This window comes from Anabrus simplex, chromosome 6 (genome assembly GCF_040414725.1).
Source record: "Anabrus simplex isolate iqAnaSimp1 chromosome 6, ASM4041472v1, whole genome shotgun sequence".
NCBI classification, from domain to species: Eukaryota; Metazoa; Arthropoda; class Insecta; order Orthoptera; family Tettigoniidae; genus Anabrus; species Anabrus simplex.
In genome coordinates this window covers 148392039-148464127 of record NC_090270.1, presented here as the reverse complement: position 1 = coordinate 148464127, position 72089 = coordinate 148392039, and positions in this window count along the sequence as shown.

Genomic DNA, 72089 nt, shown 5'->3' with positions numbered 1-72089 from the left:
AGGATAAATATGTACCCCTTTTCAGTTGTGAATCCTGTTGTTCTTGATATACAGTATATATATATAATGTTGGGGACTTCAAATAATATCCCTTGTTCAAGTGCAAAATTTTATTTTTATGTATTCGAGTGTTATTTCCTGGAATTTCTCAATTGATTCCATTTTTACGCTATCTCATTATATCATACAGCGTGTGTTGAATTTCAAAACCTGTGTGAGAAGAGCCTCATTCAGAAGCTTTCCTGGAAATCAATCCGTGGTTCTTCTTTAACAAAGTAATATGTTATGACCTATACCTTGAAAGAAACTTAAGTTAAAATTCACATAAAGGAGAGTATAATCTACGAATTCACATGCTGTTTGCAAGGTTTCCGTATTACTGGATTTATACTGCAAAGAAAGTTTCTGCTGTCTTCTACTCCTGCTTTTGTCTTTGTTAAAGGAATATGTTTGTGTTACTGTATTAGTAAGTCTGCGCTTGAAACGTGTTGTGGAGAAACTCCGGGGGTGAGGTAGGGGTTGAATGTAAAATAAAGATAGAACTCGCGAGTCAATAAAGAAGAAAAATAACCCAGGAGAAATTCTGCTTTACCTTGTCAAAAGAATGCGGAGAGCAGTCGCCTTCTTTTGTAATTATATAAACAAGTGCCTCGCCTCAGCATTGTGATTTTATTTTTCACATCATTTATTTTTCGACTCTCTTTCATTTCTTATGTTTCTTTTCAGTAATTCTTTACTTCCCTATCCTCTAGTCTATTATTCTCTGTTCCATTCTCCTCGACTCCTTCGATGGATTGAATAATTGCTTCTGTATTTGTAAATATCATCCTTCTCAAAGAAAAGTCTCGTATTTCTGGAAAGAAATGCGTCACAGCGTTCAAGATAGTTCAGAATTAGAATATTAAGTCTGAAAATTAAATGTGAAATAGCTTGGTCGTAGGTTGCCTGTGACATAACAGAGTTGACTAACTCGAAACTACAATAATTTCGTAGTCTGAAGAAGTTATCACTTTCGTGTGTGACTTAAATCTCGAGCTGTTAATGGGACATTGTCATCCTCTAAATTCTTCAGAAAAAATTGCTGAGCTTATAAAAGTGTCGTCACCATAGTTTCCGCTAGGTTGGCAAGGTTTGAATTCTCAATTCCCTTGTATATTTTGTATATTTCAAAAGAAATCAGTTCATAAAGCGTGAATAACTACAAGGATCCTGAATTTTTACAATTTAGGCTGTGTGAAGCACGACAAAATCTCAACTTTTTAAAGAAAACAACGATAATAAAAACTTGAATATGCACCTGTGTTATAAATTCAGAATAGCTCTAAACGCGATGGAACGGTAGTGGTAGACTTGTAGCAAATTCAAAAGTGTAGAAATAGCAATCCTACCGTAGCTAAATCGTAGTTTTAGGTCCCACTGGTGTCCAGCAGGCCATTTTGCTCTATATTCAACATTCCTTTGAAATGTATTCTACGTGCTCGACAAAACCTAACAGTTGAAATCTTGTGGCCTTTCTTCCTAATTCTGTAGGATCGTCACCGATGTGAATTAAGCTTAGTTTTATTGATGGATGCCACTCCTTTTTAAAATTTGTTTGACGTCACACCGACACAGATAGGTCTTTTGGCGACGATGATATAGCAAATGGCTGTAATTGGAAGAGAGTCAACAGGCCCATCAATTATCTGTTGTGAAAATGGAAAACTATGGAAAACCATCTTCAGTGCTTCCGATTGCGGGGTTCGAACCAAAGATCTCCCGAATGCAGGCTGACGTCTACGCGACCAAAGCCGCTTCATACCATTACAGACGCCAACCCTAGATAGACGAATGTATTCAGTGTGGCCTTTTTCTGTGGTAGTTCGTAGCGGGAAGTGTTCTTTGTAAACGAAGATATGTATTAAGACTATTAACACTCAGACTCCAAGCTACAGTATGAACCAAACGCGGCTAAAATCCCTGACACAGCCCTGAATCGAACCCAGATATGAAGGCTAGGCTACTACCGCTGACCACTCAACCAATGATATGGATGAAAAGATACGTCAATACCAAACATCAGATCCAGTGAACATTCAGATGCTGAGAAACATAATAGCAAGCACGGTTCTCGTATAAGATTCACTTTTAACCATGCAATGACAAGTTATAAACGAACGTGCACTTACACAGTATGTAAAACTATAACTAGAAAAGACATTCCCATTTCAAACAGCACCTGTTACATTGACCGAGATCCGAATTTATGAAACATTAGACATGGTTATGTTCTGTAACTGAAGACTTCTGTATTACAAGGAACATCCACCAATTCATTCGACCGATTGAACCTTAAAGATTACGCTGGCATTAATATTTAACGCTACTACGAAGAATTTGAATATTGGCGCAAGTGTTCTTAGTCCCTACCAGCCACGCCTGGCAATGGAAAACCTCCGCTATTGTTTGTACCTAAATCCAGAAGGGTGATAAATTCAGGCTAACAATTTGCAGTGTTGTAAATGAATCATCACTAAACGTCGCATGATGAAGTTTCCAGTCCTATCAAGAAGGTACAGACCTCCAGCTCCAAACGTTGTTAATTGTTTCAAGCGCTTTATATGGCTCTTGATGATTGAAATAGGGCTCGCATATCTGCACGATGTAAACTGAGGAGATGGCTTGTACGAAAGGTAACCTGGTCATAAAAGCCAACCATTAGGACAATAAATCATCACGTTGACCATGAGACACTTTAGTTTCCACAGGTCATCTATAGTAGAAATATGGGAAGATGCGTTCTGACAGTTCTTGGAGGAAGGTCCGTTTACCGCCTGCCTGGGTGGGGAGAAGGGAGTAGTGGGTATGGTTGCCATGGAAACGTGGGCGAAGCCACAGTGGTTGTCATGGAGATACGCCTGCTGACAGGCTCGTGTTGTTTGAAGTTGACAAACTTCTCACTTGTGTGTTAGGTACAACAGATCACAGTGGTGTGAACGAACGAACTAGTGAGTCGAAATCGAAGGGAAGGAGAAAGGAATGCAGGAATGTGTCAACAGCGTGATAGAACGTGCAATGATCCCCCCCCCTCCCGCAGCCCTAATATTAATATTACGGGTACAGTTGAGCAACTATAATTTTGACAGGCAAAGTCTTTTTAATAAGATGAGTGACGAATTTTGCTTCGTGATATACCTCTACAGTAGAAAATTCTCACTTTCAGCTCTAAATATATATTACGCCATGGGGAAATAGACTTTTAGTATTTCATTTAGAAACCTTATTCGTTCTTTGATAGTTGTATTTAATATTTAGAATTCTCCAAATACCAGAATCGTTAAATATTGACTTGGTGGGGAGCCTGCTTTCGATTAAAACACGGAAAGAGACCACCTGTTTCTACATAAAGAATCTCAGCCTAGGAAAGCTACTATTGAGGATTTGTTCAATGTAGCGAAATCTACAATATTGTGGGCAAGAATTTTATTCCGTTCTTGAAAATTGACAGTTTCAATTCATATCAGAGAATTAATGTTCTACACAGCATTCTAATTTTTGAAAAATCACGATCTTCAATATGTCAAGAAATTCATCTGTGTTAAAGGGGTGTATTACAGAAGGATTTCCCTGGTAACTATTGGAGCTTTTGAAAGTTATAATTTATTTTTCACACTGGAAATTGTTTGTATGTTGTTTTAAAGCATTTGGATTAAACTAAGCCACGTTGTAGAAAAACAGATACAGATACGTTGTATATTACATTCTAGTACGTTTTCAAGAATTCTGTGTTGATAACTGTAGGAATAGGGGCTGCATGGCCGAGGCGGTATGGGCATGCTCGATTCACCCGGAACGACATAGGTTTGATTCCACTTCAGGAAATCGGAAAATTTAAGAAACGAGATTCCCACTTCGGAAGATGCACATGGTCCTGAGGTTCATCCAGCCTACACCACAAATGAGTACGGGGATGACTCTGCTTTGCTTTGCTTTGATTTGCTTTAACTGTTGGAATGAACTTTTAAAATAATATCATCATAATGATGATTCGTCTGTCATCTGTTGTCTGGGAGCGGGTAAGAGTGCCTTCCAGCTCCATTCCTCGAACATAACACTGATATCATTTCCAGGTCCCGCTTTGTTTAAATGATCCATCTTTTCCTTGATTTCTTGCATTTCATTTCCCTTTCAAAGCCAATATCTTACTATTCTCTCTTGATCAGTTTCTATACCCGTCCAACAACCTTCATATTGCTGTGGATTAACAAAGTGATGGTTTCACTTCAATCTCTCGACGAATCTTTACATTTCGTTTCTTATCTCTTTCTTTTTGAAGCATTGCTCTCAGGAACATCATCTCTGTGGCGTGAAGTCTAATATAACATTCTGTGTTAATATACGTTTCGAGGACGTAAGTTGTTGGTATGCAGTAAAGAATTCCCTTGGATCTTACAGGAATGTAGTTGTTCCAGGGAAGATCCCTGCATTGATTATAAAACTGATCTTCCCTTTGAACCTTTTTTGTAATTTCAGCAGAAGATAAGCTACCTAGGATTACAACATTGGTGGTTATGTAAATTATGTCATAGACGCAAAAAGAGCACACAGTATGCAATTGCTATTTCGAATACCTTGCATAACTATTGCACAGCTTGGATGATATCATGTATGTATGAGCAGATATGTTCGTATATACAATATAGATTTATATACGGGCGTATGGGGATAGAGTTCTATGTTGCCATTCAACATTCCATATACTGTAGGTAGTGTATTCATATCTCGGTGACTTAAAATCGATACAAAGTTACAGATCCCCTATCAACATCACCACCAAGGGCACATGCTAACCAGTTAGCCACGCAGCCGGGCAGTATAATAATAATAATAATAATAATAATAATAATACTAATAATAATCATCATCATCATCATCATCATCATCATAAAAAGCCGAGGTGGACATCCCTGGGTGGTGGTCCTAGTAGATTTTCAGAAAGCTTATGACTCTGTGGACAGAGACACCCTTTTCTCCATACTATGGGAACTTGGTCTGGATTGGAAGACCCTACGATTGATTCAAGCCACTCTGAGGAACACGACGTCCAAGGTCAGGTTCAGAGGTGAACTATCTGAAAGCTTTCCAATCAGAACAGGAGTTAGACAGGGTGATGGTCTCTCCTGCATTCTCTTCAACTGTGTCCTGGGAAAGATCATTAAAAAATGGAGAACTATGCTACCATCGGGAGCTGGACTGAAGCTTGGGTACAAGAGAGACAACTTCATTGTCCCGTGCCTAGCCTTTGCCGATGACCTCATTCTACTGGCAAACAATATAGAGGAGGCTACCTACAACTTACAGACTCTTTGTTGTGTAGCAGTTAAGACTGGTCTGAAAATCAGCATCCAGAAGACTGAATTTATGACCAATATCAAGGAGGCCCCTTCTACAACTCCTCTAACAGACGCTACCATACGAAAAGTACCTGCGGTTAAGTACTTGGGAGAATGGATCTCTGCGAATCAGAGCGAGAACCCAGCCATATATGCCAGATGTACCAAGTTTGAAAGGGCTCATCACTCGTGTCGTAGTATCTATTCATCTAAGTGCCTCTCCAAGAACCTCAAGTTCAGACACTACAACTCGGTAGTCAAACCATCTGTTCTGTATGCTTTCGAGTGTCTTGTAATGGCTAGGAAGGGCCCATTCAGAAAGCTGGAGTTAAAAGAGAGGACGATCCTGAGGAGGATATTAGGACCAATCAGATAGGAAGGAGGCACTTACAGAATCCGCCATAATGATGAACTGTATGAACACCAGGAGGACATCGTCACGTCTATAAGGAAAAGGCGCCTGACCTTTTATGGACACTTGGCCCGTCTGGATTCCGAAAGACTCACCAACAGGATATTCACAGTAACAGGAAGAGGCAAGGCTTCTAAGAACAAATGGATCACGTCAGTTAAGTCAGATATGGAACAACTAGATATCCCACCGGGACAAACTCATGACCGACTACTGTTCCGTCAAGCCATCCGACACGGAGTTTTCCCAACATCCCTTACAAGTAAGAAGACTACAGGAACTAAGTGGACCGAGGAGAGAAAGCTGGCTCATAGTCAGCAAATGAAGGAGTATTGAAAGAAGAAGAAAGCAACAACTTTACCCAGGAGTAGATACGAGCCCCGTGGTCCTCAGTAGGCCTAAACGACAAAGAATAATAATAATAATAATAATAACAATAATAATAATAATAATAATAATACTTACCACTGGGTGGCAAGAGAGAAGGAAGAAAGGGCAGGGCCAGACACTGGACAAAGGCACCAAGAAAATTTACAATGTAATTCAATCTTTTGTTTTCTTTTGACTGTTCAGTTTCAACGAAACAATATTATAATAACAACAAAAAATGGTCTTTACAATATGGAAAACTGTAGAACGTAATCATCAGGGTGATAAGTAATTCCCGAAAGATCCAGAAAACACAGGAACCGACGCACATACTAGACGGCTCAGAAATGGATAAACAACAGGTTAATCTAAAGACGGAGAATAAAATTAAAGGGATGCTGAACTCATCAAGCAATCCCGTGACATGCCTTGTCATAAAACCTATTGGGACAGAAGGTACAGTGACACGGAGGATAAGCCATACTACAAGGCGACTAAGACCATAAGAAGTTAAAGTCCGAAACTCAAGATAGAAATTTAGAGTTAGAAAATTTAGTCACCAGAAAGCAAAGTCAATTAGGAAAACGAGGGTACACACTCGTACGTCCTTAAATTTACATAATACCCACAAGCGGGTTACACCTTGTCCATATACAGTCCATAAACCTACATGATACAACCTAGCTGAAAATAAGGAAATCCTGATATTAAAATTAAGGTAGTCGCAACACACCCTAACTGTAACATGCTATAGGGGACCGCTGGGATCTTTCCTTCACCACACGCAGATTTCACATGTTAGTTCAATTTACTGCGCACCTTACTGCTGCCCCAGCCTCATCATCGTCTCATGGGAGGAAAGCCTCATTTTACCTCGCACACTCCAAGATCACATCCTGATGGATACATAAGGTTCAAGCTCACAGTATGTATAGAGTCGAGCTAGGAGCTGATTGGTTGATGACATAACCAGGCAGTAGGCTGATTGGTTGATAATTTCATAATCAGGCAGGAGTGACAACTTAGAAACAGAAGACTCTAGCCCATCATGTACCAACCCAAAACAGAAGCAATTCTTAACTAAGTTGAGCACAATTCAAGACCCTTAGAACGACTGTAGTGACATTTTGTAATGAACCATAATTTATGTGAATATAGTTCAGTTCAGTGAGACTTCACTATATTCAGGCGTTTGAAGGGATGCCTATGACTAGAGTGAGGTCGTACTACTATAATAATAATAATAATAATAATAATAATAATAATAATAATAATAATAATAATAATATAACGGTAGTGTTTTGCACAATACTTGAATTGTATCACCAAGCTTGTGGCGGTTTGAACCAACGACAAAAGGGGGAGGCGGATTGTTCCTATACATTACCACCTATTTGTAGCCCACAGTTATTTCCAGACGAGCTTTAGGGACAGTGAAAACCTGAAGCTTATTTCCTGGTTGCATTATTTTCCTGATTATTCGGTATGTTTTCCTCAATAGCCCTTGGTTTCAAGAAATAAGTAACACTCTACAACTATGCAAGTTTCCTATCTTCTGCTGCCGCTTCTTTCTTTTGACTGCTGTGCCGCTGCCTTCACTACGTACTGTCTTGCTTGCCTGCTGCAACTTCCACCCATGGACATGTGACTGTGACGTCATTGTTCTAGAAAATGCTGTCTCTCTCTTACCTATGCTTCTAGATTTTCTCCATTGTGCTATATAACCCAGGCTCCACCTCTCACAAGTCAGTCTCGCAGCAAACTTGAAACAATGCACTGCAGGAAGAAAACTGACAACTCCGCTTCTTCCTCTTCCCATTCCACTCACTTCAGGACAGAAAACTGAGGTGTCTGTTGTTAACATATAGAGAAGTAATACCAACTCCCCTTGTGCAATGTTAGAATATCTAGCGAAAATATCTGTTTCTTTCCTATTCAGATGCTTTTATTAATCTTCTTCATCTTCCTCCGCTTTTCCCACATCTGTGGGGTCGCGGGTCCGAGCTGTGTCGCACATGAAGATTTGGCCATGCCCTTCCTGACGCCAACTCTATATGGAAGGAAAATGCTTTTATCAATATTATTCTTAAATAGCCTTTTGTGTAACAAGTAAACATACATCGATAAACAACAGCCCAAAATAATTGAAATGTTATAAACTGACGACCGATTTAGTGGTTATTATTTTAACTCTAACTGGACAACTCAGAAAAATATGGCGTCTAAACAAACCATGTTATTGTTCCTGTATCATACAACGAAATTTTATATTTTTAAATATATATACATATTTTCCCCCTTGTTGTGACAAATAATTGCTTAATTGTACTTCCAATGGAAGATAAGTTCGTCTGATAGCATGTTAATACTGTTCGCTGGTTCTGAGTTACTTAGAAAATTTTCTGATAAAAACACTTCGAGTAATAAAAATGATAAATTAGTTTTAAAGTCATTCAATTATAGTTACATATAATAATATATTACAATACTACAACAAAAATCTCATGCTACAACTGTAATCGGCCTTGACTCAGTAATCTACCGCTGCTCAGCTCGAAGTCATGCAAACTGCCAGTTGACACGTGCTCAGCCCTAAGAATTTTCTGAGATAGCTCCTCACAATATTCTACTCACATAGGCTGAGATGACCTCGACCCAGTCTCTCATATCCAGCTAAAGCGTAATACTAATAAAAATAATAAAAATTAAAATAATAATAATAATATATTTTTCTATAAGCCCAAATTTCTTCATTCTGAAAGATGCTGTCTTCCATTCTTCAATTGAAAACATCCTTCCATTACATCTTTTATTAACCTCGATCTGTAGCCAGGTGTGTATGTCTTGATGTATTTCAATTTTGTCTGTTTTGTTCTTAAGATCATCTATTATTATTCTTAGTTCTTTAATATCATCGTTAATTTCCGTAATCCATTTACCCTTGGTCTGACTATTCCATAATATTTTAATTATTCTTCTGAAAATTCTGGCATTGGATGGTCTGATAAGATGTCCAAACAATGATATACGCTTTTTCGTAATCGTGCTCAATACCGGTTCAATTTCCTTATAAACTGTTTTATTTGATGCTATTCTCCATTGTCCATTAACTTGATATTCTTTATGTATGAATCTTTTAATTATAATTCTTCTCTGTCGTAAATATTTTATTTCAGCTGCACTAGTAGTTTTTAAAGTGATTTCACTAGCCTATGTTATTTCAGACTGTTTTAAAATGTTTTAGTGTTATTGCTATCTATAATCCTTTTATGTTGCATGTAGTCTTTTTAATATAATTCCCTTTGTTCAATTTATGTATTCTATTATTCCAAGTAGGGGCTGCCTGGCCGAGGCGGTAAAGGCGTGCTCGGTTCGCCCGGAAGGACGTGGGTTCGAATCCCCATCAGGAAGTCGTAAAATTTAAGAAACAAGATTTTCACTCCCGGAGGTGCATATGGCCCTGCGGTTCACTCAGCCTACACCAAAAATGAGTACCAGGTTAATTCCTGGGGGCAAAGGCGGCCGGGCGTAGAGCTAACCACTCTACCCCGTCACGTGCCGCGGTTAACAATGGTGGAAGCCTTTACCTTCCACTCCTCCAAGGGCCTTCATGGCCTGTACGGAGGTCTGTTTGTCTTTGTTATTATTATAAGCAGATTTTTCATTATTATAAGTTATAATTTCTCTTAAATATATAAATTATCAACATGTTTTATTTTGTTGTCCATCAATTTTCATTTTATTTACCAGTGGTGGGTCAGTAAATATTATCTCAGTTTTCTCAAAGGATATTGTACGATCTATTTTTCGTGCTAATTCTTGTAGAGATTTAATTTAGTCTTGAATTGCCTGAATATTTTTGGACAATAGAGCAAGGTCATTAGCAAATCGTAAACGTTTAAACTTATATTTTGTTTGTAACTTCCAATGTTTATGTTCTTGAGGTTATGTTCTTGTGCCAATGAAACAGTACAGTGAGTAAACAGTCTCCTTGTCTTAAACCTGATTTAATCCGAAATGTTTCAGAAACTTACTCTCTGAACATTACTTTTGTTTTGGTATTAGTAAAAGTATATTCTACATTTAATTAATTTTGGATGGAGACAAAAATTCTTTAAAATTTGTAAAATTGTAGATATATGTACACAATCATATCCTTATGAAATTATCTCTTAGTTCTTCTTGGTGTTTTTCGGTCAGTAGCATTTTCTTCTGTTTTGCGGGTTTAGAACTTCTGCCGTGCCTGATGTCTCTTATTATTAATTTCGTCACATTCTATTGTCCAACAAGCATGTTTTTACGAGGGTTAAATGGAGCTAAATTTTCACTTTTTTGGAGTGGACTGGGATTCATTCTTCATGATCTGTCAATTTTATAGTTTGTGTGACTTCCTTAAATTATGATGATAGTAATAATAGTAATAATAATCATATAATCACACACATTTGCATATAACGTATAAACTGATTAATATTATTCAAGCTCACTCCGTAGATCAGAGGTGGAGTGTCGATCTCCAGATCGGAAAATCTTAGATTCGGACTGGACAGAGATAGTCATACTTTTGAAGAGGATAAAAGAATTCCAGTCGATACTCAATCCAGTAGTCCATCAACATCTAAAGAATCTCCCGTGACATGTCTGGTGCTTATTCAATAAAAATAATTAAAATAAAACGTGCAAGAGCTGTGTCGAACGCATGACCGCAGGCCATTTGAGCGTAAAATACTGCACATGGCTGATGGGTGGGTGTAAGAAATAAGTGAGTGCACAGAGTTTAGGTTCCAAGAGGACATTTTAATTGCAATCTGGCGAATGCTATGGAATTATGTTAACTTACTTCCAATCTTCATTGACATATTGTTGAGTGGTCTTCTGGGTATCTATATCGACGAGAACAGTAGACATACTCGGCTGCGGCTTATGACGTTCGATAGTTTCGGGTTTCTTACGTTTCTTACTTGTGCTCAGCATGGAATATTTTCTTGCTTTTCCTCATTCTTTGACATTGTTTTCGTTTGCAGTAGGCCTGACCCTACTTTAAATTAATATATTGAGACATTTTGGAAGATTTCACGGAATTCTGAAATATTTTACCATTTTCACCCTATTGTTCAATTTTCCTTACAAATATTCTTACGGATATCAATAGATTTAAGGTAGACAAAACTAATGACGTCTAGTGATACGTGCTGTCAAATTTTGGTCCCAAGATGTACTATTTTTTCACATTTACATTTTTTACCACAAAATGGTGGATAAACACCTCCCTCACTATCTGATCTTGAAAGCTACTTAAGTAGAATCTCTAACCTTCTTCTTTTCAAACTCAGTTATTATTTTTCATAGCTTTTTGTAGTTTTGTAGTTATGGACGGAATAATGTGTAGTTTTGTAGGCAAACGGAATTTCTCAGAAGTACCCAGTACTAGAGGGAAACCATAGGGGCTTCTAGGCCAAACTCAGTCATAGATCACCCATTTGACTCCCATTTTGATTACCATTTGGTAGAATAAAACGGAACATCAGTGTTGTTACGCATGTGCCTTGAATTGCGTCAATCTAGCAGGCCGGCGCACAGTAGCAGAATTCATTGTTATTAGGTCTATTATTAAGTCATTTCCGTTATATTTTGAAACCAATCAGTTTACTGATGCAGTGGCTTAAGTGTAGATAGTGGGTTCGAACCCCACTACCGGCAACACTGAACAGGGTTTTACGTGGTTTCCCATTTTCACACCACACAAATGCTGGGGATGTATCCTAATTAATTCAAAGGCTGCTTCCTTCCCACTCCTAGCTCTTTCCTATCCCATCGTCGCCATAAGACCTATCTGTGTCGGTGAGACGTAAAGCAACTTGTAAAACAAAAATACTGATGTAGGTTTATTTATATTATTATTGGGGCTACAAAGAGCAGAGCACTGAGGAAATCAAACAGTGGGCAGATTAGTTGCTCCTAAGAGCTGTAATGGTTTAAGCTTCTTAAAGAGAACGTATTTCCTTTTCCTGCTTTCATTGCACTAAGCGGATGACATCTCACCGTATAGTGATTCTTCTCGTCTGAGCTCCAAGGGAATTACGTAGAGTGCAATCTGAGGGGAATCTGACTTAGACTGTCAACGTGCCAGGTAGAAAAATCTCACAATAGTGGATGAAAGCATCTAAAGTCGATCGACAATAATATCAGAGCATAGAGGCTCAAACATGGCACACGATGCATAGTCTCAGTTTTCGTCAAAGAACTTCAAGGAAATTTTCGGTTTCAGGATCATATATCCCACTGTTACTAAATACAATTCGAAAGATACAATTTTCATTTGTACGGTTAGCACTTGTCCTCAGTGTTGTGGGATCGAATCACGATACAGTCGAGTGGTCCAACAATATGGAAGCTCATCGAACACACACCATTCCCATGCCGTGTTACAGGATAGCCACACTTATCAAGATCTATGTCCAAGAAATTGGTCGCCAATTTAGCACACAATTTTATGGCCATATATTTTCTCAAGTTATATATTACGAGAACGATTGTGCTGCCTTCGGTGACGTTACCGTGTTTAAGGGGCTTTGCTGTGACCTAGACGAAATGCCAGTCAAAGATAGTGGAAACTCTTTTAAAACACGACGCCATTTCTACTTACTGTTTAAAGAAGACAAAGTTCTGGCACACTGTAATAACGTGACGAAGACATAGTATAGATCAGGGCCTCTCAAACGCCCAAAATCTCACGCGTGCAAATCGAGGCGCAAGAGCTCCGTGCACTGTGCATCGGTCCCGCTCGGTTCAGCTCGGACCAACGCTTCGTCTCTAGGCTCCTCGGCTAAGCTCGGCTCTACTCGGGTCAAGTCAGCTCGGGTTTAGAGCAAGTGTGGTAGAGGGAGACAGGCGGAGCGAGCGAGACAGGCGTGAGGAAAGAGAGAGTAAGCGCTATTGCTCCAAATCGAAGAGTGGAGGGTCTGCACTCTGGTCAACCAAGGGAAGTCGTCTTTTTCACCGTGCACAGTGCATGCACCCTGAGAGGCCCTGGTATAGATGGATGACGAAGACTGGTTGCCTAGTTACCATGATGTCGGTTTTCTCTCCACAATAAATTGATAACGTTAATTCCAGAGACCCCAAGACCAAAACGATATCTATGTTAAAATGATAATACACTGTCACTTTTCCGTAACTACGTTTCCTCTATCTCCTGTAAAATAGCTAAAATTGATTTAGCAACCATAGATTCAATTATCCTGATCTTATGTCATTACATTTTTTAACGTAGACACGTTATATGGCAACGGGTAAATGGAAAGAAAAAATTGAAAGACGCTTTTAATGTTTGGGTAGAACGCGTGTAGCGCTGTGAGTATTTATTTTACGATTATGTGTAATGTCTCAATTGACAGATCAAAGAGGAGGTGACCTGTTGCAAAAAAAAAAATGATCTGAAACGCAGTTTTCCTGAAATAATGCTTCAAAATAGGGGAAAATTTTTTGCTGAAATGTGACGTCACACGCATACTCTGTTATAAGATGGCGATGACTCGGGCGCTCAGTTGGAGGTTAGCCGAAACCGCGAAAACAATTTAATAAGTACAGTGGAACCTCGGATTGCGATTAACTTTGTCTACGGGTGTTTTGAAAGACGAGCAAATATTTTTAAATTGTGACTTGATAAGCGAGTGAGGTTTCGCATTACGAGCGTCACGTGTACGTACGTTTCCACCTCACCTGTATCTTTGTTTTCCCCTCCCCCTGCCAGTCTCTTTCCTGGGAAAGTGTGTGTAATAATTTCCTGCGCTGGACGTCAGTTGGCGTGCCTCGCTCGCATAGTCAACACCGTGCGAGTGTACGTGTTTTGTTTTTGGCATTAGTGATATAACTGTTCCGCAACGATGGGCCCTGTGAACGAAAAGAAGGCTAAAAGGAATTCGGTCGGAAGAAGGAGATGGATGATTACGGTGGATGAATCTCTTCAATGACAATGCAATGTCACATTTTCGTGAAATCCTTAAAAAGAGGCTAAAGCTACAGTCATTGGACAGGTTCCTCGTTAAAGTTGCACAAAAAGAAAACACTTCCAATGAGCCAAACGATAGCATGATTCCGTTAGTGAAATTCGTGCTACACAGTAACTCTTCTCATGTCATTTCTCGTCTCCCTCACACCAACAATGATTCTATTGTAAGGTAAAGTGCAGTTTAATTGTTTTACGTTATATTTTGTTTTAGAAATGTTATGCGAATAAATGTTTTTGTGTTGTGGACGAATCATCCGAGTTTCAATAGTTTCTTATGGGAAAATGTGCTTTGATATACGAGCGATTTGGATTACGAGCATGTTGTCGGAACGAATTATGCTCGCAATCCAAGGTTCCACTGTATAGGAAATCCTCAAAATCCTGCGGTCCTTACAATAGTGACAGTTTTAAAAAACATTTCTGTGGCTTGGTTCTAAAAGGGCCAATGTCATTTTTTATCGAAATTGAGATATTAACTGATACAAACGCGTATCATCCTGGCTTGCAACATGTTAAAAGGGCCAATGTCTCTGTTAAAGTACTAAACGAACATTTAACGTTTAATTAAATAAGCCCTTGCCAATAATATTAGATTACCAATAAAGATTAGAGACCTGGAAATTTTTAAAGAATACGATAGAATAAATTAGCGTTTAATAAGATGCCTTGCACAAAGAAAGTATGAAGTTATTTACATTTTGTTGCAGAAAAAATTAATTGGAAAACTATAAGCAAAACTTCAAATGTTCATAGCTCAAAAACAGGTTTTTTGACATTGGCCCTTTTAGAACCAAGCCACAGATTTATGTCAGTAGTTCCCGAAATATCTTGAGCCACAGCTGTCTCGACTCCGTACCCGTCTTGTAGAACTGTTGGTATTGGAATCTAATACAATGTTGCATTATGTTGCTATTCAACATCCATGAATAGTAGAACGCTCTTAATGTGATGGATGGGCTTGAGGGAGAAATACCAGTTCCCTTTGTCCGACTCATTATCACTTAACACAGTCTTAAATACACTCGTTCAGTTCTCAGGAGTCTATTTTTAGGCTTCGGAAGAAGTTCCACCACCACATCAAATATGATGATGGTAATGCAACAAAGGGATTCTTGACCACGTGCCACACAGAAGTAAAATTTTATTTCTGCAACGAAAACTATTGATAAGATTCCTTAAATTTGTACTAACTTAGAAGAGGGTAGCATAATCAAAGTGGTAAGGGGGTAAGTGAGTATGCGGATTAGATTCTAAATATAATATTTAGAAACTAGATTCCCACTTCGCACAGTCACATGACCCTGACGTTTAATGGCGGCCTGGCTTAGTGCTAACCACTCTATCCAACTTAATGCTGAAGTTACGGATAGTGGAAGCCTTTACTTCCACTCCTCCAAGGATTTTCATGCCCTTTATGGAGAGAGCTTTACTTGCTTGCTAAGAAAACACTCCAATGATCAGTAGTGTTCGCGATTCACGGGCTGAGAAGCATTAAATTAGAGCCAATGCTTCAGTACAAAATTAAGGAAGTTGTAATGTTTGACTTTGTACTTCTAATATTTTATTTCTACTTCGTTATGAAGATACTTCACGTTCGGGGCTTCAGAGGAATTTGTTGTTACAAGGAAAAGAGTAAAAATGAGCTTAACACTAATCGTGTTATTATATCTCCTACCTACTTTGTGTGTATAAATTCTTCCTTGTTTCTTTTCTGATGCTATTATTATTCGAGCTTTGACAGAACAGAGCATGCTAACCTCTCAGTCTTAATGCCCTCCTTACACAACAGCTGGCAGCAGGAGAATTACGCCGTAGTTCCTTCTGAATACGCAAGTGGCTGCCGCCTGGTTGATTGCCTCACCTCCTCACTGACAAAAGGCCTTCCTTTCCTCATATACTTTACACGCCTACAAATTAAGGTGGATTACCGCGAAGAGAAACAGCCGCATGTGGTGTGATGCTAGTCTCATTTTGTTGAGAGTGTTAAAGCTGGCTTATTTTGAAGGGCTGACAATAGGTATTACCACACCGTCACAAACTTGACTCTTTCGTTAAATGAACAAGTTTCCACAGATTTATTAACCATGTGATATAAACCGAGCTTGTTTTACCGTTTTCACTTAGTTGTTCCCTCAAAGTTCGTAGAGGTCACAGTTTAAGGCATAAGCAAAATTGAAATGCTTGATTGTTATAAAAGACTGAAGCTTGCAATTACTGAGTTTCAGTTAAGGCAACCCATACGGTCTTTGATCGTAGAATATACTGTCCAACCAGCCGAAAATAAAGTAGTGTGTTTTCAATTCCCAGTCGTATTTCTGATAACACTCCATTATTTTAAATGTAATGACCTGCCTTTACTCTAAAATTTTCATCTCTTCAAAGTTCACAACAATTTAGAGAGCGTAGCGTGTATATTTGCAGATCAAAGTGACCAGTATAAACGTACTCGGGGAGAATGCAGTTTGACTTCGCTCGAAAGGTACCACAGCGTGCAAACAAATGTTTTTATCGTGCCGTCATTTACAAGCTGTGGTTGTTTTACAATATAATAATTCCTATAATTCACACATGAACGCTCAAGTTTGTATCATGCAAAAACACGTATTAACAGACTCATACAAACACACATGGCAATTAGCTGTCGTCCTCCTCCTCCTCCTCCTCCTCCTACTACTACTACTACTACTACCACTACTACTACTACTACTACTACTACTACTACAGCATACGGCCGATACCTCCTCAGTCCTAGCGCTCTCCTATCCTCCCGTCGTCTAAAATCTTCGATGTGTTAGTGCCGTTAAGCAAGTAGTAAAAAATAAATATTTAAATCGGACTAACTTTTACACAAAACTTGCGACGCCCAGCGAGTGGCTGCGAGGTTTGCGTTACGTAGCTGTGAGCTTGCATTGGGATATATTGGGTTCGAAGCCTATTCTCGGCATTTGCCTGGTGTGAAAATGGGAAACCACGGAAAACCATTTTCAGGGCTGCCGATAGTGGGATTCAAACCTACTATCTCCCGGATGCAAGCTCACAGCTGCGCGCCTCTACGCGCACGGCCAACTCGCCCGGTTCAGCTATTTTAAACTTAATATGTGAGTAAATGGAAACCTAACCGTGACTCTCGATTTACGCGAATTTAGTATGCGCGGCGATTCCGCGAAACATAACTATCGCGTAAAACGAGGTATACCTGTATTGTAAAATTGGCAAAACTGTTCTGTGAAAAGGGTGAAAATCTCCTTTTGTTCCGCAAAATTTTACGACATCTTGTGGACAATAATTAGCTTCAAAATGATTGAAAACGCATTCGGGGGGATATATATGGCTTTTCAGAATTCTAAAGATTCCAAAATCATCAAGACCACGCGTCAAAAGGCGTATCTGATGCGTCTCAAAGTTATTGTGACCGAGCGTAGTGAGGGGAGTACCGCACAGCCGAGTACATCTACTGCCCCACTGGTGAACAATATTTCAAACATACACTAACATTCCGGCAATATCTATCATATGTTAAGCATTGTATGCCAAAATTAGCGGTCGACGCACTCACGGCCCATTTGATCTTTAAAACCTGAATACCGGTCCTGTGGTTTAGAGGTAGCGTGCCTCTCCCGGCGTAGTCAGGTATTTTCACCCTGATCTGTGGGCTGAACACACCGGGGAAACTGGAGCTGGAAAATTATGATGATGATCTGTGGGCTGGTTCGAAGTTCATTGATTCATCCTATGTGATTACATTTGGAGTGCTACGCCGTTGTATTCACCTAGAAACATCGTTTAAAGCGACGAGAAAATAAACTCCTCCGTACTGAAGCTAAGTGCCCTTTCCGAACTTGATCCCTAGGGTCTCTTGGTTTAAGGGGTGACCCGTCGTTAGGGTGCCTTCAACTCATCTTGCAACCAGCAAAACATAGGCTACCCATCTGAATGTTTACTACGTCTAATGTTCGTTAACCTGGATGATGTTTTTTTTTTTTTTACAATTTTATTCACGTTACACCAACACGGGTAGACTTATGGCGACGATGGGATAGGAAAGATAAAGATCAGGCTAGTTATTGTTTGAATAATGTATGTCTGATTTGCCGCTTTCATCTTCCCTGTTCAACTTCTTTAGCCAAATCATCACCGTTCGACACCGTGGTATTGTTTACAAATAGCCCGTGGTATTTCCCACAGATAGTCCAAGGCGTCACGGATAAGTCATAGGCTACTAAACCATAATTTACTTGAGGTACTGTAAGGTCCCAAGGGTCCCTGGTTTTTCGTTTCAGTAACTACATTAACGGTTTTCGGAGAAGCTGAGGTGCCAGATGTTTGTCCCACAGCAGTTCCTTAACGTGCCACTAAATCTACCTACATGAGGCTGGTGTATTTGAGCACCTTCCAGTACTACCGGACTGCCCCTGGATCGAACCCGTCAGCTTGGGCTCAGCGGGCCAGAGCTACACCACCTGAGCTACCCAGCCCGGCGATAGGGTGAGGATGAGATAGGGAAGAGATAGGAGTAAGAAGGAAGCGGCCGTGGCCTACTCAAGGTACAGCCCCAGCATTCGCCTGGTGTGGAAAGGGTACACCACGGAAAATCATTTCAGGGTTGTGGACAGTTGGGTTCAAACTCGGTGATCACATGGCTGATCCTTACTTACAGAGTCTAATGTTGCCACCTCCACTGCTAGAGAGTGATAGCTGTCAGCTTACATTCGGTTCGAACCCCACTGTCCACAGTCCTGAAAATTGTTTTCCGTAGTTTCCCATTTCCACACCAGGAAAATGCTGGGAGATGTTCCTTAATTAAGGCCATGGCCGCTCCCCTCCCACTTCCAGCCCTTCCATATCCCATCTTGGCCCTAAGACCTATCTGTGTCGGTGAGTCGTAAAGCAACTTATAAACAAAAATTACAAGAAAGAGACTAATGATCAATATGTGTAGAGCTTCCCATAACAACAGCGAGAGTATAAACGTTCGGCAATATAAGGGTAATACAATGCCATTACAGGTATTCATGACCGGCTGCTCATTTGCATCTCAATACTCAGTTACACAACACCAACAACTCTGCACTTGTGTACCGACGATAGCAGGACAATAAAAACGAAACAAAAAACATGTGATTAATTAAATACCGTCCATTCAGTATAAGCTGCTCGCTGTTCTCCGCGGACGACAATGTTTTAATCCCAGTGACTAAAACCCTGTAGAAGGTGGTGTCAGGAAAGAACAGTTACCTTAACCTCTTTAGTTCCAATGTTCATATATGAGTAAAATAAAGTAGAGTCTCGTTAATCCGAACTAATTGGGACCGGAGCCTGTTCGGATTACCGGAAAATATTTTCTAATAATAATGTTATTGCTTTTACGTTCCGCTAACTACTTTTACGTTTTCCGGAGACGCCTAGGTGCCGGGATTTTCTCCCGCAGGAGTTCTTTTATGTGCCAGTAAATCTACTTACACGAGGCTGACGTATTTGAGCACCTTCAGATACCACCGGACTGAGCCAGGATCGAATCTGCAAAGTTGGGGTCAGAAGGCCAGCGCCTCAACCGTCTGCGGAAAATAGTTTCTACAATACAGTACATACTGTAATTTGAAATGTCCATTCTTTAGCAGTTACATTAACAAAATACAAAATTACAGTAGGGTATTTAAGAACCCGTTGACAGTGAAAATGACATTAGCGAGTGGACGGAAGCTGATTGTCATCAATTACAAACAAACCAAGGAATTGTAGCTATGGTGGAGAAAGAATCTGGAGTTGATGAGGAACAGAGTGACGACGAAGAAGATCACAATGAACAACTAGTATCACATTCAGATGCCGCGGCCGGCTTAGAACTTGTCATACGCTACGTCGAGCAACACTCCGCTGCTACGCCCACTGATGTGATGTTTATGAGACGCTGGTTTAACACTGCATCTGCGAGTAGGTTCCAATCACTACGGCAAAAGAAACTAACAGACTTTGTAAAGATAAACGGTGATTGATGGTTTATGATATGTAATTATGTTTACATTAAGTTATTCTAGTAAAATATGACTAGCAAAATGCAAGGAAATCTTCATTCTATAATATGTTCTTTAATTTCAATAAGGATTTTTTTTTTAAATTGAATACTTCCGTTCGGATTAACCGGACTTTCGGATTAACGGGACTCTAGTGTATATATTATTTTTTGCGTATCAATATATCTAACATTTATCAGCAATTGTGTATTTGGGTCACATTCCAACAGCTTATGTCATCTTACTGATCGTCAACATTATTTAAACATTTTAGACGAATTTTAACTGAGGTCACAAAGAAAAATGGCAGTATGTCGTACAATAATGCGTGGTATATGCTAAGAAAGGAAGGTGGTAGGAGGTGAATGATTGTTCCACTGTTTTTTTTTTTTTTGTTTTTTTTTTGCGACAACGTTGCGGAAGATATAACATTATATAATGACAATGTCAGTATGTACTCGTATATACAGTAAATCTTGCTTAAAGCTGAATCACAAGGGACGATTTTAAATTAGACAAGTTTCCGCATTACAAAAGACATCGGGTTGTTTGCCTTAAAACACCAATCACCACCACCGTTACAGAAATCACGACACAGTATACATAGTTTTAAGTTTTTTTTTTTTTTTTTTGCTAGTTGTTTTACGTCGCACCGACACAGATAGGTCTTACGGCGACGATGAGACAGGAAAGGGCTAGGAGTGGGAAGGAAGCGGCCGTGGCCTTAATTAAGGTACAGCCCCAGCATTTGCCTGGTGTGAAAATGGGAAACCACGGAAAACAATTTTCAGGGCTGCCGACAGTGGGATTCGAACCTACTATCTCCCGAATACTGGATACTGGCCGCACTTAAGCGACTGCAGCTATCGAGCTCGGTAAGTATTATTTAGAGCTTACCCGTATCTGCTTACGCATGACGTCCCGTTATCCAGACTGAAGTACGTACTACTGCAGTACACTGATTCATTAATTATTAGTATTAATATTAGTGTGCTCTATTAACACATACAGCACGATACACAGTACATCATTTCGGCACTAACACAACACCATATTACTCTATTTTAGAACACAAGGTATATGCATCTTAAAATTATATCCATCACAAAACTCTATACAGTACTTCACAACAATAAGATTCCTTCCAGAGATCAAACAAGGAAACTTTTTCCTCTTCTTTCTAATTGTGTCTTTGTGTATGCAGTCCTGATCTGAGTACGTTAGTTCAAGAAGAGTGGAATAGTTAGATGTAATTGCAAATTCCTTTACGTCACAAAACCACTGCGAGCCTGTTATTGGGTTCGACTCTTGTTTTGATCTTCATCTTCTTGCTCGGTTCCTTCTTCTTCTGTCTCCTACACTTTCGCGGCCTTTCTCACTGCTAGAAGGGATACAACTGATTCGAAAATGTAGTGAGTTCATCACTTGGAATGATGTTCTCTGCCTCTGTATTACAACTCTCTCCAGACACGTGCGTCAGTTCTTACAAACAATGGCATTTATCATACCAGCACCAGAAATGCACAAATACCAGATATGGTACATAGGTCTACATCAGTTCGTAATATTTTTCGCATTGTACAAGTAGATGTTAAAGAATTCTTTCATTTTTCGTTTCCGTTTCCGTTTCCGCGTTGAGGAGATTCCGCATACAAAAGTTAGAACATTATAACTCCGTATGCTTCGCCGGGACCGAGAAGATATTCCGTAGTGGACAAGTTTCCGCTTTATTCAAGTTCTTCCTTGAGCACGTTTTACTATATGTATGTGTATGACACGTTCTTTGGCTTATCTCAGTTGTTTCTGGGGTGAAAATCCCAATCTATATTGACTGGTATTCAGGCTGTAACTCCCACCATTACTATTTTTTTTACAAGTTGCTATACGTCGCACTGACTCAGATAGGTCTTATGGCGACAATGGGACAGGAAAGGGCTAGTAGTGGGAAGGAAGCGACCGTGGCCTTAATTAAGGTACAGCCCCAGCATTTCCTGGTGTGAAAATGGGAAATCACGGAAAACCATCTTCAGGGCTGCCGACAGTGGGGTTCGAACCCTCTATCTCCCGAATACTGGATACTGACCGCACTGCAACTATCGAGCTCGGTTTACTAATTTTTCTTGTCATTGATACTCACTCACTCGTCTGTTCTAAGCGACGTTACAATTATCTAGTTTTATTGATTCCAGTAATGCTGCACATTTCATGGCTTATTAATAAATCCTTTAAAATTCCAGAAATGTTAGTTATAATATGGTCATATTGAAGAATTCCTGCATTATAGTTCAAATGTATAACACCTAGCCGGCCCCGTTGTGTAGGGGTAGTGTGCCTGCCCCTTGCCCGGAGACCCCGGCTTCGATTTCCGACCAGGTCAGGGATTTTTACCTGGACCTGGGGGCTGGTTCGAGGTCCACTCAGCCTACGTGATTAGAATAAATTGAGGAGCTTTCTAACGCTGAGATAGCGTCCCCGGTCTAGAAAGCCAAGAATAACGGCCGACAGGATTCGTTGTGCTGACCACGTGACACCTCAATATCAGGAGGCCTTCGGGCTGAGCAACGGTCGTTTGGTGGGCCAAGAAACCTTAAGGGTTGTAGTGGCATGGGGTTTGGTTTGGTTTGGTTTGGTTTGGTTTGGTTTGGTTTGGTTTGGTTTGGTTTGGTTTGGTTTGGTTTGGATTGGTTTGGTTTGGTTTGGTTTGGTTTGGTTTGGTTTGGTTTGGTTTGGTTTGGTTTGGTTTGGTTTGGTTTGGTTTGGTTTGGTTTGGTTTGGTTTATAAAAACCTATATTTTCTCTGGTTTTCAGTACCAAACTTTAAGCGTCAAATATTATATGCATTTGACTATCAAAAACCTTCATATTTAGTTCCTTCATTTCTCATACAATGCTGTCACCATACCCTCATCTACGGAAATTAATTGACTGTCCACAGAACTGACTGTTGTTACGCGAACTTCTTAACTGTGCAAATGTTACTAGTTAAAGAACAAAACCCATGAAGAGCAGAATGTTACATCCAGAACGGTGTACAAAATACGTGGTAATTAAGCTCGAAAGTTTCTCTTTATACATGGCCTGTATTTCATCCGAAACTGGCATGGTTAAACTTTTTTTAATGGTGGAAGTACTTGTATGACAAATTGTATTCACCCAGTGGAAGTTGGAATATGTTGCTTATCTTGATAATTAGCTTATGGCAAACCTTTTTATAATGGAAATACACTCATACACAAAATAATTTGGAGTCATGGAGGCATATTTTCGTTATGCAGTCTAACAACAATATTTTTACTTTAACTGTCATGTAAAATCATTCAAATTCACGCTATTTATGTTGCCTACGTATCAATGTTGATGTTTATTTTACACTATCAGACCGGGCGAGTTGGCCGTGCGCGTACAGGCGTGCGGCTGTGAGCTTGCATCCGGGAGATAGTAGGTTCGAATCCCACTATCGGCAGCCCTGAAGATGGTTTTCCGTGGTTTCCCATTTTCACACCAGGCAAATGCTGGGGCTGTACCTTAATTAAGGCCACGGCCGCTTCCTTCCAACTCCTAGGCCTTTCCTATCCCATCGTCGCCATAAGAACTATCTGTGTCGGTGCGACGTAAAGCCCCTAGCAAAAAAAAAAAATACACTATCAGATAGCAGATCAACCAACTTTATCGGGCGACCTGTTGCCCAGGTGGCAGTTACCCTATTGTTTTTTACCTAGACTTCTCTAAAATGATTTCAAAGAATTTGGAAATTTGTCGAATATAAGTCATCCCACGTCATCTCTCCACGGACAGCTCGAAACATATAGCTTAGCTGAGCAGCTCATCTCTTTACCCAGAACAAAATCGTGCTGCTTTCCTTTGGACTTTATCCAGTTCTTATATCATTTATTCCTGGTGTGGATGCCATGCCCTGGAACCGAACCTTAATTCGGGTCTTACCGGAGTCTTACGCGCCCTGTGCTTTATATTCTTACTGCAACTCCTGAATAATCATATGAAGATATATTTAACAATTGAGACCGCAATCATTAGAATCCGTAGGTCGACATGTCATGTCTGATTTACGAAAGGTGTTGATCCAAATAAAAAAAGAAGGTTTAAAATGGTGCAGAAAATTAAGCTGAGATCAAAATAACGTCCGAATGGTAAAATTCAAGGAATTATTCCAGAATGTTTACCTTTACTAAAACACTTCTGTTCATCTATAATAAGCCTACTACTAGAAATAAATCCATATATAAACACACTTATCCTCATTTTGGAGTAGATCCTAGAAATGAAATGCTTTGGAGTATTTAAGCTGAGACATTGAGGTAACATTTTTAACATTGAGGAAATAATACACTTAATAGGATTACGGTACCGTGAAGTTTCAACGATGACTAAAGAAATAATTCAATGTTATTTGTAATAAAAATAATAACAAAATTGTATTACGTCCCATTAACTACTTTTAGACGATTTTCGGAGACACGGAAGTGCCGGAATTTTGTTCCGCTGGAGTTATTTTACGTGCCAGTAAATCTACCGAAACAAAGCTGGCGTATATGAGCACCTTCACATACTACCGCACTGAGTCAGCATTGAAGCTGCCACGTTGGGGCCAGAAGGCTAGCACCTCAATCGTCTGAGCCACTCAGCCCGACCAGAGTGTTATTTGTGTTGTACGTCATAATATCTTAATGATAATAATTAGTACGTCAGTCAAATGTAATTAAAGATTGTGCATAAAAGACAGTAAGTTGTACTGTTCTAAATCTTACCATCAGTGTTCTTCAAGTGTGTCTACTACAGATTGTCACTGTTGATTAAACTTTAATACACACTCACGTGGCAACTAGATGAACATCTAGCAATACATTTGTAAATATATGTTCCCTCTCTCTCTCTCTCTCTCTCTCTCTCTCTCTCTCCACTAACTTTTTCAGAACAGGTTGCGATCTTGACTAGTTACAGTGTCCCCAGAGTATAGCAGTTAAATGACTTAGATGTTACAATTTCCCTTTCATCAATCATGATTGGAATACAGTTTTGTATACCAATAAACTACATTTTCTCTGGATATTGGCCTCAGATTTAAATCTTGCTCTCTCTTAAAAGTAAAATTTAGTTATGGCTTAAAAGTTGCTTTCTTATTCGTATTCTTCTTATCAAAATCCATAATGGAATCCACTCCACTTCAGGATTTATAGAAAATTTAAATATTGTCCATACAATGTAAATTTCAACAAACTTTGATAAAATAAATTTACTCTTACAAGGATATATTGTATCCTCAAGTATATACTTAAAAACTGAAAAAACTAAGAAAGCTGGATTTGAAAGTTATGTGCAGGAATTATAAACCACTATCTTCTTAATGGAAGCTCACAGATACTCGAACCGAGACATGTAGCCAGCTCACTCGGATGCAAAATTTCAATTAATGAAGTTACACACGCTCTCATCTCCAGAAAACTGCATAATTTATCCAATCGTCCCTATAACTTTCATCTTTCTTCAAACTTAAACTGTGCTTTATTAATTCCAAATTTGACCATTTCTACGTGAGCTCCCCCAGTGGGTGTGGGCGGTATAATAACACCTAGGGTATCCCCTGCGTGTCGTAAAAGGCGACTTAAAGGGACGCAAGCGGCTCTAAACTTTGGAGCGTTGGTTGGCGATCATGGAGACCTTAGCTGGCAAGGGACAATCAATCAATGTTAAGAAAACTTGAAACCGATTTATACACCATTCGAAAGAACACACTGAAATTTGTTAAACCCTCGAATATTAGATCCTATCGTGCATGTATCTACGAGTTACAGGGCGGTAAAAATGTACGGGTGGGCGTCGTCAGTGTCCAGTCGAAGTGAAGTTATTTTGAACTGCTGGCGCGATATAAGGAGAAGCCGGCCAGAGAGAGAGAGAGAGAGAGCACTGTGAGTGCAGTAAACCATGTGAATACTGTACGCCTGTTAAACTACGTATTCATTTCTTTTATATCATAACGCGGTAATCACAAAACTTGGAATTAATTTGTACACGTTTTAAAGACACAATTAAATACTAACCTGCGGTTGTGTTGTAACCGCATGAGGGATAAAAAAGTTATTCAATTTAAATATTTAAAACATACATGTGAGTATGTACCAATTAAACAATTACATAATCACCAATAATGTGGAAGTCGTTTTTAATCCCCTTCAACATCTTCAATATCCTGTGAATGATAATGGAAATTGTAAAAAAAAAAGGGACGAAACGCAGTAGCTTCTTGCACCAAAAAATTTGAGTAAAGAAAACTGATCTCGTTTATTATTGTCCTCCATAAGAATTTGCAAGTCCGTGATATTTTCAAAAGTTTCATTCGTGCTAATTTTGCCCGCTAATGTCTACCCATGTTTATGTGAAAAACGAAAGCACGGGGAACATTCCTGATTGTAGAATCAATAACATGCATTTTATAATATTGTTACGCTGTTGCAAGTTCACATCGATAGTATTTAACACAAGGAAATCAGAGATATTTCGGTACATTGTTTTGAAAATTCGGAAAAAAATGGCTGTCTAACGGTTGTAATTCAGAAGTTGTTTTCCTGGAATGATTTGCACTTTAAAATTTTCAGGTTCATAGTTATTTAATGAACGTACCTGATGTATTAAATTATTATCTTTGTGAGGCACCCAGGTATCCAACAGTAAACAATTCAATGGATCAGTGTGAGGTAAATATGTCAATTCCAGAAATATACGGAAAATTTATTTTGTCATTTTTCCAGATTTTGACCCCTGCACAATTAAATTAGGGGCTTTAAAAATACCCTGCTGGACATCTTGAGTTTGTGGCTTCGATTTCCGCAGTACGATCGTAATTTGTGAATAACAAAAAATGATCATAAAGAAAATTACTCAAAAACTGAATAAAATAATTTAAATAAATTAAATTAATGAAAATTATTAATCGAAATATCCGTAGTATGGGCGCCAGAGTTCACCAGAATGGATCCCTCGAATTTAGATAGAGCATGGTAATTCCTTATCTCCCAGGGCGTGTAAATAAAAGCTGCGTATTGGTACATCTGCTCCAGGCCTTACCTAACCTTCTGAAAACGACTAACTAGGTAGGAACTGCACCTAGGTTCATCATTAACTCCACTGATTCTAAAAATAACTGTATTCTCAATAAAATCCTTGCATGAGCACCTCATCAACACACTAAAATATGCCTATAATACGCACACAAAATATATCTGGAAGACTCCATATTTGCAACAACAACAATGAAAACAATGAGGAAACGAAAGCGAGAACCAAGAAACCATTTGCCGTTGGTCCGTTGAACAATGCACATATATGTAGATAATTACCCTTCACTCTTTCTGTATCAACGCGAGTTGCCGGCTCTCTTAATCGGCACTTATTATATCACACAGATACTGTACCTCATAATACAGTGTTCACTGACTCTAACACTTGCTTTAAAGATCTGTTCGCTTGAGCAACACACGCTTGTCGTTCCTGAACATGAATTATGGAAATTCTGAGATAGCTTTCTCCAACATATAATACCAGGCCACCACAAATTGATACAATACCCAGTGCCTAAGCACTCCACAGTTTGTAGGTCAGCCACGTTCCACAAACATAAAACGACTACGTTCCACCGTTTGAAGTCCAGTCCAGTACCATCCAGTGTGAAGTTCATTCCCGTGCTTCCGTGTCAGAACTCCTTCATTTCCGTACAGTGTCGTCGTCCCTCGACATATCTTCACATGCCTAAAAAGACATCCGCTTTCCCCTTCCTCTCACATGATCCGTCTGGATTCATCCTGGCCAGCCTATCATGAGTAGATCCTCTAGTCAAGACCATGCCCTGAATCTCTTCCTAGTCCCAAGAAAATAACACCATCAACGGACACTAGGGTGTTTCACATGAGTCATCGGAAGTTTTCGACAATAACAAGTCCACCTCATCAGACTTTGGGATATACACATATGTCATACGAATTTCTTTAGTTATGATAGCAATGTTTTCCCAACCGTTGTACAAAACAAATTACTCATACCACATATGGAGACCCCAGCTTAAAATATTAATGACAAAATATACGACTGAAATACTTATAATAGTAATAATAATAAATCGAATATTGACAATATCTCTCACTTCTAAATACAGTGCGAGGGTGTGTTATGTGTGCTATTACACGATCTACAGACAGGGAAGGAGATGTCCCATGCATGATACAATTGGCGTAATAGTGAATGAATGTGTCTGTGTGCTTTGTGATTGTGCAACACCACACACTATCTTCTTACCACGATGATCAAGTGTTCTCCCGAAATGTTCTTTACTGATGCCAGATTGATCTGCATTATACACGATGTCAGTACCATACTGCTCTATAAGCAAAGTTGTCTCTTACCTCCAGGAATGCAGTATGTTGTCAGTAGTTTATTCTTATTCTGATTTTCGGTGACAAACTGCGTAATATGTCGTGATCCTATGTGAAAATGCTACTTGAAATTCCATACCCATGCTGTATTTGCTGACAAAGGGTAAATCTAGTGTTTTGGCTTCTTCACGGACCCAGTTTTGTAAGTTCATTTCGTGCACTATCAAGTTGTTTGCGCAAGCTTCCATAAATTTCGTTAACACCAACTCGTACAACTGCTGGTATTGATCTGTGACTGTTAAACTAAAATATAGCTTGCCTATAGAATACGCTTTTCCAATATTTTCCTTGAAACGGTATATCTGCGTCTCGTGCTTCAATCGAGGATGTCTGCTTTTAATAGAGTTTCAAGATAAGTGAGGAAATGTTTCCTTTTGCTTCCGCTTCTTTGCACTCGACCATGTTTTTATAATCTTTCTGTTTTCTTCCAATGACCATTCTATTCTGTTTTTCCGGGCTTTGTGGACTTTCTGCTGATTCCTTAATATCTAAATTCTGTGTATATATTATTTTTGTGTTAGACTCTAATATATCTACTAAATAATAAAACATTGTTTCATCTTCTTTGGCTAAAACGAAGAGCTGGAAATTCTCTTCTTTGAATGTTTATAAATCGCATTCACTACGCTAAGGGGGTTCATTTTTATAGGTAAAAGCTTACTTCGAAATGACACTACACAACTAATAATACCTCACTACACTCACAGTGCTCTCTCTCTCTCTCACCCACTTCTCCTTACATCGCGCCAGCTATTCAAAATAGCTTCACTCCAATTGGACAATGACGACCCTCACGCGTACACCTTGACCGCCCCTGTAACTCGTAGATACATGCACGATAGGAAGTAATATTCGAGAGTTTTATATATTTCAGTGTGACCTTTCGAATGGTGTATAAATCGGTTTCAAGTTTTCTTAACATTGATTGATGGTCTCTTGTGAGCTCTGGCATTGTTTACACTTTCTTGTGCCAGGCTCCTTAAATTCATTTATCCTATCCGACCTCTCTTGGTCAATTCTTTTCTGGCCCCGACGGTGTCTTTCTTTGGCCGATACCTTCATTTTTCGAAATGTCTGATCCCTTCCATTTTTCTCTCTGGTTAGTGTTATATAGAGGATGGTTGCCTAGTTTTACTCCCTCTTTAAACAATAATCACCATCACCTTCTACTTGGGTGAGATGGATATACTATAGACTATTCGTATCAGATGGTACATAAATGCCTCATGATGATATGAGTTGTTTAAATATTATTCGTAATGGAAAATTTAGTATTCCATAACGTAAAATCTTTGTATTATGGTGAACAATAAGTATAGAACGTGAGGTGTTAATCAGTAAATTGAATCCAATCATGATTTTTGTCTACTAACCGACAGCTATCTTAGTAATCATTTTCCGCTGTAGGCTGAGGGAGCACGGGGATAATTTAGCTTTCTGGAATCAAAGTTACCGTTTATAAAATTGACGTGTGTTTCCGGAGTAATATGTGACCTCCGGGCTCCCTCAGCTTACAACGGAATTGAGTACTAACAAGGGAAGGGCACGAACGGGCGGATCACGGATCTTAGGTAACGCTTGCACACACGTCAAATGAGCCAGGAATAACACAACAGCCAAAACCTTTCCTTCGGGAATTAACTCACGCGACCTACAGAAATCCTTCAAATTCCCACGTTTGAATTGGCGCGCTTGGCTATGCAGGACTGCGGCGCGTGCTGGTTCACTCACAGAAGGGCCGCGCTACTGATCTTCCTTTCTATTACGTTAGTAATTGCGTAGCACGTTGTGAAAATGATGTAGCCACATTAATTGCAATAATTTAATTCCTGCATCGAATTTTGGTCAATAAAGGCAATACGATAAGATTGATGTAGTTAATATAAAGGTTAATCGGTATAACAATGGACGTTACACACAAGAGCAATGTTCCCCTTATAGCTTCGCAGCAGTGATGCTCGTGATAGAAATGTTGAAAGCACAAATCAGTTCTGCACCAACCACACCTGATGAAGCAGGGATAAGGGCTTAATTTCACATGTTCAATATTTTTTCTTCCAACGCAAAAGTAACTTCGCCTATATTTATTCCCATTATACAAACAAGCACGAGTCCCATACAACGACTATAAGCCTATGTCAGCTGTTGGAAGAGTGTGAGTTGTGGGTAGGGTATGGAGTAGTGGCCAGCGTAAAGGAGCGCGTTAATTCAAACGTACGAAATATAAGACTTTCAGTAGGTCGCACGAATTAATTTCCGGAATAAGTATTTTGGAAATTGTGTTATTCTTGGCTCATTTAATGTGTGTGAAAAATTTACGTAAGATCAGCGATTCCCCGGTACGCACACTTGCCTTGTAAGTTAATTCTCAGGGACAAAGGCGGGCGCTCTATTCCAGTTGGTACCGAGTTTAGGAAGATTTTACCTTCCACTCCCACAGGGGCCTTCATGACTCTTACAGAGACGGCTTTGCTTTGTAACGTATTCAGTCAGCTGTTTTCTCATTTAAACCACACAAACATTCTGTATGTATAAAACTTCTATTGCAATCATTTCACACGGAAATAATCCTAGAAGTGAGAGATGGTAAGCAAGAGAAAAGGAAAATACGAAAAGGTGCTTATAAATTATACTCAAGGAACAGAAGACATTTCGTAGAAAAATATGTCTAATTAATATCCCTGTGTTTTTGTTTGACGTCAGAGGTTTCTCTTGTGAGTAGCGGGTAGAAAACAATTCCGCCAAGTGGCACACTGAGAACAAGAGGGTGTGCGACAAAGATGGAACGATTCTAGTGATTAAGCACGCACATTACCAAGTAGAAATTAGTCTTTGCACAACTTCTGTACACGGAGGAAATTATTCACAGTTAAAAGCTATATAGTGCCTGCCTGCCTCCCGCTGCCCGCCCAATGCGACAAGGGAATAGAGAAATACTTAGCGTATGATTCACGATTGCCTCCCGCCCCTCATAACTTTACACACAAGTTTATGGACTGATATTACTTGAGGTTCTTGCTACATTTCAAGCATATTGACTAGAGTCATACTGTGTTAAACGCGGCATTCTCTATTAAAAACAATGTATTTAAAAGCGGGAAAATTCCAGTGAATCCAGCAGTGGAGTTTTCCACCGAGAAAAATGCATGGCTAAAAACCAAACAACACCGGGCGAGTTGGCCGTGCGCGTAGAGGCGCGCGGCTGTGAGCTTGCATCCGGGAGATAGTAGGTTCGAATCCCACTATCGGCAGCCCTGAAGATGGTTTTCCGTGGTTTCCCATTTTCACACCAGGCAAATGCTGGGGCTGTACCTTAATTAAGGCCACGGCCGCTTCCTTCCAACTCCTAGGCCTTTCCTATCCCATCGTCGCCATAAGACCTATCTGTGTCGGTGCGACGTAAAGCCCCTAGCAAAAAAAAAAAAAAAAACCAAACAAGAAAGGACCATTCACTACAGAGGTGCGCCATTTTGTAGGCAATGAATTTTACAGGAAACTGATTGCCTCAACAGTTACAACATACTCTAGTTATAAATTAAACAACATTAAACAAATATAACAGTATCTTTTAATACGTAGATCTTCAGGACCACAAAATTACATTATAATAATTTTAGGAAATTAGGTCACGTAATATTAATAATCTGCTGACACTTTTCTATCCTGCGACCAGGATCGTCTCCAGAGCAATAACAATCTGTCACGGACAGGATTAGCAATATTCTCAGAAGGCACAATTATCAAGACAATTTTTAAACCTAATATCATCATAGGCAACAGCTTGCGATCTCTCATAGATCTTATTGGTTTAAACTGTGCTGGAATATATTAGATTCCTTGGTATTGTGGGTCGGTTTATGTTGACCAAACATGTAGGAAGTTAGCATCAAGGGTTAGAGAACATCGCAGGCACGTACGTCTTTGCCAGCCAGAGAAGTCTGCTTTGGCAGAACATGCCATACATAATGACCATCAAATCATTTTTGATGCAACTTCTGTCATTTATAAAGAGAAATATTTTATAACTAGAATCGTTCGTGAGGCGTCAAAAATTACTAAACACTCGAATAATTTTAACAAAGATGACGGCTATAAACTGAGTAAATCCTGGCTACCGTCCATAGTTAACCCGTCAACATTTTTCTCCTTGAATTTGGAGGCCCTGGAATGAAGTATATTTCTAATAGGTTATCTCTGTCTTGAGTGACTATGGAGTGACAGTTGCCATTACATTATTTGTTATTGCTCTGAAGACGATCCTGGTCGCAGGTTCGAAACATGTCAGAAAATTTTTAATATTAGGCGACCTAATATCTACGAATTATTATTTTGTCATTTTCTTTTAAGTCTTCATCATGCAAAAATGTCTGGCTCCATAAATAAATGGTTAGCATGCTGGTCTTTGGCACGAGGGGTCACGGGTTAGATTGCCGGCTGGGTCGCAGATTTTAACTTCCATTGTCCGGCTCCATGGTGAAATGGTTAGCGTGCTGGCCTTTGGTTACAGGTGTCCCGGGTTCTATTCCCGGCAGGGTCGGGAATTTTAACCATAATTGGTTAATATCGCTGGCACGGGGACTGGGTGTATGTGTCGTCTTCATCATCGTTTCATCCTCATCACGACGCGCAGGTCGCCTACGGTAGTCAAATCAAAAGACCTGTATCTGGCGAGCCGAACTTGTCCTCGGACTCTCCCAGCGCTAAAAGCCATATGCCATTTCATTTCATTACTTCAATTAGTTAATTCCTCTGGATCGATGGCTGGGTGCTTTTGCCGTCTTCAGCATTAGAATTCGTCTTATAAAGAGCTCAACCCTCATAGACTGGGCGGTTGCCAATACGGCGTCAATGCGGAAGACCTACAGTAGCTCTTACAGCAGATCACATGCCATTAGCAGGCATATATGAAGAAATTAATGGTTACTCCATACAAAAATGAAATACAATCATAAGTGCAAATTGAACATAAAAACAAATCCTTAATTCAGCATTGAGGTTCTTTTTAATGAGGACTTTGTTATTATAGTTGATGTTGATAGGCATGGGTAAGAAGACGAATGTGAGGGCAAGGCAACACGCTTGTCATTTCTGGCATCCAGTTGATTTCAACGTGCTTTTATTTCATAAAACTAAATGGTTCACGATGATATGTAGTGATATACTGAATCAAAACACCCGCAAACGTTTAAGTGTGATGCTTTATAGTTATTACTGCAGTATGTATTGTTAAAACAGAATTTATCAAATCCCTTTCTGGTGTCCACGTTAAAATTATAAAAAAACATATATTTTCCATTTTTTACATCGCACTAACACATCAAAAGTGTTCGGCACGTAAGGATGGGAAAGGGGGTAGTATTCGGATGGTAGCGATCGTAGCCTTAATTATAGTACAGCCGCATCATTTGCCTGGTGTGAAAATTGGAAACCACGGAAAACTTTCTTCAGGGCTGCCGATGGTCGGATTCGAACCGACTATCTCACGAATTCAAGTTCGCAGCTACACGACGCTAACCGCACGGCTATCTCGCTCCGTACTTTCATGGGCTTCTGAAGCCTTGCAATGGCACGCAAGGGGTCCATAGGGCCCAAGTAAAGAACCGCTGGTCTAAATGGAACAGTAAGTTAGGACAAGTGTGGGGAATCGAGCAAGACCAGTAAGTGTGCAGCAGAACGTGTTAGAGATTACTAGTTCACGCGTCTTCGCAGTGCGACTTCGACCACCCCTGTGGAGTTATATCTAACTCGGTCTATTTCATTCCTGTTAGAAAAGCGTATTCTTCGGCATAAATCTCGCCAGCATACCTCCAACGTAGCCAGACCTGTTTTGCTGTGCCGCTTTCTCCAGGAGATCACAATTTATAAGACACGCATTGGCGACCCATGGATTCATCTAAGATTGTCGGGCACCTCTCCTCTCTTGTTTTCTTCTGATCTCGACGATATTACGTTTGCGATGACTAGGAGGTATTCATATTTATATCGCTCTCCTTTTCTGGCCTCATTCCTCATTCCTCACAGAACAGAACTCTCCATCTTTCTCCTCCACCTATAACAGCACCTGTGAGTGAAGTGATTGGATCTCTTTGTATGCCGCAAGGGACACGGGATGACCCGCAAAGGCTCTTAACGTTGGTAGAGATAGTTGGTGGCTCTGTTTCTTAGCTGAGTCTCGCATTTTCCCCCTTAATGTGTAAGGCTCCTCACTTCCAGTATTTTGTCCGACCTTCCTTAGTCAACTCCTGTTATATTCTGGCAGCGACAATTTTTAGGCTTACGAGTCTTAGAGAGTCTTGTATTTCCCGATCATAGCAATTCCTTTTCTCTTCGTTGATGACTCCATTCTTCAAAAGGGTGGGACTTCTTTATTTTCTGCTCAAATTACCATTAAGTTTCCCGTGTTTTGGGAACGGTAGAATAAATCGACGGTATCACCTACCTGTCGCAAATTCCGACTAAATCAGGGCCTTCAACCCCCGCCCACAAACACAAAAGGGGCTCTCAAACCTAGGAGCGTTGGTTCACGGTGATTCTAGCTGCTGAGTTTGGCATTGATTCCACTTCCTTGTGCCATCCTCTTCACTCTTGTTTCTCTTCTTCCCCGACAGTATTAGATTTGCAAGACGAAGAGAGTTTCATTTTCACGTAAGGATGTAAAGGAGATGGTGAATACTGTAAGTGTGTGGTAAGATTGTAATTAGATCACGGTTCCTGTTTATGGGACCCACACCAGGATTACTTGATTCGACCTCTGAAGAAGATAGAAAGAAAAGGATCACTATTTGTTCTAGATGATTTGCGACAAAAATTAGTGTTACAAAAAATGTTGCAGCTAGAGGGAACTGGGAGTAAGGTGCTGACTAAGCGGAATGTTCCGAGCTATCATTGTAGAGATGGTGTGTAATGATATTAAACGAATGACTTTTTGAGTGCGGCTTCCAAAGGTCATAGTATGAACATAAAGTTGGAATTCAAGAGGGAAAATTGGAGCCAACACACATTTTTTTAGTAAGAGGAATTCGGGATTAGAATAATTTATCAAGAGAGGTGTTCGAACTTGTTCCGCCTCTGTGGTGTAGTGGTTACAGTGATTAGCTGCCACTCCCGGAGGCCCGAGTTCGATTCTCCGCTCTGCCACGAAATTTGAAAAGTGGTACGAGGGCTGGAACGGGGTACACACAGCCTCGGGAGGTCAACTGAGTAGAGGTGGGTTCAATTCCCACCTCATCCATCCTGGAAGTGGTTTTCCGTAGTTTTGAACTTCTCCTCCAGGCAAATGCCTGGATGGTACCTAACTTAAGGCCACGGCCGCTTCCTTCCCGCTTCCTTGTCTATCATTTCCAATATTCCAATAGGCCCCTGTTCAGCATAGCAGGTGAGGCCGCCTGGGCGAGGTACTGGTCATCCACCCCGGTTTTATCCCTGACCCAGGGTCTGCAGCTCCAGGATACTGCCCTTGAAGCGGTAGAGGTGGGATTCCCCGCTGAGTCCGAGGGAAAAACCGACCCTGGAGGGTAAAAGAAGAAGAAGAAGGAGAAGAAGAAGAAGTAGTAGTTCGAACTTCCAACTCCTTTGAAATCTCGGAAAGGCTAGGTGAAGAAATTGAAAGGGCATCTTCCATCTCGGTGACTGCTCTAAATGCAGATCAGAAAGTGTGGCTATACCCCCACTCATTAAATTGTCGGGCCACGTTTGCTTTTCCCATTCGATTTATTATAGGAGGATACGGTTTCCCTGTCATCCCTCGCTTTAAAACGATACTATATCAAATACCCCGCGCCCCTTCTGTCAGGGTCTCTCAAACTTCGGAGTGTTGGTTGGCAGCCACGTTTCACCTGCCTGATCCTTCCATTGTTTCACATACTTGTACCAACTTCCTCGCTTTCATTGTTTCTATCAGACATAATTTGGCCACATTCTGCTGCGAAGGCTAGGTAGCTGTTCATTTCCACGTCCTCTCTCTGGCCAAGTACTTCATTGGTCGTGGTTAAAAGCTTTCAGTCCGTACCTTGCGGTCTCTCAGGTCAGGGAGATTTGTAACGGTGATGTGATTTGCGGAGAAGGTGAGGCGAGTGCTGCCGTAGCCTATAGTACGTACCGTTCCGTTATTCGCGTTAGTGCAGGATAAAGGAAAACCACAGAACACATCTCTCAGGACTGACGAAGGTGGGAGCCAAACTCTTCGCCTCCCGAAAGTAGAGATGCAACGCCAGCACAAAGCTAGCTTCTGTTAATCAGAAGCCTACTCTACACAGTGTACGATCAATCAATCAATCAATCAATCAATCAATCAATCAATCAATCAATCAATCAATCAATCAATCAATCAATCAATCAATCAATCAATCAATCAATCAATCAATCAATCAATCAATCAATCAGTCAGTCAGTCAGTTTATTATTTCATTCATACTTTTTGTGAGTGCGCCGTAAGCTCTGAGAGGAGGTCATAGACCTTTGATACATGGCTTTATTTATATGTGTTGTGTGTTGGTGGGTGTTGTGTGCTATATAACAAATTTTATAAGCTGTACAAAAAAGGTACACATACATACATTACTACATACAATACGTATACAAAAGTAAATTATGTCTCTTACTCTCGAGTATTCTATAAAGTTCTTGTTTGTAATACAAATAGCCTTAAATAACACAATGTTATGTAGACAAAGTATATATAGATAAAAGTTCAAAAAATATTTTTCTTTCTGGCTTATATCTAACAACATAATCTTGCATTACACTGGCGGAAAAAAAACATTCAACCACTAAGAAGGGGTTGTGCTAGATTAACGAACGTTGGTAGGCGTGCTGATATATCTGAAAGATGACGATTCAAATTTCCCACAAATCTCATTAGCGTGACGCTTGTAGTCACCCCTTGACGTTGCACATCAGGTTTGCTTTAAATACGGACAGTACTGTGCGATAGCGTTAGTTACCTGTGGGATTGGACGGAGTGATTGTGAGTGGGTCAGGAATGCCTTTACTAAGGCCATCTATGCAAACAAACTTGATCTTGTGAACTACCAGAAATTTTGCTCTTCTACTGTCAGATGTCTCTACTATCAATTTATTTGCTCCCTCTCGTGGGCTAAACTCTAATTATTTCATAAAGTAATGTTAATTTTTGCGGCTGGCAAAACTTTTGTTTCTATTGATTGTAAATGATAATATGATCCGGACTGGGAATGAAAGAATATTTCCATAACAGATATGCGTGTTAATTACCGTACGTCATGATAATTAAGAGAAATGAGTAGTCAGTATCATCAGAGCATTTGACTGAGCTGAAGTCCAATATTATTTTGTTCACTGGACTGTTACAGCAATCTCCAGGTTATCAAGTGTAGCCATTAAGGTACCGCCTCTTCTCTCCAGCAATGAGCACATATTGTGGCATTGCATATTCACGCTTTGCAATATTGATTGCTCTAATGCTGTTATGTATCTATAGTCATCATCTATTGATGTGTGTTGGACCTGTCAACGCTTCAGGAAGCTAACACAGACAAGTTCGCATACAAACACACAGGTTAGTCGCCAGGAGGTAGAAATGACATACTGGAACTATCTCCAAGACAATATTAGAAGAATGAACCCTTGCGGTGAATCCTTTGAAAGTAACATTGTCATGAACAGAAAGAAAATAAATCTAGAATGTTTTTCGAGAGAATAAAGCTAGCTAATATACCGTAAATATTTCATAAGAGAAAAAAGAGATATTCTCCCTATATTTTAAGTTAAAGACATCAAAACGAACGAGAAAAGATTAATCCCGGAAACTGATTAAAGTTTCACATGAGATATTGGTTTTCTATTTTCAGGAATTTCAATATTATTGACGTTGCTCCATGTGTATATATATAATTAACTGCAAGGATTGTTCAATACAATGGAAAACGTTTTTTCTTAAAACAGTACTAGCAGGTCATGTTTATATGTTGCCACATATCTGTCTTCCCACTGTGAGTGGGTGGGGGGTACAATTTATCCACTGTGTCCCCTGCCTGTCGTAAGAGGTGACAGACAGACTGGAAGCGCAATTCGGCAAACACAAGGCTTCGAGCCAAATGTGACATTGCTTTTCTTTTCTGAAAGAGAAAGTATTACTGTAGCACGATTAACACTACGAGTATAACATTACAGAGCATCTATTCGCGCTCTGAATGTCATTACCTCAGCAACTTCTATGTTGTCAAGAATCTTCATTGGCAGCTATACGTTTCTGTGTTATGTATCAAGAGACACATGCAGGAATACTACAGCAACAGGAGGGCCATTTATTTATGATTTGTTACTAAATTCCTGTCCTCGTTCCGAGATGGTGCAACTCTTTTCAGGCACACCCCCAATGGAGATGAGCTGCACGTACCATTTAACCACATAACAACTCTCCTGCTAATATTAAGAAATGAACCCCACTCCCCGAGGACGGTAGTCAGTAATGTTAACAATAATACTATAGAGGTGGACCATAATTTATTATTCTAAAAAAGCAAAGTCATCACCGTACAGCTCATGAAGGCCCTTCGAGGGGTGGAAGGTAAATGCTTCCACTCTCCGTAACTTCGGCACTGGGTAGGATAAAGTGGTTAGCTCTATGGCCGGCCGCCTTTGCCCCCAGGAATTAACCTGGTACTCATTTATGGTGTAGGCTGAGTGAACCTCAGGGCCATGTGCACCTCCGAAAGTGGAAATCTCATTTCTCAAATTTTTCGACTTTCTGATGGGGAATCGAACCCACGTACTTCCGAGTGGACCGAGCACGCATTTACAGCTTCGGCCAGGCAGCCCTTTAACTTGTCAACACCATACTATCCTCAGTCATTCCCTGCCTTTGCGAAATTGTTGGAGATCCGACTATTCATCGGACAGGGTACATAAGTAAAACTACTGGCCCGAATGTGAAATCTATCTCATTTCCTGTTCCATTCTATTGACTGTATGGCAGGAAGAGAAAGAGAGAGAGAGATAGATAGATGATGTCGGTGTTTTCTTCACCATTACATCACCTCCTTCTATCCTACTACTTTACGATGTAGAGCTAATATACAAACTTTGTGCCTTCAACTTTTATCGTGACGTTTAACAGCTCATTTTTATAATGTAACCTGGAAAGTAGTCATAATAAAATTGTTTGATGTTATTGTTGCTCCATGAGACGGACATTGTCAAGTCAAGAGTTCGCTATACACTTTTGTGTCAGTGTGATTTTTGATAAATAGATTTACTGTGGTAGTTGTAACGGTCAGTTTATTTGTAATAACAATCCAGATAATTTCCGTAACGAACGGCTATTACCTAATTTAAGCACCACTAGGCCAATAATAATAATAATAATAATAATAATAATAATAATAATAATAATAATAATAATAATAATAATAATAATAATAATAATAATTGCTTAAAAACCGGCAAATAAAGAAAGGAGGATCATCTGATCAATTCTAGGTCCCAACCTCAAAGATGGTGTTTATAGACTTCAAAGCAACTTAGAAATATACACCCACACCGAAGAGATATAAAGCGTAATCCGGAGAAGAAGGATAACATTTTACGCTCATCTCTTCCGATTATCAACTGAAAGAATTTGTAAACGTTTGTTATCCTACTCCAGAAGTCTCAAAACAATTCCTCCTCTGGTTGGTGAAGACTGATAAGGATCTTTCAAAGTGTAGAATCTCAGAAACATTCAACTCAGAGCACCACTCAAATACAAACTCAGAGAGGTTCATCAAGAAGAAGTCCCAAGTCGACTGAAGCATGTCCATTCAGATGCATGGAAGAACGCACACTCCAAAAGGATGAAAACCTGGTGGGCTCGCAAGAAGACAAACAGTTGAGACCTCGCGGTCTTTAATGCCCCAAACGATGAATAGATATAATACAAGGGCTACATTTTTCAAACTCAAATCGGTTGTGAAATTAAAATCACAGTGATAATCCGGTAAAGCGTTTTTCAGATGTGTTGCGCAGTGTCTCTGATATGCCTGTCGACCGCGTCACGTCGCACTTGTCAGTTCCGAGCACCTAGGGCAATAGGATCTCCCGCTAAATGTGAAGTGCGTTTTCGTCATTCGATTTCTTCATGCTGAGGGGAGCAATGCAATTTTCTCGATTCGCCTGATCCACTCGCTGAACAAAATCATCGTCTGAAACTCGCTTCCTTCCCTGACCGCCTGCATCTTGAAAATCTGTAGATCCTGCTTCAAAGTTCCTGCACCATTGCTGCACTTTGCTGTCACTCATGAAAGTTTTACTGTACACATTACTCATTCGTCGATGAATTCCCGCTGCATTGCACCCGAGGTACGCATTGCACCCCGCATCATGAAGAAATCGAATGACAGCACGCACTTCATACTTGCCCTAGGCATGTTTACATGCTCACTATGAGCTCAGAAGTGACAAGTGTGTTGTGATGCGGTCGACAGGCGTACTGGAGCCACTGCGCAACACATCTGCACAACGCTTCGTCGGATTCTCACTGTGGTTTTAATTTCGCGACCGATCGGAGGTTGAAAAAGTAGCCCTCGTAATAATAATAATAATAATAATAATAATAATAAACATCATCATCATCATCGAATGATTCAATTCCTTGCTGAGTGGTTAGCGCATTCAATTACTATTGCAGATCAGAAGTAGACTGTCGGCCCTCCGATCCTAAGATTTTTCATATCTTCATTTATATCCAACAAATCGTACTACTAACCACTGTGGAAACACTCAGCAGTGAATGCCTCCCTCACATAGGGTCAGCATCCGGCCGTAAAACCTTGCCTAGTTCACACATAGTGTAGATGGGAATGGCCAGGTAAAAGAAAAAGTTGAAATCTACTGCCAAATGCAGATATTTCGTAGTTTCGCTTATCTACGAGTGAATTTTTACGTTCTATAGCTGCCGGCCCCGCGGTGTAGGGGTAGCATGCCTGCCTCTTACCCGGAGACCCAGAGTTCTTTTACCTTGATCTGAGAAATGGAAACGAGGTCAGCTCAGCCTATGTGATTATTGAGGAGCCATCTGACGGTGAGATGTCGGCCCTGGTCTAGAAAGCCAAGAATAACGGCCGTGAGGATTCGCCGTGCTGGCCACACGACTCCTCGTAATGTGCAGGCCTTGGGGCTGAGCAGCTGCCGCTTGGTAGGCCATGGCCCTTCGGGGATTAATGCTGATTTTTAGATCATTTTGCCGGGATCAGTGGTAGAGTACCGGCTTCCGGATCCCAAGATTGCGGGTTCAAACCTGTTAGACGTAGTGGGATTTTTGAAGGGTGGATAAATGTTCATTCGACGTTCCAAGTCGTACGATATCGGCATATAATAGATCTCTGGTGACACGTTAGTTGTGTTTATCCGACAAAATTGTTTTTATAAACTCAGTCATTGACGGCCAAGAGAGATTCCGTTTACTCTGCCGTCTGGTAAGCCTAGAGTAAAACGAATCGTTGAAATTGACGACCAAGGAGCCAGATGATATCAAGTTAAATTGCTTGCTCAGAGTAGCTGAGGCCATACGATTATTATTATTATTATTATTATTATTATTATTATTATTATTATTATTATTATTATGCCTTTGCTGGCGAGATGTAGTGTTTACAGTGCACTATGTCTTCTCGTATGGCCTATATCAAATGTGTTACTTTCATTGCCCTGTCTCAGTCTCATGCTTGGCTTTGACAATATGAAAGTGACTGAGGTATGAGTGATGCTAGGCAGCCAGTCCCTGTTATGAACGGTGTGAAAATATCGCTCATAGGGTCGCTTGGTGCATGCATTTCAGTGGGCTTGGCAGACATATGTAATAGCAGCGGCTGGCTCGGTGAGGAAAGCAACGGGAAACTACCTCACTCCTCATTTCCGTAGTACGCCTCTTCAGTGACGCCTAGGCTGTTGGCGGAGCTGCAGAGGATCAAACCAGCCTTCGGGCTGAATACCCAACATACATTATTATTATTATTATTATTATTATTATTATTATTATTATTATTGTTGTTGTTGTTGTTGTTGTTGTTGTTGATGCTGTTATTAAATATAACACATAGGCATTTTACTGTATCTGCTGATTTCCTATGATACGATGTACCGAATGGACTTTTAAAATATGACTGCATCTTTCGGGTTTGAACCCATGATCTGAGATCTGGGATAAGCTTGCAGATGCGTAATATGCATCAACATACGGACGTTCTTCTGATAGAGGCCGGTGAGCTGGCATGATCTTGTGCGGGTATGGTACAACGAATGTAATGATGTGGTGAAGAGAATGAATCCACATCACAAGATCCGCCAATGGAAATACGAAGGTAAATCTGTTTGCCACGTTCACAATCTAACCAGGTTATCCTTACTCCAATCAGTGCTTTGCTATCCGGGGCGGAGCCTTTTGCCTTTTGAATGCAAAACACAGGATCGATTAGATGATCGGCGAACAAGTTGAGGCTGCGGTCAATGTTGTAACAAACCGAGAACACAAAAGGCAATCGCTTTACAGCTAGCGTTTTTTAATATGTCAAATCTGTGCGGATTTCAAAAGGCGACATTCTCTCAAGTTTACAGGTGAGTGTGCGTATGGCGATGTTTTAAATAAACGACTTTCCACTGGGATTGACCATGTGAGCCTGTTTCTCTTCACGGTTCGCGGAACGAAATTGCTTTGTTAGGACAAATACACTGAGGGATTACTGCTAGCTATATGAAGTACAATGTATAACAGAAGTTTTATACGTTTAAATCCTTGAAATATTAGAAAGAAACAGAATTAGATTTGTCGATAAATTATCTGAGTTATGTATAGTAAGTCATAATACTTCATTCATAGCAGGGTACGTACGAAAGTGATTACATCTTTAGTAATCGCTATCTGGTCGGTGTGTAAATGCCATACTTATTTTCTCAAGTGAGAAGAGGAAAGAAGTAAATTAGAGGTAATCCACTTTTTCGAGGCACCTACTGCCATTAATTAACCCGGCATACAAAATCAATGTTCTGCAGATATTAAAGTGTAAAGTAATCAGCGTGCTACCTCTCTGAGAATATTGTTTGAATTCCTTGGGTGAATCCGGTAGCTTTCATTACAGATAGTTCGTTAGTTTACGTGCATGTTCCAGTCCTTTCTTCAGAATTGAAATTTTAGGAATTCAACCCTGGTCTTCCGACTAAGCGACAATTGCCGTACCCACACACTTCGGGTCTAACTTGAGATGGGTTAGCGTGACATTCCCATTCGCATGGTGTAGTAATAGCGTGTCTGACTCTTCTCTGAGGCTCAGAGTTCGTTTTCCGACTTGTGTAAGGAATTCAGTTATTGATTGAGGACTCAAACGGTGTTCACTCAGCTGTTTGAAATGTAATACATTCTAAACTAAGAGCTCTATTATCCAAATATGTTAATTAAGGGTCGCCATCTGCTTGCATTCCCCAGGACTGCCTTTACAACTTTCATTTATGTTTTTATTTATATACGATATTTTAATTGTTCCTACTATCCGGATACTTCAATCAATGGTCAACGTTGAGGCCTTCGGTATAAGGGGTCTCGGGTTAGAATCTCGGCCTGGTAGGGGTTTAATATTGTCTGGTTAATTCCTTTGACTCGGGGTCTAAGTGCTCTTGTTCGCCCCAACACTTCCTTCTTCTGTACATATAACACACCTCACAAATTCACCACAGGAACACATTGTAATGAACATACTCCTCCGTGTCAGGAGCGTATATGGCCGTAAAGCACGGCCAAGTCTACATGTGCGGCACAGTTTGCACCTGCGATAGTCGTGTACTAAACAGAGATCTTTACCAAATAAGAGTAGCCAATACGTGAAAAAGTAAACCACGAAATCTACGTGGATGAGTGGCAAACTTCTGCGTCGAGCAAGTTCTATCAATTATAACATGAAAAGCAGCTTCTTCAAGAGTAAATTGATGTCAGAAGCTAAGAAATCCAAGAGAAATGAATGCCAGATTGGAGATATAAAAAGCTGGAATAGGTAGATAATTTCAAGTATCTACTATGTATATTCTCTCCAGACGGTAGTATAGTAAATGAGATTGAATCAGTATGCTGTAGAATAAAGCTAATGCAGTGAGCTCGCAGTTGCGATCAACAGTATTCTGTAAGAAGGAAGTCAGCTCCCGGACGAAACTATCTTTACATCGGTCTGTTTTCAGACCAACTGTGTTGTACGGAACTGAAAGCTGGGTAGATTCAGGATATCGTATTCATGAATTAGAAGTAAGAGACATGAATGTAGCGAGAATGATTTATGGTAAAAACAGTTAGGAAAATGGCAGGTGGGTAATCGGAACGAGGAGAAAAAGCCTAAGTTAGAAATAATAATTTCGTGTGGCTATTTCTAGCCGGGTGCAGCCGTTGTAAGGCAGACCCTCCGTTGAGGGTGGGCGGCATCTGCCATGTGCAGGTAACTGCGTGTTATTGTGGTGGAGGAGAGTGTTATGTGTGAGTTGCAGGGATGTTCGGGACAGCACAAACACCTAGCCCCCGAGCCATTGGAATTAATCAGTGAAGGTTAAAATCCCCGACTCGGCCGGGAATCTAACCCTTGACCCTCTGAACCGAAAGCCAGTACGCTGACTATTCAGCCAACGAGTGGGGATAAGATAGAAATGAACTCGATGGATGAAGCATAAATCGGCTTGTGTGGTGTAGTCATGTGGGACGAATGGAGGAGGGTAGGTTATCTAGGAGGGTAATGAACTCTGTAATGGAAGATAAGAGAAGTAGAGGGGGACCAGCACGATTTAAAGAAAAGAGGTATAGAACTAAACGAGGCTACGGAACTAGTTACAAATAGAGAATTATGGCCGTTTTGTAAATACACAGAGGTTTGCAGACTGAGCGCTAAAAAGCATAGCAGTGTATAATGTATATGTATCCATGTATTTGAAATGTATACTACAAAAAAGCAAAATTTGGGAGGATGTTATTGAATTTCTTTGTGGAAGCTCTAATGCTTCTAGGAGTACATTTTCTCGGTTGTAGGCACGTTCTGAATAACGTGCCGATTAGTGGAAGGAGTATGTGACGTTAGAAACCATCTTCAGTGTTGCACATTATAGTGCTCTGTCATATATTTCTTCCATATCGGCCATTTTCTTCCCGGTTACCAGTTATTTTACTACTTAGATGAAATATACATAATATTAAAATAGATTATTGTGTTTTCTTCTCCCTCTATTTGTCTGCATATACCATCCATTTATTGTAGCGTCATATGGTATACCGCCGTCAAGTAATATTGTCTTTGTTATACTCCGTTCAGTATCGTCTGAGATCGTTCATCGCTCTTGTCCAGTATGCAGCAGTTATGCACTGCGACATTCTACTTAGAACTGGGTTATTGGTTAGAGGCATATTTTGTAGCTTAAACTATTGGAAGCGGCCACTCTCTTACACAGCTAATTCGTAAATCCCTTCATGTTTTCCTTTTGGAAATTCATTTCAAATTCTTATTCCAGACAACAACAGTACCTACACACATCATTGTCCACGGTATCTCCAGATTAATGCCTACCTCTTTGTCGGCATCCTTGAAGATGGTTTTCCGTGGTTTCCCATTTTCACACCAGACAAATGCTGGGGCTGTACCTTAATTAAGGCCACGGCCGCTTCCTTCCCACTCCTGGCCCTTTCCTGTCCCATCGTCACCATAAGACATATCTGTGTCGGTGCGACGTAAAGCCACTAGCAAAAAAATGTGTATTTCACTTGCATAGCATGGGTCTATATACACTACTGGGAATACCAACATTTACAATAGTAAATTAAGTGGAGGACGCGAAGAAATTGTGTTAAACCTTGCGAGTTGACCAGAAGTTTCGATTCGCGTAGCTGTGAGCTTGCATTCGGGAGGTGGTGAGTTCGAAAGTTATAGTGGTTTCTCATCTTCACACCCGGCAAATGTTGGAGATGTACTTTAATTAATGCTGTAGCAACTTCATTCACAATTCTAGCGTTTTACCATCCTTCTGCCAACAAAAAATTTCGATGCCTTAGTGCGAAGTTAAACACCAAGTAAAAAGAAACTGAGATCAACCAATCGATTAAGAAGTCCACCCAGATCCCCTGCTCGAACTAAGATGCAACCTGCAGGGCAATCTCAATTTGGGAACGTGAGGTGACAACGTGGCCCCTGCTGAGCGTGCCCTTGCTTCCACTACCTTGTGCCAACCATCTCACTTGGAAGTTTCCATCCGAACTGATGAGGTCGGAATTTGAATACATGGCAAAATCGTACATCTGAAAACCGTGGTATATATCAGGTTTATATAATAGTGCTATGTAGAAGTGTGAACAATTGGATAACATATCTGTTTATTAACTTTAAATTCCTTTGTTCAAAACAAGGCGCCATCATTTTTGTGCTGTGTTCTTTAATCTATATAAATAAAATCGTAACGACCGTGTATCTGCGCACTGACCATTTTGGCGAAATTTCCGTACACTTATCCGTTTCATGTGTAATAATGACCATGTGCATAACTTTTTTACCTTTGGTGTCTGTCTGTTTGTTTGTCCGTTTGTCTCGAACTTGAAAACTACTAGATATATTTCTATCAAACTTCATATTTACAATACATCTGTCCTTGGGTAGGTTTTAGAGTCAATATTGTTCCTAAATCCCTGAACTGACTGGGTTTTTTACGAAAACGAAACCGTGATTTTCCACACCCACAAAATATACACAACCAAACTTAATGGAAAACTATCTGCCTTAATGTAAATCAATTTCAAAACTTTGTTCTCATATTCATCATTTCGATACGAGGACTAATAAAGGAGATATCATTAACGAACCACTTTTCGGTACAAGTCCTACCGGACTTAACTCAAATCTGAGTGCGTGTAATGCTTATTTCTTATAACTTGAAAACTACTGGGGATGTGGCAACGAAAATTCTTCTTCTTCTTCTTCTTCTTCTTGCGTACCGGCCTTCTAAAGACCACGTTACAATTTCAATTCTTCCTCCTTAGTTGTTCTTTCCATTTCTTCCAGTATTCTTTCATTGTTTCACTCTGCTTCTTTTTCCAGTCCACTTTGTGCCTGTTTTATTTTCCTTCCTCCCTTGGAATCCTTCCATTTGTAAGACTTTCTTCCTGAAAATCTTTCCAATAATTCTTCTTCTCGAATGCTGTTCCTTTCCAGGTCTTTCTTGACTTCCTGAATCCAGGTGGTGGTTGATTTCTTTTCCCAAAGTTACTTGAAGATTCGTTTAGTTAGTTTATTGTCATCCATTTTATACATGTGTCCAATAAATAGCAATCTCCTTTTTCTTATTGTTTCTGAAATGTTTTCTATGTTCTGGTAAATTTAGTTGTTACTTCTTAATTTCCTAAACTCTACAATTCTTAGAGGACCAAACTTCATATTTATCGTCCACCAGCCAAAGGGTAGGTTTTTAGTCCATACCATTTCAAATTCCCGGAATGGACTGGGGGTTTATAGGGAACCGAATAAGTTATTTTATAATATATAAAACTAACCTGACTGTAAATCGACCATCCTTGATGGAAATCCATTTCTAAAACGTTTTCCTCATGTGCACTTTGTTGATAGAAGGAATAATACGGGACATGAACGGTCGGTTTTTTCAGGCTAAGTCCAGCGGACATAGCCCAAAAGGTGTTGAACGTAGAGCAAATTCCTTATCATTATAATTAAAATCGTAACGACCGTGTGTCTGTACATTGACTATTTTGGCGAATTTTTCGTACAGTTATCCGTTTCAAGTGCATTAATGACCATCTGCATATTTGTTAGCTTTAGTTTCCTGAAAGTCCTCATTTTAAACTCCGTCCTCCCCAAAAGCAAGATTGAGGCACACAGACGAGCTAGAAAATTGAAATTTGGCAAAATTATATGTCTTAGCCTGTAATCGACGAAAAGCTTCCAGATCTTTAACTATTTCGTTTTTAACCCCGAAAAATATTGGAATATTGAGGCAATTTTAATGTCGGAGCAGACCTTCGGTTCGAGACACTTCGCGGCTAAACGTAACTCCTATCGCAAAACAGATGGCACAATCTCAGTTCAATTTCGAATCTTCTCTTTTGGTCGTATCTCTATTCCTTATATATTAGATTTGTCTCTATTTCTCTATTACACCTAAAATTTGGTCTTTGTACACATATAATTCGTAGTTCTAATTACGTATACGAAAGCTATAATCACCTAATTCTACACGAACATTGGCCCACCCAGTATTCATACGTGAGCCAAATTCTATGTTTGTAGCTGACATATTAGTAGCCATGCTCCGTCATAGAACCTAACCCAAATTTCACCCTACTCAACGTTTGTAACTAAATTTTACCCATAAATAGATGAGAAAGGAGAAAATATCTTAAGACCAGCCATTTAGACCGCTAAATAAGGTGTCTTACGGTACAATCCGTTTGTCGATATGATGTATCGTTTAGCAGCAGTTAATCTGTAAATGAAGTTTTGCAATATTGCACACATGCATGTACTTCGTATGTCGACCTATGTATATTCATTGAAGTCTATTTGTACGATGTAAGGTACTGTTTGCCATTATAATTAATATTTTACATCGATAATGACTCTCAGCAAGAGGGCGTCTGCCACTGTAATCATTACTCTCCACATCGACTTCGACTGGCAGTAGGAATGGGTTCCTTCTCTAACTCCTTTCTAACTAGCTTTAGTAAGGAGGGACTACCATTGCAATGAATAATTCCCTTCTCGGTTTCACTGGCGAGAAGTCAAGGAAGCATGTAGTTTTGTTCAAAACTCCCCTAACCGATTGTGTTTGGGAGTAGGCAAGTTTGCCCGCCATTATAACAAATTTACCCATCTAAAATGTGACTGGCATTATGCATAGTGGCCTTGCGATTATAATGAATACTCACCGACTCGGTGTGACTGTCATTAAGAAAGGGGACCTGTCATTATAATAATTACAGCACAACTCAATTTTCACTGGCAGTAGGGAAGGTGCCTGCTATTATAATAAAAATTCCTCAATTGTAATCTGTTTCTAAGTAGAAAAGGGCACCTGCCATTGTAACGAAAACTCCCCATATCGATTGTGACCACGCAGTAAGTAATGGGGCCTCCCATTATATTGAAAATTTACCTACTCGATTGTGAATGGCAGAAGGCAGGTGAGCCTGCCGTTATCATCACAACTCCGCAACTCGCACTTCACATTGGAAGCAACGTATGAGAACCTCCCACTGCTGATTCTGGATAAGGCTAAGATTCATGCATTAAAAAAAATTCTTATTCACTGCATGTACAGTAATTTACTTCGATGTCCGTATACAATGTAGAATACCGTAGCGATGCACGGGTACATTTGCCAGTTTATATACAAAATCATCTTTCTGTTTTCACTTTTTTTATATTTGTCCTGATATATGATAAATTAGTCTACGTCAGGTTCATTTAATTTCCTCCCTGTTGGTTTGTCTTTCTGTCTGTTTGTTACAGCATCGTGGAAGAAGAATGGATAGATTTTCATGAAAGTTGGTATTTAATTTTGAGGTTTGGGTGAGTAGCACCTTAGCCATACCGGTAATGCGTTCAAAAATTCAGCAGGAGGGCGCCTTTAAAATATAAAACTAGCTGTATTACTTTTATGGTTTGTTTTTGCATCAGAATTGCTCATGACGTAATTCATTTAAAATATTATTCACAAACGTTTTGTTCTATTTTTTCCCATAAAGGAAAATATCAGTACCGGTCTTGTGAAAGTATAACTGACTTTACGGAGAGTTAATGGAAATAATCCTGACACCGTTTCAAGGCTTTGTATTTGTGGCTGTAGCCTACTCTTTGAATATTAACCTGGTACTTGGTGTTTATAGTAAAATAAAATATCAAGTAAATACCAGCAATAATGCAAAAAATATGAAGCTGAAAATTTACACTGGGGGCCATGAAGCAATTAAACTTATGTCACGACAAGTGGCTGACAGTCGCATGTCCACGTACGTGTGTCAGAATCTCAGGAAGAGGTTGACCAAAATGTAAGTATTCATCTAAACCAAACACAACGCCATAGCACAACAGCCCCGAAGGGCCATTGTCTACGAGCGGCCGTTGCTCAACCCGAAGGCTTGTGGATTACGAGGTGTCGTGTGGTCGGCACGATGAATCCTCTAGGCCGTTGTCCTTGGCTTTCTAGACCAGGGCCGCCTTCTCACCTTCAGATGGCTCCTCAACTGTAATCTCGTAGGCTGAGTAGACTTCGAACCAGCCCTCAGATGCGTGTAAAATCCCTGACCTGGCCCAGAATCGAACCCGGTGCCTCCGGGAAGGAGACAGGCACAGTAATGATTTTCCTGAATAAGACGCGTACAACAGATAGTATCAAATACAATTTGCAGTGTTTTGGTGAAAACGGAGTAATTAAAATAATCTAATAACAAAAATATACATTTAAACTATTGAATTTCACTAAACTTGTGCGAGCACAATTTTCGGTTATATATCACTGTATCAGTTTTTAAATCATGGTTATAATTGAATATCTGGGGTACAGGTGGTAAACATCACAAATTTCCACTTTCAGCTACCAGACAGGATATATTATGTATAGGGACCTCAGCTTGCTACTGCGGTGGGATACAAACCCCTCTAGTCATACAACGACACGAAAAGTCAACCACCCCATCTCAACCTCTCACATGCAAAACACCTTCTTATACCACTCTTTTATGTATAAAAATTCGCTTCTTCCCCTCCCTGGAACGATATAACACTTTGTCTTGTTTTTATTTGACGTGTGAAGGAAAATATTGTTTCGTGTGCCTCAGCTTCCAATATCTTGCCGGGGGGTGTTAAGCGAAGATGAGATCAATAAATAAAAACATGGCAGGAATATTCAGGTCAACCCCGGCCAAGCCGAGGGATAGATTTCTTTCTTCTCCGCCCCTTTCCAGGTTCCTCTTCCTCTGCTGTAGGCAATTTGCATCAATATACATGGAATGAGAAAAAAATATGAAGGACTATGCAAAAGATAGAGGAGAAACACATCAGATCTGAAAATGGACGGAGTGCGATTACAAGCTGGGGGAGAAATGTAAGAGAAGAGAGAAATGAAATATGTAAAAGAATATGCGGTCATATTTTTTTCTGGGGGCACACAGTGTAAAATACAGACAAATATTTCAGCAGTGAATTCATGACTACATAAATGTTAAAAGTACATATTTCATATACCGTTCTCAGTTAAATAATATGCTTTTAATTTTATATTCAAAATTAAACAGTTGCTTAATTATTTAATTTATTAAATATTATGAAATAAATTTATGGAGATTTACATACAACGATGATCCATTGTGAAAAGTCGTACATTGAATTTATTTCTGGCATATTCTCCAAAATATTGTACTGCCCTGGTGATTTGTTGAACATGTTTGGCATTTTACGTGGATACATGAGTCTAGCGGAGGGCTTGGAAATTCGTTCAATGAAAACACGATAAGTGGTAATGAATTATTATTTCACCGACAACAAGTGTTCTTATTCCTCTAGTGATAACATAAATTCGTGTCTTCACATTTCTTACTCTTTTCGGGCACAATGTCACGAAAAATGAATGTGCCTTTTCAATTACTTTGCAGCTCCAGTACCAGGAATCGAACCCAAGCCCTCAGGATTGTAGCATATATATTAGCGCTAAACTTTACACTACAAGGGTGAACATTCGTCTACTGCATGAGCAACAAATATTTCGAAACTGGGCTTACTTATATAATTACTGGAGTAACTGACTGTCATGTGACAAAATAGATTTTCCTTATTTCTCTTAAGGTAACGATACAACGGCTCAGTGCAGTGCAATATAATATGTGCTGTCCGCTGGGAGTATGGAATCCAACTTTGAGAAGTTTCTTACTTAAATCCTTAGGTTCAACATGTATTCAAGGGGTGAGTAAATACCAGAACGTCCATTCAACAGCGTGGTAACGAGCCTATTAAGCAAGAAGGGCATCAGTTCGAGCACTTGCTAAGTTAAGATTCCTATGTTTAGAAAAGAGATGGTCCGTGGTGTGAAGAGGCAAAATCTCTTCACCCAAGGTTTGAAATTAAAATGCCTAATCATGCATATTCATATTTTTATAATTATAACATAAAGTATGATAAGATCAACGTGCATAATTTATTTCAACATTAAACTTAATTTCAGTCTGTTCGTGTCACGAGCCGCCTCTAGTTCGGGCACATCCCTTCCCACAGGAAAAACTTTCCCAGTTGAGCACTGTTAAACAAATATCCGTCTGACATTATGATAGCATTACTGTGCTGAAAATTAGTACACTAAAATAATTAAAGAAAAATAATACTATAAATAAAACTAAAGCAAGAAATGATTTGTACTCAAACTATGTTGGCACTGTTTATTCCTAACATACAACATTTAAATATTCGAATCAATCGTCTCAATGATACAAGAAGGGCCTTTTCACCATACAAATTTCTGCTATGTATGGGCCCATTAAAAATAATCTACGTAATACAGTTGAAAATTGCTTGCCGATGCCTAGATGTGAAAAATGTACGCAATCTTAGTGTACGCTTTCAGTTATGCAAACGTTTCGTTTACGCCAAAGATAGTTTTGCTTATTAGTCATGTTGGATAAGTATACAACAAAAACATACACATGGAAATATTTGTATATAATATGGACCGATATCTTTGGGTTGGACTATAAATTAAGGGTTGCTTAGTATCATAAAATAAGGGGCAGTGAATTCACCTAAAGCATGAGGTCCAAACTTGGTCTTCCACTTCCGTACTGGTTTCATTAAAGAAATCTAGATCAGTGTTCTTGTGTTGAGAATTTACACTTCAACCTGTGATCAGTAAGCTCTGCCTGTTACAATAGACAGCTGAAAGGGGGCTCTCAACTTCAGAGCGTGGCTTAGTAACTGAGCCTGGCATTTCTTAAAGTTACTTATGCCAACTTTCTCGCTTCATTCATCATCCTCATTCTTTCCAGGGTCGGAACTCCTCCATTTATGTCCTCTGATTAGAGGTAAGAGGGGATAATTGCCTAGCTGATAACTACAACCAACACACTTCACGTCCATACTCTTTTGCAATTTGTCGTTAAAATGAGTACCAAGGAAGGGTAATTGATAGACCAATATTTATTTCGCCCGTCTAGAATAAAATCTTCATTTCTAGGTACTCTCTGTCAATCATGTAGTTGACGTTTCTCACAGTTCATACAGTTGCAATAATAAATTATCAACAGGCTGATATTTATGAAAGTCTTAATAGTTCTTACTCATTGTCCAAAAAAGTAGTAGAAGAGACATTTCATTCCTAACCTGTTGTGTATGTTCAAGAAAAATAGCTGCAAAGGATGCGCCAGCTATATATTAGGCCTACTTATATAATTACTGTAGTAACTGACTGTCGTGTGACAAAACAGATTTTCCTTATTTCTCGTAAGGTAACGGGACAACGGTTCAATGCAATTGCAATAGGATATTTGCTGTACGCTGGGAGTCTGGAATCCAACTTTGAGAAGTTGCTCACTAAATCCTTAGGTTCACTATGTATACGTAATGTTTTATGTAGTTAGGAATATAATACATTAGTGACTAATTCCCAATAAAGGTTACGGTCGCACTACTGAAATATGATATCTACTATGTTGGAATGGCTGTGGAACGAGTTGCTATGACTACGCGGCTACCCACTTAACACTCTTGTCGCGCGGGTTGCCTACCAGCTCCACCCACTGTGAGCTCTGGGTGGAAATGTCGTTCGCAAGGAAAGTTATCAGCCAACGTTCGTTGCTGCCAGTAAGTGTTCTCAATACTTATGGTGAGGTATACCCATGTGAAATGCACAACAAGGTGCCAATTTCAAAATAGTGCAAAATCTCATATTTATTCACCTACACGAAATATTGTAATTCTTTTATCTTGATGTGAATTAATCAGGAGGATTTTCTGCCTGCTCCACGGAATGGAGCGTATTAACGAGCTACGGCTATGGAACCAAAGCTGTACATTAGGAAGGCGACTGAGTTTGAACCCCACCGTTGGCTGTCTTGAGAATACTCAATGACAGTTCAAACAGATATGCCATAAGGGAAATATCAATTTCACGCTCAGAACCTTCTAAGCAATACTTGGACCTATGGGAGTAACGGAGTCCCCCTTCTATTTGACAGACGAGGAACTCCTTGAAAACAACTTGGTTAAGGAAATGCAATCCAATGGGGAGATATCAATATTAATTGGGTTATGGAGTAATAGAAAGTAGAAGCGGTTAATTCAGCAAAGAGGATGCGTCTGGACATGGTGGGAGTTATTGGCATTCTGGTAAGAGAAGATAACAAAGGAGAGAGATGTTAAAAACGGAAGGGTGGTGTAGGACTGTTCATTAGGAATACTCAACATAGTTTCTGTTAGGGACGTAAATGAGCGAAATATGTGGGTAGATATACTAGTTGGAGGAATTTGAGCGAGAATTGCCTCAGTGTATTATCATGTAAAGGGTGGATATGATGATGAAGTTGACAAGTTTTATGAAGCATTGAGTGACCCTATAGTCAGGGTGCTAATGGGTGTTATCAATGCGAGAGTTAGAAATATAACTGAAGGATGTAAGAAGGTTATGGGTAAATTTGGGATGATATGGGAACTAATAGGAATGGGAACCTTTTACTGGACATCTGTACTAGTGTGGGATTAGCAGTTACGAATACATTGTTTAAATATAAGGCTATTCACCACTACACATGGGAGGGTCGGGGCACCAGATCCATAACATACTATATCACAACCGGCTTTAAATTCATGAAATTTATTAGGAATGTGCGGGCGTTCCTGGGATTGTTGAATGACACATACATCTGATCTACAGCGAACTAAGTGAAATGGAATGCCGAGGAACAACTGTGTGTAAAGGTGGGAAAATGTGAAAATGTTGCGGGAATGTTGAAGTGAGAGTAATTTGTATACATAAAAGAAAGGCATGTCAAAAACTGCTCCAAAAAGGACTGATGCAGGTGGGGAATTTTTCATAGATGAAAGAAACGGAGCGGAACAAATACGTTGAATCCAGGAAAAATTCACTGGAATATTTAGGTAACCTTGCAAGGCATGGACAAACGGCAGGAAAAACTTTCTGAACAGTAATGAGAAATTGTAGAGAGGGATGGAAAAATTGAAATGAATAGTTTTTCGATATATCAGGCGAACACATAGTAGATATCAGGTAATCAAATGACAGATGGAATTAATTTTTTTGAAATCTTTTCAATGTAAAGGGAAATCCTTCTATTGATGTCTCAATAAACCTAGCTCACGGCGAGGACGACTACGATGTCAGTGAAATAATGCTTGAGGAAGTGGGAAATATGGTAAACAAACCCCCATTTTCATAAAACTGCAGGAATATGTGAAATGGTGAAATATAGTGGGAAGGTGGGGATGAAATGGCTGCATAGAGTGATAAGAAGAGCATGAAATGTCAGTAAGGTACCTTCTTATTGAATGAAACAAATAACTGCAGCTATGCACCTATCCATACGCAAGAGTACTGGAAGTATTTCAACACTTATCAAGGTTATATTAATTTGTATATAAGGCAAAACGCTCACCGGCAATTTGGAAGGTAGGCTGTGAAAATGAAATGTCGTATGGCTTTTAGTGCCAGGATATCCCAGGACGGGTTCGGCTCACCAGGTCCAGGTCTTTCTATTTGACTCCCGTAGGCGACCTGCGCGTCGTGATGAGGATGAAATGATGATGAAGACAACACATACACCCAGCCCCCGTGCCGTAGGAATTAACCTATTAAGGTTAAAATCCCCGACCCGGCCGGGAATCGAACCCGGAACCCTCTGAACCGAAGGCCAGTACGCTGATCGTTCAGCCAGCGAGTCGGACAGGTAGGCTGTGTGATCAGTTGTTAAGAGTAAGTTTAACGAAAAACGGTGTGGTTTCAGACCACAGAGAGGCACTCAGGATCAGATATTTAGTAAGCACCAGGTAACTGAAAAATGCTCCGAGAGGAATAGGCAGTACATTATGTTTAGGCCTGTGTTTCGTAGATCTAGAAAATACATATGACGGAGTGCCCGGACAGAAGATGGTAGAATGGTAGTAATGTAAGTGAGATTGAATCAAGGCGAAGCATGGGTAATGTAATGGGCTCGCAGTTGTAGTCAGCATATTCTGTAAGAGATAACCCGGATGAAATTATATTTGTACCGATCTGTTTTCAGACCTGCTTTGCTGTACGGAAATGAAAGCTGGGTGGAATCATAAACTCTTATTCATAAGTTAGAAGTAACAAAAGGAGAAGTAAGGATATTTATTGCTGGTACAAACAGGTGGGAACAATGGCAGGTGGGTAGTCGGAATTAGGAGATTAAAGTTAAGTTAGGAATGAACCAGATGGATGAAGCTGTACACATAAACCGGCGGGTTCATGGAGGAGATTAAGGAACTTGGCCATGGAGGATTAGGCTTATATTCTAATGATTTAAATATTAGAGGTACGGAAATTAAACGAGGCCATAGAGCTAGTTAAAATACACCCATGTTCATGAAAAACATAACACCTTCAAAGACTAGAGTTAGGAAGTTCATATTCATAGGACATGTTCATTAGTATGTTCTGCAGTAATGATTAGCATTTCAGTCACCTAGGTCAGCATGTGTCCTGTTGCCTAGTAGGCACTGTGTCCTCCATGGGCACTGATAAATTGTTCCATGCGTGATGCGATCGACGCGTATAAGGTTAAAATGGCGTCCTGGGGTATAGCCATCCATGCTTGATTCGCATGTTTCCACAGTTCATCTTTGGTGGATTGGGTCGTTTCACCATATACCACACATTTTCGGTTCGTGACAATTCCGGTGATCAGGCGGGACAGCGTAACAGTGACAACAAGAAGGCACGTGTTCGTGCAGCAACATGTGGTCGCGCATTGTCCTGCTGAAATATGACGTCTGGGGTGTCGTGAAGAAAGGGTATGGCTACGGATCGCAGGATATCATTCAAGTAGGTCAAACTGGTCACTGTTCTTTGAACACGCACCAACTGTGATTTATGGTTGTACCCAATAGCACCCTACACTATAAGGCCTTGAGTTGGTGCTGTATGTCTTGTGCGAATGCAGTCAATGCGGTGCCTCTCCTCCTGTCTGCGGCGAACTAAAATGTGGCCATCATTTTGAAATAAACAGAACCTGGATTCGTCCTAAAACAGTATCTGCTGCTATTCCTGTCCCAAGTGACATCGCCCCATACACCACTGCAGTCTAGCATGTTTATGCACATTAGTCAAATGTAGGCGGAGAAGTGGACGACGCGCCCGTAACCCAGACCGTATTAAATGGTGACGGACTGTCACACCTGATAGTATACGATGTATTCCACTGTTCCACTGTTACACCATAGCCGAGGAGGGCGCAGATATGTCCTGCAATGCCAATCGGATGCTACGAACCTACTACGCTGGCGTAGCAGAGGGAGAGGTGATACTCCCACGTAGCACGTCCCAGGTGGCGGATAGTGCGGTCCTAACCAGTTTCCGGCGGACTTGAGGGAAGTAAAATACCTCTCTTAGACCAAACACACATCCCCATGTGAGTGGGGGACGCAGACGAAGAATACACCCACGGTATCCCCTACCTGTCGTAAGAAACGACTAAAAGGGGTGACCAAGGGTTGATTGTATTAGAACCATGAAACTACTTGTAATTAGTACCACGACGCGGAGAACACCATGGGTCGCTTTTACTTACGCGTAGTACCATTTGTTAGGTACTAAATAGGTTTGTGATTAGTAGCAATAAAGTAGGGTGCCGGCTCCTACAGTACCTGTGATTCGTACTGCTATATGAGCAACACCATGAGATGAGCGACACTATAGTTCTGCCTTGCCTATGCTTGGTACCCACTATGTGAGGAACACCACGGGATAATGCGGGTCCCTGTGGTTAGTCCACTTATGTAAGGAACGCTATAGGTTTGCGTTGCCTGTAAATAGAACCGCAGTGTGCCGAACACCATAGGTCTCTGTTCCATGTGCGAATTTCATTACCTTTGAGTTAGTACCATAATGTGTGGAATACCGCCAGTCTACGCTAGTTTTGATTACTACCGCAACATGACAGATAGCATTGTTGTATTTTCCTAGCTATAAGTACCATTATGAGGGGCCGATGACCTGGATTTTGGACCCGTTCCGACTACAAGCATCATCGATTCAGTATTGTGCTTTAGACGCAGTCCCTTCGTCAGTAATACTATTATTTAACGCTAGTTTCTGGGAATGTGGGGCATTGCGGGTCCGATCCACTGATTGTTTTAACTTCATATCCATCGATTCATTCCTCGTCCTCACGTTATCGAATATGGTCAGTGGAGGATTATGGATTTTTAAATTGTCTTAACATTTCGTCTCATTTCGTAACATTAGGGGCCGATAACCTAGGTGTTATGCCCCTTTAAACAACAAGCATCATCATCATCATCCGTTCGGATGAGGCGTCGATCTTCTCGGGGGGTGCTCTGGGTGTTGTGACCAGACTCATGTCATCGTGTTCTACGACCTTCTGTGCACCATTATGTACACACCCGTTGCACTGCCGGCACACTTCGTCCCACACGATCAGCAATTTCCCGGATGGATGCATCACGTTCTCTCATGCCAATAATAATGCACCGTCTTTCAAACTCACACATTTGATGGTACGGTTCTCGCAGGCACATTTTACCAGTCGGTGGTTGTACGCCGAGATATCGATGTGGACCTTGAACCTGAGAGCCGACATGGTCCAAATGCTAATATTTTCTTCAGAATATGCTAATGCGCATGTCCTGTGAATATGAACTTCCCATCTCTAGTCTTTCAAGGTGTTCTGGTTTTTAGGAACATGAATGTATATGATTGTTTATGATTCGTTTAGTAAATCCACATGAGCTTGCAGATTGAAATCCGGAAGACATAACGATCTTTAACAAATATAACAACTACGAGGGGTGTTTCTTTTCAACCTCCGATTGGCTATAAAAAGGACATTTTGACATAACTAAATTATTTTTCACTACAAGTTTAGTAGTTTCATACCTAGTTTTGCACATAATCGCCAAAACGATTTAGGCATTTGTCGTATCGTGACACCAGCTTTCAGATGCCAACAGTGAGGTAATGTGCGTCTTGACAGCCTCCTAAAGTTCTTCGTTTGTACGCCACCAATGGAAGTTTACCAACAGTGAACTTTCTACAGCAGTCTCAAACATTTCAAGGTCTTCTCTGTACACAATTGTGACTGAACACATAGGATACTGGAAACTTTGCTCACTTTGGGTCCCAGCAATGTTGACTGACGATCACAAAACTCAGCGAATGGCATCAATCGTAATATTTCTCACGCTTTATCATAGCGAGAGGGAAGAATTTTTAAGGGCTATTATTACTAGAGATGAAACCTTGGCCCTGTATGGTACTCCAGAAACTAAAGAATAGTCTACGCAGTGGATGAATCATTCTTCTCCAAACAAGCCAAAATTTTTAAACTGACACTGAGGAACAGAAAATCATGGGCTGCCATTTTGTGACCATAAATGTGTCTTGTTGGTCGACTTAATTGAGCAGGAGACTGTCGAGACGCATATTATATCACTGACGGCAGACTTATTTGCAGAGGACATCGGAAAGCTAGTGGCACGGTACGACAAATGCCTAAATCGTTCTGGCGATTATGTGAAAAATAAGTATGGAACTACTAAACTTTTAGTGATAAAATCGTTTTGTTATGTCATTTTTATAACCCATCAGATGTTGAAAAAACAACCTTCATATGTATGCAGGCATATGTAGAACGTACATCTGCTGTAAAACGAAGAATACTTCAACTGTTTATAAACCAAGTTTTGAGTACCTCCGTATGGAAGCTGTCTAGGTGGCAGAACATTATTGTAGGTACAAGGGAATGATGCGCAATTTACTTGTATTAGAATCTCAACTGTTTTTTATGTGCGAGCAAAGTCGAAGCTTTGATGATCCTATGAATTGAGCGCTTACCAGATGTGAGTGGGAGGTGAAAGAGAAGTAGGCCGAGATTGATGATGATGGCTGTTTTATTCCAGGGTGGGTTCCCTAATGAACACGTCCTCCGTCATCAGACAGGAGAGTAATAAATAAAAATCGCGCCTGCTTGCACCTACAGAATAAATCTACACCCAGAGTTGGGAATTCATGGCAGACTTTCCACCATGATATATTATTGTATTATACTGATATTCTTAGATAACGTATAGCTTCCACATGGTGGCTGGGGTGATATTTCTGTCATCGCATGATATCATAGGTACATACTATTTTTTATGTCATTCCTGTGAATGTTTCTACATTTCTTATCATAGGTGCTGTGGATACATAAATGTCACAGAGAGAGAAAGCTGATGAAATGTTCATGGTGCGTTTATACGCCACAAGCGGCAGTTCTGAAGACGGTTTCCCACTTTTTCATTTTAAACCACATCTCCTATCTTCATAGTCCTTGATTTTTTTCTCTTTCCTCACTGAAAACATATGGAAGTGGTTATGACATCAAATAAATAGCAAAATATATATTTTTAAGTTTGTTATACCGCTCCGACACATATCTAGAGTCCGGTTTCTTAGGTACTGATAGGTTAGAATGCAAACTTCCTTAATCCAGTAACAAGTATACCTACACTGTACAACGGTTATGCTATGAGATTTGCATAGATATTAGGAGTACAGCCTATAGAACTCCTTGAATTTATGCTACTCTTCCGACATTATGGTAAAACGGGTTGCATGGCACTTACTACAAACCAAATGACTTTGCATTCTAACCTATTACCACCTAAAAATCCGAGGTATACGATATGAACTATGTCGACGATGGGAGAGGAAAGGGCTAGGAGTGGAAAGAAGGACACGAATGTGGCATTAAGGTAAAGACTCGTCATTTGCCTGGTGTGAAAAGATGAAACTACGAAAAATTATCTTCAGCGACAGAGGGGTTCGAACCTACTATCTCCTGAATAGAAGCTGACAGCTACGTGCCTCAAACTTACTCAGTAAGAAATGGATCATGGTACGTGTTACTGTCAAGGAAAATGATCGAATGGGATTGTGTAGCGGTCACGGCCAAACATTGTGACGTAGAATACGAATCACGGGATAAGTATTGTCGAAATAAAATATCTTTTTTTTTGCTAGTTGCTTTACGTCGCACCTACACAGATAGGTCTTATGGCGACGATGGGACAGGAAAGGGCTAGGAGTGGGAAGGAAGCGGCCGTGGTCTTAATTAAGGTACAGCCCCAGCATTCGCCGGGTGTGAAAATGGGAAACCACGGAAAACCATCTTCAGGGCTGCCGATAGTGGGGTTCGAACCTACTATCTCCCGAATACTGGATACTGGCCGCACTTAAGCGACTGCAGCTATCGAGCTCGGTAATAAAATATCTAGTGTATTATCTGTCGATACCGAGTACATTGGTATGGATTTGAAATGTTATTTTCAAAGTGGCCATAATCTATATTTGTATCATACAGAGTCGTGGGAGCTTCAGTGGGTGCACCGGAGTCTCTTCGTCATCAATGACATAATCAGTATGCATGTCCATCAGTTCCCAAATCATTTTTACCCACTTGGACAATAGAGGTGCTCGGCAGGGGCTCCATCAGTACGGAACTCAATCTAATGATGCTCAACTACCTTACAACCTTCACCGGCTCAAGTACTGCTCCAGTTTGCCTACTGTTGGTCCATTAGCGAGACTCAAGAACTAGCAAGTAGTCATTACTGGTGGAGTCCGGCTCCTTGGCTAAACGGTTAGCGTGCTGACCTTTGGTCACAGGGGTCCCGGGTTCGATTCCCGGCAGGGTCGAGAATTTTAACCATCATTGGTTAATTTCCCTAGCACGGGGCTTGGTGTATGTGTTGTCTTCATCATCATTTCATCCTCATCACGAGGCGCAGGTCGCTTACGGGAGTCAAATCAAAAGACGTGCACCTGGCGAGCCGAACCCGTCCTGGGATCTCCCGGCACTAAAAGCCATATGCCATTTCATTTTTTTCATCACTGGTGGACAAGGAAGAGATAGCCCCTTACTGGCCATGTGTCCCACAATACTAGTGGATAGGCAGAGGAAGTGACTTTTCTTTGGAGCCAGAAGGAACTTCTTACATAAGAAAGTGATATTTACTCCAAGGAATATACTTCATTTATCTACTATGATTTCAAAGGGATTACTAGCCATTCTAAGTAGTTATTTTATCAGCATTAGTTTCCCTTTGGTTTTCACCTTTTTCGATTGTACACTTTTGTAGCTTTGTTTTTTTAAACATTGTCTAAGGACTTTATGTTCTAAAGAAACGAATTATTAGATTGTCTTCCGTGCCCAAGTACGTAATAATAATTCATATACTTCCACTTTTCGTGTCATAAGTGTAAGAACGAGTGTAATCTTAACCTCGGTATCTTCCATTGTTACGTACCATGGAATGATATACTATGAAATGCTTCCATTATCAAATGTTATATTTCCCAGCGATATCACTTTCTTAGAAAAGTACACACATTGTTTGGAAGAGTAATTGAAGTATTCTACTATTTTAGATTTATGTTAATAAATTTGCTACCCTGTGCACCCAAAAGTACTACCTTGCATTAAAATTAGTTGTACAATATATATTGAAATTGATCATCTTAAAGAACTAAAATGCTCCTAACTTGATATTAAAAAGATACGCTCTTAATCTCATAACGTCTGTAGTGATGGTAATCTACATTATAGAATATAAAGGCCATACTCAGACGGTAGACCCCTAGATTTTCGACCAAACGCTGAGGAGTTCGATCCCAGCTCTATGTAGTGGTATTTGAAGGTGCACGAATTTGCCAGCCAAGTATTAGATTTATTGGCACGTAAATAAGCCCGCCTGTCTCCTATTATTATTATTATTATTATTATTATTATTATTATTATTATTATTATTATTATTATTATTATTATTATTATTATTATTATTATTATTATTATTATTATTATTATTATTATTATTATTATTATTATTATTATTATTATTCGACAGAGTGAGATGGCTGAGTGGTTCGGGCCGTGTTGTTGTTAAGTTGCGTTCTGGAGGTGGTGGATTCAAACCCCTACTGTCGGCAACTGTTATTTTTTTTCTGTGGTTTCCCATTTTCACACACCAGGCAAATTTTCGGGATGTGCTTTAATTAAGGCCACGTTAAGTTCCTTAAAAGTCCTAGACTTATCCTATCATCGTCGTTAGACCTTTTAAAATAGGTGCGACGTAAAATATTATTATTATTATTATTATTATTATTATTATTATTATTATTATTATTATTATTATTATTATTATTATTATTATTATTAGAAAGTAATGATTAGCCCACTCATGTACGGCTAGTAAATATGCATTTACCTCATGATTAAATTAGTAAAGAGTAATGTAAAGGGACAAAATGTCTGTCGGTATCGAGGGATAAGTTGAGGGAACTTGGAATATTGCCAGACGTCTCGCCCCAAATCCATCTTCTTACCAGTGTCTAATGACATCACACCACTAACAGAGTAGATGAAAGGATGCATCCTACTAGCCTGGTTAATGAGGTTTGCAAGGAGACACCGAGGTGGTGCGGCGAAAGCACACCATTGCGCGTTACACTGAAGACCGTAAGTGACATGATGAACTACCGGTGTAGGAAATGATTCTCATATCTGATAGCTTCACATTACTCACAACGGAATGAAAATAACTTACTCCAGAAATATTTTATATGTTAATATTGCCATAGAACTTCATAAATCTCACAGATCTCCTTTCAGAGGATCTTACAGCATTATGAACGAACCCACTGATTGTCGTAACAGTCGATTAAAGAGAGAAACCCGAGGGACTTTCAACTAGGGAACGTGGGTTGGTGACCACACGGCATTACTTCCACTTGCTTTTCCTTTCATCTTCGCTATCCTACTTGCCATGGTCAAATCTTGTTCGCTTAAGACCCCCTACGATAATAACTTAGAAAGGCTTAGGATGTCTCCAAAGTTTCCATTTCCCCATCCTTTGTTTAATGTGTGATGGTTACGCACTTCTACTTCATCTTTAAAATATTATCACTACAACTCTCAAATTGGAAGCGTGGGATGACAATGGCATATATTCTGCCTGGATCTCAGATTGTTTGCACTACCTTACTTCACCTCCAGGATTCCCCCTTTCTCTCTCCATCAGTGGGGGCACGCTTTTACCTTCTTGTCGTACGAGTTGACTATGACGGGTAAAGGACACTCCACTCGGGAGTGTAAGATGTGACTAAGAGACGCTTACCTGAATATGGCATACTTTCTACTTACTTGTGCCGGGCTTCTCACATTCATCTGTCGTATATGACCTCAACTTATCTTCCTTCCGACCTCAATAGCATTAGGTTTGGGAGGTCTGTCATTTCCTCGCCGTACGTGTCCCTTTTGATTTCTTTGCCTAGATCATAAATCCTCTTAAAACAGTTTTCACCATCACGACCACCAGAGGACGTTAAAAAGAGAGGTAATCATGTGAATCTTTAATTTCACTAGCTATACTAGTCTCTTCCCTGGTATTTTTCTTGTCCCACTCACAATGAATTTTCCATTCATAGTAATGCAATGTATTTAATAGGGAGTACATGTAAAAGTGCCAAAAATGACCCATTAATGTGGATATGTAAAGTGCCACAAAATGAATTGACATGGTTTTGTCTCAAATACAAACTCTATTGAATGTCGATCAGTTTTGTTGAGTTTCGATCTTGCAACCTTATGCACAAGATATACGCAGGTGTCCAAGCAATTGCATCACACAGAAAGCTGGATTGTTCTGTAAAACTTATGCTCGTACGGTATTCGAAAGCTACCCTTGTCTCTTTCATTTCCAATTGTGCATTTCTAATCGGTTAATATTTTTCTTTGAGAAGCCAGGAATCATCAGTAGTAGTTAATAATTATGTCTGTCAATAATTAATTTCATTATATTCAATTTAACATATCAATTTGTCCAATAATCAGTAAAATTCTGACCAGAAACCCGTACCATTTCTTAACACGGAAGTGGTAAAATCCTCTGCTCTTCGTAAGAGACGTCTGAAAGTTGTTACTTCCTGGGGATCTTTGCTTAAAAGTGGAGTGAGGTGACCACGGACTCTATTGCTGAGTTCAGTATTGTTCTCATTTATGTCATAAATTTCACTTTCATCTACATCATCTTCCTATTCTCTCCCAATCCCAAAGGTAGCAGATTTGCGAAGCCGGCAGTGTCCTTGATTTTCATGCTTTTCGTGGTCCATTTCCTTCTTTTACCGATACCCTTTTTCTCCAAGGGTAAGAAATCCTTCCTCGATTTCATTAATGTAAAGAGAAAAGGATCTGGTTGCTTAGTTGTACTTCCGCATAAAGTGAGATTCGCCGTCCAAACCTTCAAGATCAGGAGAACGTAAAGTATTTTACAATCTTCAGAAGGGTTTGGAAATTTAAAGACATATATGTATGTATACAAGTTGCTTTACGTCGCACCGACACAGACAGGTCGTATGGCAACGATGGAACAGGAAAGGGCTAGGAGTGGGAAGGAAGCAGCCGTGGCCTTAATTGAGGTACAACCCAAGAATTTGCCTGGGGTGAAAATGGGAAACGACGGAAAACCATTCTCAGGGCTACCGACAGTGTGGTCTGAACCAGCTTTCTCCCGAATACTGGATAGTGGCTGCAATTAAGCGACTGCAGCTATCGAGCTCGGTGCAAATTATATCACTGCTGCCAATAATAAGCGTAAAAATTATAATATATAAGTGCTTAAGTCTCACATTATGCTCTAAAAAGTGCTATTTTAGTAAACCTGAAAATCAGCCGGCATGAGTGCCTCATTCAAACACTCTTAAATGCCAGCCGAATGCGCATATTTTAATCCTTCAACCATGATTTCTGGAGATGTGTGCCTAACCGGATGAGTTCTTCAGCTACTTAAGTTCGGAATAGTTGCCATCAGATTGCAGCGAGGCTGAACGATTGTGAGTTTGTCAATGATGTCTCAGGAAAGAGACAAATCTAGATTTATTTCCCACTGAACTTCAATTTATTTTTGTTACCATTCCTTGATGGATGCAGGACTCTATCATTATGCACAAGCCATAACAACATATAGCTTTCACTCAGTCTCATTCTCATTTATGTCTCGATGTAAGGAATCTGAGATCACGACGAGTGTGTCCGGACGCTCAATGGTGCTATCCTTAGTGTCAATTTTGCTGCAATGTAACTTTCTGGCTCAGTGAGAAAGGCACCTCGTACCAGTAATTTTTGGGCCGTTATCGGCTTCTTTGGGTTTCTTTATAACTGCATAACCCTCGTAGGTACTATCTAAGGATAAAACTAGCTACTAAACTGGTGGCTTAACATTCAAAAAGACACACAAACGAAACTCTAATTATTATTGTCAGCGCCGCGGTACACGGATTGCGTATTCGGCAGTCACGTTGAACTGGGTGACATTTGAGATAATATGGGCAGCAGTTGTTCTGGCAGTCCAGGGCTCCTGATGAGCTACACATGGCATGAGTGGTGGCAGGTGTGAAGGAATTGAATTAATGTGAGCTTCTTTTATCCAATGACCAAACATTTAGTCTTACTGACACTCCTTGAATGTTATATTTATTAGAGAACGTAGTCCCCCTTGGAGAACAGCAGCTGAAGAGATGGATATTCCTTATTTCGTAATGATGATGATTATAATAAGGAGAAGAATAGTAATAAATATATCAGGCAATTAGATTCTGATATCCCCATATACAGAGCATTCTACGAGTTTCATTGGTAAATTTCCTGATTCTAAATTAACTTCGGCAGCTCTGTGGGTCGATGGTAAAGTATGAGCTTCTGAATCCCCGGTTTGCGAGTACAAATCCTGTGGGGTTAGGATTTTTTGAAGAATCGTACAGTGTCGGCATATAATATGTATGATGACATATTTAATGATTACCGGCAAATGTTAATCAAAACTCGGCAACTGGTCACCCAAGAGATTTCTAGTATTTCTGCCCGCTGGTAAAGTAAAAAAAAATCATAATTGGAACGCAGCAACCTAAATGGCGTAAAATCAAAATGTCTGCAACGTGGTAGCCCAGGCCAGTTTTTGCTATTATTGTTGCCATTTCTTGACGAATGCAGTACTTTTGTATCCGTCTCTTGACACACACAGGCCAGAGCAAAGTGTTGCTTCCAGTGAAGACCCAGTCTCATCCAAGGCTGTGACAATATGGAAGCTGCTGGGGTATGGGTGGTACTGAATAATGATATTCGGAGCACAAATAGTGTCTGAGTGTTATGAAAGGTGTCGCTCAAAGGGTCAGTCGTGCTGAAGTGGCACATTCTGGTCCAGTGAGGAAAGCAATGTTAAACTAACTCCTCATCTTGCCTAGTACGCCTCATTTGGGTTCTGCCATTGGTTTTAGCTGTTTCCTTATAACTGCATAGCCTTTGTGGTGCTATTTGAGGATCCAACCAGCCTCTGGGCTGATGACCTAACAGACATTATTAGTGATAGTAGTAATAACTCCAGCCATTTAGGAATTGATAGATACGGCAACACATAACTACAATCACAAACACACGAACGAATTACAATAATTCATGCTATGTATTCCTAGGAAACAATAAATGTTATTGGTTTTACGCCCCACTAACTACTCTACTTTTAGGTTTTCGGAGACGCCGAGTTTCCTGAAGTTAGTCTCGAACTATTTATTTTACGTACCAGTAAATCTACCGACACGATACTGACGTATTTGAGCACCTTCAAATACGACCGGACTGAGCCGGGATCGAACCTGCCAAGTTGGTGTCAGAAGGCCAGCGCCTCAACCGTCTGAACAACTCATCCCTGTCCTAGGAAACACAATAGAATTCACGAGATATAAGGGAGCCAGTATTTTGCTTTTAAAAGGTTTTTGTTTAACATTTCGGTGATGCTGCTGAAGTGGGTACTTTGCATTTAATTGCTTTTAAGTGGCAACCGGCCGTATCGAGATTTGATCTTTCATACGAGAACCGACGAACGGTGTTATCATAAAATGTCTTTTTTTTACCCGATAAATCTGCTTTATCAGTTAATAACGTAGAATAAGAAATGAATACTGTATTTAAAGATTAATTTTAGAATAATTATCATGTTTGTTACGTAACTTCTTTTAGGTTAATTTAAATTAAGCCTATTATGGAGTTCCCTTCTGCAAAGATATTAGCGTGATATTATCTGGATTATAGGGCCTGTGTCTTCTCCCTCGAGCCATGAATAATGTAACGCTTGCTCCTGTGTTGTCGCGGTCGGCCGCAACTTTGAACTCCATCCACACAACAGGATGACACAGCCTCACCACCCTCGTCACATCACCAAACACCTGCTCAAGCGCTCCTACGATGATGGATGAAGGGGTTTTACACCCTCCCCTCATGGGAATACCGACGTCCGAGAAGGGATTTGTGGGAGGTAAAAATACTCTCTGCGGGAAGCTTCTGGCACACCTCAACATTGTGTGAGCTGTTCCATTACGTAATTTGATCATCATTCTACTACAGTACTCAGCCCAATCACTGTGAATTAGTTTCAGGAATTTTGTGTTTAGAAATTATTATCAGTGCGATATTTGCTGGTATCTGGGTTTGCCAGCCACTTCCAGTAGACTTGGAGTGCTAACAGCGGTGGCCTGTACCCAAACCATAACACCAAGGAGCCATCTAAGAGAGTTCTATAGGACTTACTTCTACTATACAACATAAAAATACTTTTCAGTGCAGTCTGTATCGGAAGTATAGCGACAAAAATTAGGGATGTTCTTCGTGTTCTGTTAACCTGCAATCACTCGCGTTGTTAGATGGAACCTAACATCTGTATAGCTCTTATAAAATCATTCATTTCGTATGTTTCTTTCCTCTTTCATTTTATTTTAATGTTTTTATTGTATGGCCAACTCCGTGGTGTAGGGGTAGCATGCCTGACCCTTATCCGGCGGCCCCGGGTTCGATTCCCGGCCAGGTCAGGTAGTTTTACCTGGACCTGAGGACTGGTGCGAGGTCCACTCAGCCTACGTGATTAGAATTGAGGAGCTATCTGCCGGTGAGATAGCGGTCCCGGTCTAGAAAGCCAAGAATAACGGCGGAGAGGGTTCGTAGTGCTGACCATACGACACCTCGTAATCTGCAGGCCTTCGGGCTGAGCAGCGGTCGCTTGGTAGGCCAAGGCCCTCCAAGAGCTGTAGTGTCATGGGGTTTGGTTTTGGTTTTTATTGTATACTGATAATTTTAACGCGTTTTATTATTTTTATTCACTACGACATGAAAGTTAAACTCAAACATTACATTTATTTCAAATGAAATAGCACTAGCTGATAAAAGTGGTCTATAAACGTATAACTTTGCTTTCTATATCACAAATAAAATTTGGAATATTAGTGAAATGTACAGTATATTGGTTTACGGTCTAAAAGGTAAGTTTACTTTATCCTATGGTATTAACGTTATTTCAGCATTTTCGCACAAGCAACACATAATTATTCCCAGGAAAACTCATGTGATCAATGTAATTTTCATCTAACAACCAGGTAATAATTTGCTGTCTTTAACATACACTCATATTGCCGGTTAAAAAATAAATATCAATCAAATTGTAGAAAATCACACATACGTGATCACTCACGCTGTGAGGTAGCAACTAACACAACGCGTGATGCGCTCTTTCCCCGACTCCTTCCTCCTCTCCAAAATATCACAGCTACTGCATAAATACATCAAAGCGTGCTCAAAGCACCGGATGAATCATTTTCAAATCGACATCGATTCAAAGCTCAAACCAAACCAAACCCCATGGCACTACAGCCCTTGAAGGGCCTTGGCCTACCAAGCGACCACTGCTCAGACCGAAGGCCTGCAGATTACGAGGTGTCATGTGGTCATCACGCCGAATCCTCTTGGCGGTTATTCTTGGCTTTCTAGACCGGGGCCGCTATCTCACCGTCAGATAGCTCCTCAATTCTAATCACGTAGGCTGAGTGGAACTCGAACCAGCCCTCAGGTCCAGGTAAAAATCCCTGACCTGGCCGGGAATCGAAACCGGGGCCTCCGGGTAAGAGGCAGGCACGCTACCCCTACACCACGGGGGCCCGCATTCAAAGCTAAAGACAAAGGAATTGTAGAAAATTTGTAAAAATGATAGATTGAACCTCATAGCGCGAGTGATCGCGATTGGAGCGATGGTGCAATCGGATTGGCGGAGAAACGTTTTCTCTTGGAGAAAATAAGGCTACTTTATTACTTTCGGTAGCAAGATTCAAACTGACAAACTTGCCGTATTTTCTATGTCACAGAGCCAGCCACTGCCCGTTGTTGTGCGTCAGAGGATGCAAGGGAAGGGAAGGGAAGGGAAGGGATGGGAAGGGATGGGAAGGGAAGGGAAGTGGGAGACAGAGTTAATGCGCGACACAGCCTCCATCCTGAAAAGAGCCCAAACTTACTACTACACCGTTGTCAACTGTGCACCGAATTAGCAGACGACACACACTGAACGGCTACTGTAATCAAACCACTGGACGTATTGTTTTCTTCGTTCAGTGTTTCATTCCATTTGCCAATATTATGAGCGAAGGAAAACACAATCGTGGGGCAGCAGCGTTGCATTGTCGAGGTTGTTAATGATAAAGAACGTCACTGCGACCGACAGACGAGAGGAGAAATGTCTTGGTGCGTTCCTTCACTGACAAGCGTGCCTTAATTACAGGGTGTTCTTGTACTGTGTGTGCAGTTCTTTCTTTCTTAATCTGTTTGCCCTCCAGGGTTGGTTTTTCCGTCGAACTCAGCGAGGGATCCCACCTGGAGTATCCTGGAGCGTGACACATTGGGTCGGGGGATACAACTGGGGAGTATGACCAGTACCTCGCCCAGGTGGCCTCACCTGCTATGCTGAACTGGGGCCTTGGTGAGGGATGGGAAGTTTGGAAGGGATATAAAAGGAGGAGGGAATGAAGCGGTCGTGGCGTTATGTTAGGTACCATCCCGGCATTTTCCTCTAGGAGAAGTGGGAAACCACGGAAAACCACTTATATGATGGCTGAGGTGGGAATCGAACCCACCTCTAGTCAGTTGACCTCCCGAGGCTGAGTCGACCCCGTTTCAGCCCTCATACCACTTTCCAAATTTCGTGGCAGAGCCGGGAATCGAACCCGGGCCTTCGGGGGTGGCAACTAATCACGCTAACCACTACACCACAGAGGCGGGCGTGTGTGCAGTTACGGCTGTTTAATAAACGAACTGTGGTGGATATTGACAAGCACAAACCTGTGCGAGTCGAACGAGGGAACTTGTGCATACGCGCGGAGCATTATCTCTGTCTCCAT